The sequence below is a fragment of the Giraffa tippelskirchi genome, chromosome 2 (genome assembly GCF_054371585.1).
Source record: "Giraffa tippelskirchi isolate mGirTip1 chromosome 2, T2T-mGirTip1v1.2.pri, whole genome shotgun sequence".
Classification (NCBI taxonomy): domain Eukaryota; kingdom Metazoa; phylum Chordata; class Mammalia; order Artiodactyla; family Giraffidae; genus Giraffa; species Giraffa tippelskirchi.
The window spans coordinates 215,946,115-216,018,203 of NC_137276.1; positions in this window are offsets into that span (position 1 = coordinate 215,946,115).

Genomic DNA, 72,089 nt, shown 5'->3' on the forward strand with positions numbered 1-72,089 from the left:
TCTTGCACTGGCAGGTGGGTTCTTTCCACTAGCGCCACCTGGGAAGCCCAACCCGTTTCATACATGGATTCAAATTAACTCTTTCTCAAGTAAGGTCTTTATAGCCCCATTTGCTCATCCCAAATATCTGATTCATGGAAATTGAGATGACCATCTGTGTTAGCTAACTGTCTTTATACAAAAGAATGATAAATTTCTCATATCTTTATTACAAGAGGTAGTTTTGCAATTTAGGAAGTTGCCAGATAAAGTTAGGCTCCTACTTTTGCAAAGAAATAGAGAAATTGGTTTGCTTTTTTCCTAGATGATTAAATTTCAAGGAGGTGGTTCCCAGGTCCATGAAAAAGACATTTTGGGGCACTGAGCTGGAAAGGGTTTTATTTAGCTTTTAAAAAGATTTACATACATTTCAAAGAGATGGAAAAAGACATTTTCTAAAGCAAAAGCTCTGGGAAACAGAAGTAGGGGAAAGTTTCTTTCCTTTTTTTTTTTCTCACCAGAGAGGATTAAGCCTGTTATTTTCAATTTGTACTTGCTCTTACACTACTTGACCCTATGAGAGGATTCAAGAAGATTCTGTGGACCACAAACAATTACTTTGTCTTGAATACTGCATTCTGCTTAAACATAGAAATACCATTTTTTTCATAGCCATCTGTTAATTTATAAAAATGTAATTATAGAAGATAATTTGAGGGAAAATGTCAAAATATGTATTATTTATATACTTAAATATAACTATAGATGACCACCTCGAAAATGATAAAATATTCATAGATATAGATCACTTTGTTTTCTAAAATAATAGTATGAAGTCATTCAAGAAGATAAAGAATAAAGACATCTGGAAACCTTTCTCGTATTTCCTCTAAGGATGGATAAGGCCACTTGAAATTAGAAATATACATATTCAAAGTTATAATGATAAAAATAGAATATATTTGAATGTTTTGGAGGTAAATTATTACTTAAACCAGTGATTATAGTTATAAATGTAAGTGTGTATGATGGTGAGGCCGTGAAAAATGTGTGAAAATTATATCAAACTAAATATATATGAGGTGTGTGCTCAGTCGTGTCTGACTCTTTGTGACCCTGTGGACTATAGCCCACCAGGCTCCTCCCTGTCCATGTGATTTTCCAGGCAAGAATACTGGATTGGGTGCCATTTCGTTCTCCAGACTGAGGTATTGATCCTGTGTCTCTTCTGTCTCCTGCCTTGGCATGCAGATTCTTTACCACGGGGCCACATGGCCCTGTTGTAAAATGATGCTGTCATTCACTTATCGAGTTGGTATCAGATGGCTGGCATATATCCTTACTGTAAGTCTAATCTACAAAGACGAAAAAAATGTACTTCAAAATGAAAATAATTGACTTAGATATGTAGTGTGTTAGACAAAAGAAGTTATTACCATTGGACTAAAAAGTAAATCTAGAAAGAAACCATAAGGAAAATGAGAAACATTTAAAAATCAATATTTTTCAATATGTAACCTAGAAATGTGCAATTTAGAAGAAATAAAATCAACCACAAATGTATAAAAAATGATTTATAGAAATGTAAAGCTTCCAAATTTCAAATACTATGAAATGATAAACTAAGAAAATAGTAGTAGCAAATACAATAGAATCAGATTAAACTGTTAAAGGTGGTATTATGGTTGAATTGAAGGAATTTGGGTGTTCCCTACTCCCTTTATTTTTAGTTGTTTCTGTCTCTAGTCTTATTGTGATCTCTGTTGCTTCATTAATATCTGCCCTATTAATGACCCAGTATTCAGGGTCCTGTGAAGGCACCTTGCTGAAAGCACAAAGCTGTCCAGATTTGGTGAGGTATTCCTCATCTAATGAAACACCAATGTTGGGAAAAGCAGTCAGAGTCACAACTATGCTGCTCTCTTCTCCAAGGGTATGGCTGAGAATAGAGAAAAATTAATGACCACCAGGTGCAGGGAATTTACTACACTTAGTGTGTGTCAGTCACTGTGTTCAACACTTTGTCAGGATCTCCTAAAAGCCATCCTGGGACACAGGTTCTATCATCAATTTATCATCAATGTATAGATGAAGATAATTGGGACTTATCCAAGATCATACTGATAACAAATGGTGCATCCAGGATACCGGTCCAACTGATACTAGACTAAGCCTGTGCCCCGTACTGCTTTCTCGGCTGCTATGCTAAGACTAGGATGTGACTGAAGTGACTTAACACACTCATGCACGCATACTTGCCAAGTGGCACAATGGTAAAGAATCTGCCTACTAATGCAGGAGACACAGAGACACATGTCTGATCCCAATGTCAGGAAGATCCCCTGGAGTAGAGAGTGGCTACCCACTCCAGTATTCTTGCCTGGAAAATGCCATGACAGAGAAGCCTGGCAGGCTACAGTCTATGGGGTCATAAAGAGTCAAACGCAACTGAACACACACACATACTTGCCAAATCTCTCTATCACTATACGTATATGTATATTGATAATAGATAAAGCCACCACTGCCTATGCTGAGACTTCGCTTCAGCTGTGCTCTCGTTTGAGCCACTCTCCTTCGCAGTTGTGTAAGTTCCAGTACATTGAACTTTAACACTCTCCTCATCCAATAACTCTTACCATATGCCATTGAGGTAACATCGCCTTTGGTTGGACTTTTATTTGCAGCATTTATCATTAGAACTCGGACAAAATAAAGGAGCCTAAGCTAATAACAAATGTGACAGACAGCTACCACATTTTTTTCAACTTTCTCTTTCTCTAATTTCTTCTTTCAAGAAAATCTGTGAGTCCTCCATGAAAAGAGATGGGGAAAGCATTATCTCCAGATACGTCTGGATTCTAAAGTAAACTCAGGGTATATTAAGCTAGCTTACCAAAACTGCTATAGTACACCTCTAAATACCTTTTTCTATAATGTTAATATAGCATCTATACTATATTAAGGGTTATAGCTTAATATGGTATTAATTAATTTAATAAGAATTAATTAGCATAATTTAAGTACTATGCATACAAGTTTATGTATAAATTAATACTTATTTAGGAATTTTGATTAATTGCCTGATTCTGTTTATCTTTATTTATTTATTTGCTTGTTTATTTCTTAGCTACAGAAAATTTCTAATTCTCAATTTTATGACCAATATTTGACAAAAATTTAAAGAGGATTTTTTTCTCCAAAATATGTTTGTAATAAATATCTTTCTAAAACTTAGCTCCATGATTAAGTATTTTAGATAAAAAATATTAAGGATATACTGCACAGAATTATTGTTAAAAACATAAATAAAATAAAGGGCTAGAAATACAAATACTTTAAGAAGCAAACTGTTCTGTTGTGTAAACTTTCAATAGAACTCTGCCTCTGCATCTGATGTACTTTTAGAAGTCCCTTTACTATATTTCTCAAAGTTGATCTGAAATATATTATTCCTATAAATTATCTTTGATTTCTTGGAGTGTTTTTCCTGGTATGCTGGTATTTTGATGAAGAATAGCGAAAATAGAACAAAAATATTTTCTTTATCTAGTAATGGAAGAAAGATTATATAAAGGATATATATATATATTTTTTTTCTTAGAATAAAGAGGACTAATCTGTGGATTCTCACCTGAGATGTTTTAAATGCTAAGCTAGGAAAACTTTAGAAAATACTTTGCTTGATTCCCTTTTATTCGGTCGTGGAAACAGACCATATTCCTCTGGGTGAAGTGGATTATTTTGCCCCCAAAGAAATAAATCTTCCAATGGACATTCATACGTACAACAGGAAAATTTAAGACCTAAAAGCCTATTTTGTGAGAGAAACCACAGATTGGAGAAAGAGAGGAAAAAAAAAAAACACCACCTCCTTCCTCTCCTAAGGTGGAGAGTTAGTTTGGCCAACATGTTAGAGATGGCCAGAGAGACCTGAGATGCTTGCATGATTTGTCATGAGGAACAAAGGGTGAGCTCTTCATTAAAAGGGAGAGAGATATAAAAATCCCTATGTTGGACTTGAAGACTATGCAGTACTTGTAAGATATTTTTCACTGTAATTCCTTTCTGTTATATGCAAACATTTAGTATTAGTTCTTTAAATGAGTTAACTTCATTCTGATTTTTTCTGAAAGAAATTAGGGATATTATTATGCCTAAATCTGGAGTGAAAAATGTGCACAAAGAGTCCTATGTTATCTATGGACTTCCCTGGTGACTCAGATGGTAAAGAATTTGCCTGCAATGCAGGAGATCTGGGTTTGATCCCTGGATCAGGAAGATCCTCTAGAGGAGGGCCTGGCAATCTACTCCAGTATTGTTGCCCAGAGAATCTCAGGACAGAGTAGCCTGGTGGGCTACAGTCCATAAGATTGCACAGAGTTGGACACGACTGAAGCAACTTCACAGCACAGCATAGCCCATGTTCTCTATACTCCCGTGACCACTCTTTGGACATGGCAACCCATCAGTTTCACAAAACCCAGTGACAAGGCCGCTATGGGAGCAAGAACAGGAGATGAGAACAAAAGAACCAACAGAATATGCTTTGAGTATGCATAAATCAGGATACCAGCAAATTAAGAACTTGATGGCAAGTAAAACTGAGGGGTTCCCATTTCCTCAGATGAAGATGCGATAGGTTCAAGAGATCCATGACTTCACCATTGGAGTACACACATCTAAATTTTACTCTAGCAAAGAGGCTCAGATGAAAATTGTATGCAATTGCTTTCAATAGTAATTTTCCTCTATATTCACTGTTCTGAAAGGAAGCTAATGTGATGAAGTAATTGAATAGAGGCAGCATGAAGAGATGCTAAAGAATGGGATTGCAATAAGATAGCATTACCTCTATGTAAAGTGAATTGGAAGCAAAGTTATCTGGGGAAAAATAGCATCAGACCACTGACTGAGAAGAAAGATATATATACAAAAATGCCATTTCTGATAAGCAGAAATGCTGGGATTACATAGCAGAAGTTTTGAAGGGAAGAGTTCACTATCATTTGTGGACTTTTTCCGTGGTCTATAAACAGATGTTTATAAAAAAGATGAAAAAGAAAAAAAAAAGAACAGGTTATAAAGGTCTGAAGAGTGAAAAATGAAAATACTATCAAGTATGAAGAAAATTAAACATCTGTTTAAATGGTTGACCACAAAACTCATATTTTAGGAATAAAACGAATCTGGAATGTGGCCCTAGTGAATGCACTGCCATGATGTTCTTTTGTCTTTTAGAACTACTCCTTTAAGAATTGTCTCCACTCCTATTCCACTCACTTTGTTTCAATCAATTAGAACATTGTGCCTTTTTCTCCAACCTAAAAGCTTACACCCAAGAGACATGTCTGCCATGGTTTCCATATTTTCCAAGCTCACTTAGGGGATATCTTTTATCTGTGTACAGGAATTCTGATTAAGCCTACATGACAATTTCAGTGTTTATTTACAAGTAATTCAATGAAAGTGCTTCAAAAAGGGTTTTGATGAGCTCTGGCATTTTCTGAGTTATTGCGGCTCACCCCGTGGTGCTAATAATAAAGAATCTGCTTGACAATGCAGGAGACTTAAAAGACATGAGTTCGATCCCTGGGTTGGGAAGATCCCCTGAAGGAGGAAATGGCAATCCACCCCAATGTTCTTACCTTGAGAATGCCATGGACAGAAGAGCCTGGTGGGCTACAGTCCATTGGGTTGCAAAGAGTCGGACACGACTGAGCATCTGAGAACAAATATATGTAGAAATGTATATGTTTTTTCTAATAGTTATTAATCTTTTTATTTGGTTTTGTGAAAACTATTTAGTTCGTTTCAGTTCAATCGCTCAGTTGTGTCTGACTCTTTGCAACCCCATGGACTGCAGCACATCAGGCTTCCCTGTCCATCACCAACTCCCAGAGCTTGCTCAAACTCATGTCCATCAAGTCAGTGATGCCATCCAATCATCTCATCCTCTATCATCCCCTTCTCCTCCCACCTTCAATCTTTCCCAGCATCAGGGTCTTTTCAAATGAGTCAATTCTTCACATCAGGTGGCAAAGTATCAGAGTTTCAGCTTCAGCATCACTCCTTCCAATGAATATTCAGCACTGATTTCTTTTAGGATTGACTGGATCTCCTTGCAGTCCAAGGGACTCTCAAGTGAAAACTATTACATCCTCTAATACCTGCTACTGTTTTATTTTGCTAGAATTTTCCAAAGACTAATACCACAGTGTTTAAAATCAATATTATGTAGAAGACATAATACAAATGTTATTAAAAAATAAAAATAAAACTCATTAAGGATGACCAGAAGGTGGAGATCAAGTTGGCAGAATAATATTCTCCAAGAAATACATCAAAATACATCTACATATGGAAACATTCTCTCATAATAACTGTTGAATGCTGGCAGTCTCATACAACCAAAGCTGAAGAATGAGCATCAGAAAACTAGGTAGGACAAAAGAAAAAAACAACAACAACAGGAGGGCGGGGATTGGGGGTGGGGTATTGGGGCAGGATCTGCGGTGCTTTTTGGGCTTCCCTGGTGGCTCAGATGGTAATGAACCCTCCTGCCAATGCAGGAGAAACAGGTTCAATCCCCGGGTTGGGAAGATCCCCTGGAAAAGGAAATGGTAGTCCACTCTAGTATTCTAGTATTCTGCCTAGAAAATCCCAGGGACAGAGGAGCCTGGTGGGCTGCAGTCCATGGGGTCCCAAAGAGTCAGATATGACTTAGTGACTAAGGAACCAGAACTGTTCTCATAGGGGGGGTGCTGTGAAAAAGGAAATTTTCCCTCATCTTAGGAATGAACCTTCTTCACCATCTGGGAGGTGAGGCTCAGAGGAGAGTATACCAGCTGACTTGCTGATGGCAGGACAGAAGGATACCAGCAAAGATGGTCCTAGCCACTTCACTGTTCTTCCCAGCCCAAGACACATGCCTGCAGGTTTGCACAGTGTCTGTGCACTAAGATAAATAATGACTAAACATAATGTGGTATTCTGGATGGGGTACTGGGCAGAAAAAGGGCATTAGATAAAAAGAAAAAAGAAGGAAATCCAAATAAAGCATGGGCTTTAATAATAATGTGTCTATACAGTTTCATGGCCCAGCTGGTAAAGAATCCATCTGCAATGTAGGAGACCTGGGTTCGATCCCTGAGTTGGGAAGATCCCCTGGAGAAGGGAAAGGCTACTCACTCCAGTATTCTGGCCTGGAGAATTCCATGGCTGTATAGTCCATGGGGTCACAAAGAGTCAGATATTACTAAGTGACTTTCACTCACTCACTCACTCACAGTTTCATTTATTATAATGCACATATCATACCAGTATAAAGTTTTAATAATAGGGAAAACTGGATTGGAGTATACTATAACTGCCTGAACTAACTTTGCAACTGTTCTATAAATATAAAAATGTTCTAAAGCAAAAGTTAATTAAAATAAATTAATTAGTGTGGAAAATTATTTGGACCTATCTTCACTTTTTCATTGAGTATATAGGTTGTCAGGATACATTTAACAGGAGGCTTCCTCTGTGCTGTTTTCAGCCTTGCATGAATTCTATGTTCCTTAACAGCACCTGAATACAGGTGCCAGAGAGCTGGCAAGCCGGCTTTCGGGGATAATAGAAATTCATGTATCTCATTTGTATGGAAATTCCATATGGTGAACAGCAGCCATTTACAAGTCTCCTCCTTTCTGATATGTAAAGTTACTTTTACAACCCCCTCTCTAGAGAATAATTCTAGCCTCCAGCTTTCTAGATGACTTGTTAGATTTTTGATCCCTATCTCTGCTAAAAAGGGCTATCTGGTAACAGAGCATACATAAGCCCACAATATGTTGAACAAAGGCCTTTGTTCCACCAGAGCACTGGTCACCGTGTCTTTCCTCATTTTCTGTCACTCTCTCCCTCTCGCTCTCTCCCTCTCTCCATTTCAGGCTGCTTCCATGGAGCACACGTGTCCACCATGTCTACTTATTTGCCCGGGCTTTCAAGACCTCTTCAAGAGGGCTCCCTGAGCCTACGTAGATGGTGTTAGCTCTTTGTCCTAGAGTTATATTGGCATACTGTGTAAACCAGGGAATATCAGCCTCTTTTCTTCCCTCTTTTACTTTCTTATTGGTCGACTCTGTACCCCCAAGTTCCGGTCCATTAAAGGACTACAACAATAGGTTATCAAGGAAATTCAAATTATTAATGATAAATTATTTTTTCCTCATTGTGGTAAAATGTACACAGCAAACATGAAAGTGAAAGTCACTCACGTGTGCCTGACTTTTTGCAACCCCGTGAACTATACAGTCCAGGGAATACTCCAGGCCAGAATATTGAAGTGGGTAGCCTTACCCTTCTCCAGGGGATCTTCCCAACCCAGGGATCAAACTCCAGTTTCCCTCATTACAGGTGGATTCTTTACCAGTTGAGCCACAAGGGAAGCCAAAGGATACTGGAGTGGGTAGCCTATCCCTTCTCCAGCAGATCTTCCTGCTCTAGGAATTGAACCTGGGTCTCCTGCATTGCAGGCAGATTCTTTACCAGCTGAGCTATCAGGGAATCCCCACCTAGCAAAACATTTACTATTCTAACAAACTGAAATGTACAGTAATGCAGTATCAAGTACATTCCCATTGATGTGCAACAATCACTACCATTCATATCTAAAAATTTTATATTCCATTCTTCTATCCCTCAGGCCCTGGAAACCATTATAATTTCTGCCTCTCATATAAATAGAACCCTATAATATTTGTGCCTGGCTTATTTATATTAGCATAATGTGTTTAAGGTTCATCCATACATCAAAATTGCTCCTTTTTAAGACAGACTAGTATTTCATTGTATGTATACATCATATGTATTTATCCATTCATATTTTAGTGGACATTTGTGTTATGTCCATGTTCAGGCTATTATGAATAATGTTCCTGTGAAGATTGATGTGTAAATATATCTCAAATTCCTGTTTTCAATTATAGCGAGTATATACCCAGAAGCAGGAATGCTGAATTGTATGGTAATTATGTGTTTAACTTTTCAAGGATTTGAAACAGTGATGTATAAATATCTCTCAAATCCTTGCTTTAAATACTTTTGAGTGTAAACCCAAAAGTGGAAATGCTGAATTACATGGTAATTATGTGTTTGTGTTTTCAAGGACTTACCATAGAATGTTATTAAAAAAAAAAAAAAATTAACCCACCTGATAAACATTGACACCTAGAACAAGAAAAGAGGCTCAGAGAAAAAGACTGGAGAAAAATACTCTCCGGAAAAGTGATGTGCTAAAGCATAGGACACTTGTGACTAAATACTACAGAATGAATTTTAAAAGATAAAGAAATCACTTTAATGAAGGAATATTATAGAGTAGACATGAAGAAACACAGAGAGGAAAAGGGATAACAAAGGTGGAAATAAGATATGAATTTGCAGACCTGACTTCATTAATTAACACAGAACATCTTATGTCAAGAATTATTGACTCTTAGTTGTAAAAACTAAACAGCCTCTTGATGAAGGTGAAAGAGGAAACTGAAAAAGTTGATATGAAACTTAACATTCAAAAAACTAAGATTATAGCATCTGGTCCCATCATTTCATGGCAAATAAATACGGAAACAATGGAAACAGTGACCGACTGTTTTCTCGGGCTCCAAAATCATTGTGGACTGTGACTGCAGCCATGAAATTAAAAAGATGCTTATTCCTCAAAAGAAAAGCTTTGACAAACCTAGACAACATATTTAAAAAGCAGAGACATCACTTTGCAAAAAAATGTCCGTATATATAGTCAAAGCTATGGTTTTTCCAGTAGTCATATGCGGATGTGAGAGTTGGACGGTGAAGAAAGCTGAGCACCGAAGAATTGATGCTTTCAAACTGTGGTGTTGGAGAAGACTGTTGAGAGTTTCTTGGGCAGCAAAGAGATCAAACAAGTCAATCCTTAAGGAAATCAACCCTGAATATTCACTGGAAGGACTGATGCTGAAGCTCCATACTTTGGCCACCTGATTCGAAGAGCCAAATCATTAGAAAAGTCCCTGATGCTGGGAAAGACTGAGGGCAGGAGAAGAAGTAGGTGACAGAGGATGAGATGGTTGGATGGCATCATTGACTCAATGGACACGAGTTTGAGCAAACTCTGGGAGATGGTAAAGGATAGGGAGTCTGGTGTATTGCAGTCCATGGGGTTGCAAAGAGTTGAATATTACTCAGCAACTGAACAACAAGTTGTAAAAATAGAAAGTGTATTACTTTTCATGGGATATTGAAAATAAAGAGAAAAATTATTTGTGCCTTTTCCTATGTTACAAAAGGGAACTTATAAGTAAAATAGTCACACATCAAAACTACATAGTTCATACATATTGTCAAGATTAAATTTATGTCCCTTTTACTCTCAAGATTTCCTTCTTCGAATAATAAATTAGATGTACATACAAGTCAAAAAAGAAAATATCAGCTTGGGCTTAATTTTTTCCAGAATCATTCATAGTACCAGTGGGTGGAAAGATCTTAAAAGATTTCATATCGCCTCTTGCAAATGATGGAATTGAAATAAGTATTTTTATCTTTGATATTTTTATGAATAAGCTGCCAAAATCTAGTCTAAAGAGGGTACATAAGTTGACATAGTTTCTTCCTGAATAAATATACAGACAAGATTGCTTCAAACAGAAAAAGAAAAAAGCTAAATAATTCATTTATATCTTTGCATACTCTTTGCATACTCTTCAACTTTATTTTTAATGGTAATAAAACATCTACATAACTTAAGTGATCCAGATATAACTTAAGTGAAAGTCACTCAGTCATGTCCAGCTCTTTTTGTTCCCATGGACTATACAGTCGATGGAATTCTCTAGGCCAGAATACTGGAGTGGGTAGCCTTTCCCTTCTCCAGGGGATCTTCCCTGGTCAAGGATCAAACCCAGGTCTCCCACATTACAGGCGGATTCTTTACAGCTGAGCCACAAGGGAAGCCCAAACATCCACATGGCAATTGGAAATCAAGAATGTGTATGTGTGTGTATTTAATTCTCTTAATTATATAACATATTACTCTTTTTCTTTTCCCCAACTTTGCTCTGTATTATAGTTGCTGTTTTTCTGTTTGTTAAATATGTGTTTCATATCTAAGAAACACAGAAATTATCTCTTCTCTGTCATATCTATCAGTATATAGTATATGTCATTAATAGTTGATATGAATTAGTACTGAATATATCAACTCTAGTCAAAATGATATGAAAGAAAAACTGTACATCTTCCATCCACCTATTACACTTGATATTTGACTGTAAGTTTACAGAGGATATTAGGCCAACCAAAACTTGAATGTCTTACATTGCCTACAAAGTACCATTAGCCTTTATAGTATTTTGTACCAAATTTAAAACAGCAAATATAATGATCCTTTTAATCAGAGATACAAAATTCAGTTGACTCTGAACCTAGATCCCAAAATAATTGTGAGGATATTGCTAGTACTGTCTTCAAAACTTGGTTATTATGGTGTAGGTCAATATACACGTGCTATTGAATTATATATGAAAAAATACTCCTTTGGCATTAACTATCATTACTATATTACTGGCATTCAATGACAAATTATTGATATTCCTCTGTGGTTGGCAAAATTTTCAACATTATATATCAGTGAACAAAATAAAAATTCTTCCTATTGTGAAGTTTTTCAAGTGGGATGTGTTGGAGAAAGAGAATACAATAATATATTAAATAACTACATCAAATTTCTCATTGTATAAGTGCTAAGAAAAACTAAATTAAGATTGAGCAAGTTAGGGGGGCTTCCTTGATAGCTCAGTTGGTAAAGAATCCACCTGCAATTCAGGAGACCCCGGTTTGATTCCTGGGTCAGGAAGATTCTCTGGAGAGGGGATAAGCTACCTTCTCCAGTATCCTTGGGCTTCCCTGGTGGTTCAGCTGGTAAAGAATCTGCCTGTAATGCGAGAGACCTAAGTTTGATCCCTGGGTTCTGAAGATCCCCTGGATAAGGGAAAGGTTACTCACTCCAGTATTCTGGACTGGAGAATTCCATGGACTGTACAGTCCATGGGGTCGCAAAGAGTTGGACATGACTGAGAGACTTCACTCAAATTATATCTGGATCTCTTTATGCTATTTTTGTAATTTCTTTTGAGACAGCAATTATTTAAAAATAAAAAGTTAAAAATAATAAAACATATGAAATGTATAACAAGGTATGTAGGGTCGAAAGAACAGAGTTGGGAATGATTGCACTTTTAATTAGAGTAATCAGAATAAAAGTCACTGAGTAAATATCTTAAGTTGGACATAATAGAACAATAGGAAACTGATGAACTAATGAACTAGAGAGACCATTTTTATTCTAAAAACATTCAAATTTATTCATTTATTTATTTATTTTGGCAGTACACAGCCAAACAAAACATCTGCAGGCTGTGTTCTGTTTATTTGCCATTGTATTTGACCTCTTCTTTAAATAGGAAATAACTCACAGCGACTTTTTTAAAAATTTAGTCTACTAGCCTTCACCACATTTGTCAGTGAATAAATGGTTATATGTAAAAAGAGCACGTAAGGCTAATGTTTACCTCCAGTCTGCTCTTGATTCAACCTAATCATCTACATGCAAGATGTTTTCTAATATAAATGTGGTTGAAATACATGTTACCTCTTCCTTAAGCTATTAAATACACCTCTTAACTAATTTCTTTGCCTCCAGGCTCTTTCTCTTTCCATCTATCTACAGGATAAACCTTTTAGACTGAAAGTATGATTGGTTTACTCATTTGATTACAAAGCTTCAGTAGTTTTTCTGCATTCTACTGAATCAAATACAAATGCCTTTATCCCCACCATTTGATCTCTCTTCTACATTTTGCCCCAGCTGCACTTTTAAATGACACATTATTTCTTGCACATCATTTGTACATATAGGCATTATTCACCTATGTCTTCTTTCTGTTCTTTATTCTAGAACATTAATCAATTCTATCTTTCTTTGAAAATAATATCCTATATTTCAGCATTGTATATGCATTCTTGTGTGATTTTCTCATATCAAAATAATCAACTCTGATGAAGTTTTACATTTCCTTGTCAGCACTCTTATGAAAATGCACGGACTTGTAATTCCTCTTATTGATTTATAGTCCTTGTGAGTTTGAAAAATGCTTGCAAATGGAAAATGCGTAGTTTTTTTTTGTTTACCACTGATAACCAATCTCAATTGGATTTCCCAGACAAGCATACTGGAGTGACTTTCCATTTCCTTCTCCAGGGGAATCTTCCCGACCCAGAGATTAAACCCAGGTTTCCTGCATTGCAGGCAGATTCTTTACCATCTGAGCCACCAGGGAAGCCCCATATAAACTTTAAGCCCCTTCTAAATGTCTTACATGTAGTATTGCTCACCCTGAGACCCATGAAATAGAAGTTTTAAATGTGCAGAAGCTTCATGTAAAGGATTATCATTGGCAAATCTAAAAGCATCAGCTGAGGGGTGCAGGTTGGACAGGGAAAGGTGGAAATGCTCCCTGATACAGAGGCATTGGCAGACACCACTCTTGTATTTCGCACCTAACCTACTGGCACAGTGGGTGACGGAAAGCAGCCCACTCCCACGTTGCTGAAACTGAAGAGCTCCAGTGGATGCAGCATTCCATCAAACTCAGGCTGGGACAGGCAGCTGTGAATGGTCTCAAATTTCTCCAGCTCCCTAGCTAAAATTGCAGGGTGTGGTTAGCTATAACTCCCTCCCCCTGTCTGTGGCTGCAGAGCATAAGCAGTCCTAAAACCAGTCCTGTAGGAGACAAGGCACTCTCATGCTGCACTGGCTGAACCTGCTGGAATGCACAGTACAATTATATGCCCTGCTACATTCCTGAATCGGGGGACAAACTTGTGCCCCATGCACTCTCCAGCTACACAGGTCAAGCCAGGGGCATGTAAAATCCACACCGGAAACATCATTTGATTCCCTGGCCCCGATGGCCAAGTAGATTAGCATTCCAGAGCTCAATGGGACTGTAACAATTAAAAAGACACTTCTTGGCCGCCCACCACCTCCAGGGCACCATAGACAGCAATCCTAGTCTTCCTGTGAATAAAAACTATTTACTTAGCCTAAAGCTCACCCTGAAAGACAGGATTCAGGTTTCTCACACATCCAGCAGTTAAGGAGACACGCCCAGGGAAAGTAAGCAGAGAGCCATCACCCTTGCTCTCTCCCTTGGCCTCTCTAACATTGGACAATACTTCCCAGAAAGAAGTTATACAACTATGAGGAAATTGCTTTTTGTTATTGTCAGCTGGGGACAACTCCAGATCTCCTGGTCTGGAATCCAGTAGGAATTATGACTGTAGGACCATAGGATTCTGCATGGCAATGTACTTTAAAAGCTGCTGCCTGAAGGTGTGGCATCTTATCAGCCAGATAGGAGGTATTAAATAAGACTCCTCCCTTGAAACACTGACTGAAGACACCAGGCTACCCTTTCCTTCACTATCTCCTGGAGTTTACTCAAACTCATGTCCATTGAATCAGCAATGCCATCCCATCTTATCCTCTGTCTCTCCCTTTTCCTCTTGCCCTCAAACTCTGCCAGGATCAGGGTCTTTTCCAATGATTCGGCTCTTCACATCATGTGCCCAAAGTACTGGAGTTTCAGCTTCAGCATCAAGACATTCCAATGAATTTCAGGGTTAATTTCCTTTAGGATTGACCGGTTTGATCTTGCAGTTCAAGGGACTCTCTAGAATCTTCTCCAGCACCACAGTTTGAAATATCGATTCTTCAGCACTCAGCCTTCTTTATGGTCCAACTCTCACGTTTGTGTTTGACTACTGGAAAAACCGTTGCTTTGGCTATACAGAGCTTTGTCGGCAAAGTGATGTCTCCATTTTTTAATACGGTGTCTAAGTCCGTCATAGTTTTTCTTCCAAGGAAGTGAAAGATCTTTACTCTGAAGACTATAAGACACTGATGAAACAAAATGAAAACAATGCAAGTAAATGGAAAGATAGACTGTTCTCAAGGACTGGAAGAGTCAATATTGTTAAAATGGTCATACTATGCAAAGCAGTCTACAGATACAAAACAATCCCTATCATAATACCAAGTCATGTCATTTTTTATTGTCTAGAACAAATAATCCTAAAATTTGCATGGGACTGCTAAAGACCCCAATATAGCCAAAGCAATTCTGAGAATAAAGGGTAAAGCTGGAAGCATCATGCACCTTTATTTCTAACTATACTGTCAAGCTTTAAAAATTCAAATAGTATGGTAATGGCACAAAAATAGACATGTGGATCAGTGAAAAAGTAGAGTGCTCAGAACTTACATTTATATGGTTAATATATCTACGACAATGGAGTCAAGAATATAAAATGGAGAAAAGATGGTCTCTTTGATAAGTGATGTTGGGAAAACAGAACTTCAACATGTGAAATATTTAAACTGGACCATTTTTTTATACCACATACAAAAATAAACTCAGAATATATTAAAGACTTAAGTGTATCAACTGAAACCAAGAAGTTCCTAGAGGACAACATACACAATGTACTCCCTAACAGCGGTCTTAACATTGCTTTTTTGGATATGCCTCTGTGAAATACAGATTTTTTTTTTCCTATATCCCATATCCATTACCAATTTTACATAAATAAGACTAAAATAGAAGTTCATATCCATTACAGAATAATTTATATCATATAATTTATATCAATGATTCAGATTATATAAAATTTTAGATCCTATATTTCAAGTTCTTAATTATTTATATAACAAGTTTTCTCATATTTCAAGTTATTAATTCTCATTTTCCATAATAGTGAATTTAAAAGTCATATCTAGTCAATAATTGATGTTAGACATTTAAAAATAAAATATAAAATTCTCTATTTCATAGAAATTTTCATTCATTCACTTTTTTTATTCCCACATTAATTTTTGAGAATATTTTATTTTCTCCTACTAAGCAATGGGGTAACCAACCAATTCAAGAAGCTCACAAAAGCACCACGACATGAAGAAAAATAAGTGAACCTAGAAACTTAATAATAAAACTGCAGTAAATCAGACAGAGACATTACTTAAAAAAAAAAAAAGTCAAAGGTGGGATAGAGAGAAAGTTGTATTAGCTTCAGTGAGGGATAAGTCTTCCAATGACTGAGTTCTCAACAGAATCAGTAAAAGTCAATAGATCTGTTATTTCTATGTACTGAATGAAAATAACCCTCTATTTAGCCATAAAAAAAGTCTTTCAAGAATAAGAGCAAATAAAAACATTTTTAGACAAACAAATGAAATTATAGTAACAGCTAATAATACTGGAGTGGGTTGCCATGCCCTCCTTCAAGGAATCTTCCCGGCCCAGGGATCAAACCCCCTCTCTTAAGTCTCCTGCACGCGCAGGCTGGTTCTTTACCACTAGCACCACCTGTTGTGCTATTAACAAATATTGCACAGGTTTTTCCTAGATTGCCATTTTAGATAGTTGGATGTCTCAAGCAAGTGAATATGCGGTATCAACAATGAAAGCTGATGTCCATGATCTTTGAGGGGTTAGACTCAAGAATCTGGCTCAATTCTACTGGTATCTCTTTAAAATAGGAGAGACATTCTTTTTGAAAAATTTCTCCTAGTAGATTTTGCTGATATATCATTGTTAAAAGTAGTTACATTGTTACCGGATGCCTATAATTCCTTTATAAGAAAAGCAGACAAGTAGGAAAATCTTAAAAGTAAACAGAAGCTGGTTTCCAGTAAATCTTTTCTACTCTGTTATGGAAACACCTGACGTAGTTAAAGAGGACAAAATAAACATCAAGACCTCAGAAATCTTATTTATGTTACAAATAATTTATTTTTATAAGAACTACATGTCTATAGAATAGATAAACTGCAACTAAAACCTTCACAAGCAAAGCACACTGAAATTGAGAGTGGTATTCTTTTGAAGAAATATTCCCTCTCAGAAAGGAGTCACACTTTTGTGAATTAGGTTATATTGTTAAAGATAAAGAAGTACAGTGCCTTGACTAATGTCTGTTTGATCATAACATATGATGTAAAAATATCAGAAAGCATTTAGACTCTACTAAAAATAGAGTCCTTTATATACTTCAGTCTCATTAAAAATAAAAATCAGAACTAAAATAATATTGGAATCAAGTAAGAGACCCAGATTGAGTCCTATTTCTCAGACTTACTAATCATGCTTTACATTAATTCCTGAGTCAAAGTTCCTTCCTCTGGATAACACTTATTCAATGCTTATCTTTGCAATGATTACCACAATAATATAAAAACTATTTTGTTAATTATAATATTGTACAATCCCTAAAATTCCACTAAATAATACAATTTTTAAACAAAAATATAAAAATGTAACATTCCATGTATAAAATATCACATTGTTATTCGTAAAGTCATTGATTGCCTGCACAAAAATATTTAAACAGTGTAAATTATTATTAATACTTGGAATTAATAGGTTTTGAATTACAACCTAAACTATAAAATAGGGTCAGATTGAGAATTTTATTTCAAATTCATTTGGTTTTTTACAATGATATAAGGCAATGGCAACCCACTCCAGTACTCTTGCCTGGCAAATCCCATGGACAGAGGAGTCTGTTAGGCTGCAGTCCATGGGGTCGCTAAGAGTCGGACACGACTGAGCGACTTCACTTTTACTTTTCACTTTCATGCTTTGGAGAAGGAAATGGCAACCCACTCCAGTATTCTCGCCTGGATAATCCCAGGGACGGGAGAGCCTGGTGGGCTGCCGTCTATGGGGTCGCACAGGGTCGGACACGACTGAAGCGACCTAGCAGCAGCAGCAGCAGTACCAATCTTAGAATGGTTGTAATAGCAAATTAATACATTTCAGTACTCTTATGTAGCATTAGAGGAACCCTGATTGTGATTATCAGTAAATCACTATAATCTCTGATTCTTTAAGGCAAACACACAAACACACACATATATATATACACATATATCTTTTCATATATAAATATATAGCACATTAGCATTACGTAATTGATATTACATAGCTCGTGTGTGTGTGTGTGTGTGTGTGTGTGTGCTCAGTTGTGTCTTACTGTTTGCAATCCCATAGACTACAGCCCACCAGGCTGCTCTGTCCATGGGATTTCCTAGGCAAGAATAATGGAGCGTGCTGCTTTCTTTCTCCAGGGAATCTTCCTAACCCAGGAATCAAACACATATCTCTTGCATTTCCTGCATTGGCAGGCAGATTCTTTACTAGTAAAGCCACTTGGGAAGCCCTATATAGCACATATATAATATATGGACTTCCACTGGTGTTCCAGTTGTTAAGAATCTGCACTTTCAGGCAGGGGGCATGGGTTTGATCCCTGGTCAGGGAACTAAGATCCCACATACTCAGGCAATGCAGCCAAAAATAAATAAATAAATAAAATGGAGAAATAGCCTCATCTTAAAAAGTGTAGTAATCAATGTTCTATATAACATATAATCCATAATTAACATATATGCAGCACAATTATTTTAATTAGAAAAACATATTTGTTCAGCAATATATGATCCATGCAAATGTTATAATAGTTCAAACACATCATTACTTAAAATTCACAACTTAATTAAGGAGAAATTTAAAAGAAGAACAACTGAGGTACTTTTAAGGAAAAGAAAAGGACTTCTTTGGCATTATGGGAATTTATACATTCTGAAAGAACATTCCTCTTAAAATCTTTAGCATGTTGTACAAAATGCAGTAAATAACCTATTAAATATATAGCTAAGCTAAGTTTAAAGAAATAAATGTATAAGGCCAAAGACAATGAAGGACATGTGATGAGCTAAAAAAAAATGATGAAAACCTAAAGAGATTTAACAATATTGGAGTTTTGAAAGCCCAAAAAATTAGAAAAAAAACAGGTGTTCCCGTAGTCATGGGAATAAAACAAGGCACATTATGAAGGGGCAGTGGGAAAACTTAAATTCTTTTACACAGGGTAAAAGGATAGATTTTTAAAAATCCACTCATTGATACAGATATAGAGAACAGACTTATGGACACGGTGGGGGGGGGGGAGAGGGAGATGGTGAATGTATGGAAATAGTAACATGGAAATTTACATTACCATATGTAAAATGTATAGCCAAAGAGAATTTGCTGTATGACTCAGGGAACTCAAACTAGGGCTCTGTAACAACCTAGAGGGTTGGGAGATGGGAGGGAAGTTCAAGAGGGAGGGGACGTATGTATACCTATGACTGATTCATGTTGATGTTAGGCAGAAACCAACAAAGATCTGTAAAGCAATCATCCTTCAATTAAAAAATGAATTAATTTAAAAAATCCCGTCTTTAAAGATAGTAATCAAAGAAAGATATCTTTCTTGTTCTTATCCTAAAGGTTTAAAAATATCTCTCATAAGAATCTGTAACAGTAGCTGTACTTTTATGCATATTTGGGGGTTTGGATTTATGCTATCTATGGATTCTGGACAATCCCAATCCAAGTACTTAGGTTAAAGTGATTTTCAGTAAGAAACACTCACCAGAAGAAAAGTAAAAATTAAGATCAACCAAGAGCTTCCCAAGTGGCACTAGTGGTAAAGAATCCGCCTGTCAAAGTAGGAGACTCAAGAGACGCAGGTTTGATCCCTGGGTTGAGAAGAGCCCCTAGAGTAGGAAATGGCACCCTACTCCAGTATTTTTGCTTAGAAAGTTCCATGGGCGGAGAAGCCTGACGGGTTACAGTCCATGGTGCTGCAAAGAGTTGGACACAACTGAGCGACTAAGCATTAAATGTAAGTTCAAAATTAAAATAGACAAAAGGTCCAGAATAGTCATATTTCATGGCAGAAACAGAGATCATCATTCTCTGTCTCTTCTTATAAGGGCACCAATTTCATCATGAGGACTGTAACCTCATGCTAATCACCTCCACATAGCCCCATTTCCTAATAACATCAGATTGGAGATTAGGGTTTCCTCAAATAAATTTTGGAGACACAGAAATATTCAGTCCATAACACCAGTGTATGACAGTCATAAGCATATTCTTAAGGCCCTCATAACAAAAAAGGAAAAACAATAAATCATTAACAGAAAGGAAGAAATAAAGTATATTTTATATATAATTTTGGAATAAACATATTTTAACCAATAATGAAGGATAATAAGTATAGATTTAGCTAAGTATATCATCAAGTAATGTAGTAAACTATGTGTTGCTGTTGCTGTTGCTAAGTCGCTTCAGTCGTGTCCGACTCTGTGCGACTCCATAGACGGCAGCCCACCAGGCTCCCCCGTCCCTGGGATTCTCCAGGCAAGAACACTGGAGTGGGTTGCCATTTCCTTCTCCAATGCATGAAAGTGAAAAGTGAAAGTGAAGCCGCTCAGTCATGTCCAACTCTTCACGACCCCATGGACTGCAGCCTACCAGGCTCCTCCATCCATGGGATTTTCCAGGCAAGAGTACTGGAGTGGGGTGCCATTGCCTTCTCCGAGTAAATTATGTGTATTGAAAAGCAAATGTAGTCCCAGAAAGATATCTGGAAACTTACAAGTCATAGCAAGAATAATAGCCATATACTACATAAAACAAGTATTTTTAAAGATCTAAGAAAATTAGGCAAAAATAGAAAATGGAAAAATTATTATATTTAAAAGATTCAAATTTAAAATATTCTAAAGTGTCCAATAGTAGAATAGTGATTAGAAGTTTATGTTTAACCATGCCCAAGATATTATGTGACTTCTAAATGATAGAATGATATGTTCACTTGTGGACAACAAATTTTTTCAATGATGCATTTACAAAAAAAAAATGTGTGCATGTGTTTTTGTGGTTATATGAGAAAACAGATCCAAATATCTATATATATCATTTGCCTTTAAGAGAAAACTCCAAAGGATAAACCCCAAAAGATAATAGCTATGTCATAGATGGGCAGGGTATGTAGATGAGGAAAACTAATAGAGATATTTAGATTTTATTGAGGAAACAAAGTCTTTGATTTGGAAAACAAACAGCAAGGAGATCAAACCAGTCAATCCTAAAGGAAATCGACCCTGAATATTCATTGGTAAGACTGTTGCTGAAGCTGAAGCTCAGATATTTTGGCCACCTGATGTGAAGAGCCCACCCATTGGAAAAGACCCTGATGTTGGGTAAGATTGCGGGAAGAGAGAGAAGGAGGCAATGGAGGATGAGATGGTTGGATGGCTTCACTGACTCAATGGACATGAGTTTGAGCAAACTCCAGGAGATATAGTGAAGGACAGGGAAACCTGGTGTGCTGCAATCCACGGGGTCACAGAGAATCAGACACGACTCAGTGACTAAATGACAACAAAGCATATAGCATTTTCCTGGCAATATGACCATTTATTTAAATTCTTACCCTTTTTAAATGTTAATATAGCAATGCTACAAGTTGAGTAATACTGCACGTAGAAAATAGAAGGCAGAGGTGTGTATGTGTGTGTGTGGGAGGGGGTCAGATACTATATAGTTTTCTCCAAAATACAATACAGAGTAATCTATAAAGGAGCTGAGCATTAAAGCATGTTCTGTTGCTCTAGTTGTTTTAAAGCTTATCTATTGATATTAACCATTATTCTCCACAACAGCAAGAAAAAGAACAACTATATAAAACAGATCTGCAATATAAATTATTAATATCACATAATTCCTAAAATAAGACAGAGACATTTTAGTGTTTTAATATAGCAGTATTAGCTTATGAAAGAAACAGAGAGAAATAAGACAAAACACAAAAAATGAAAATCAAGACCAAATTTGCTCAGCATTATGATTACTAACTTTTACAAATTCTGTTTATCAGCTATTCACTATATTTGTGATGCAAATTTTTCTGTATGCCATGTGTGTATTGGCCAGAAGAATAATGATTAAGATTTAGAAAAGAATTCAACAATATTTATGCTAACCACTCAGCAATATAATTAGAAAAGTCTTGATTAATTTTTACAACTTAGGAAAGTAAAACATCCATCTGTGCCATCACATTTGCAGTTTTTGAAGTAAATTTCATAATTTTCAACCATAAACACAAAGAGGCAGAAGAGTCAGGACATATAAGGCAAAGCAATTTTAAAAATAAAATGTATAGACAGATATGCAAAATTGTTATATCAGACAATTTTACTTAACCTTTGAAAGATATAAATCCATAATTACACAAAATAGACTATGTTGTGTAAAATCAGATTATGTCTCCTGTGAAAATTATTGCTGTCATTAACATTATAATAGCTTATCTCATCAATAGTCTCACTAACAAGAATGATAAATGTATTGAATATTATCTGATGTGTTAAATCTAAAGAGTACTTAAATTATTTAGTGATTACTTATAATTAAAAATTGATTTACAGCAAAAAATATTATGTGAAGCCCTCAGGGATAAATTTATAGTAGTAGAAATGTGTTTTTTATTTAACAAATTCATAATGTTATGTGTATATCAAATTCCTAAAAAATATATATATGTGTGTGTATATATATATATATATATATATATACACACACACCAGGAGGGAATGTACATTGTAAATGAGTCTGAATTACTCTCTTAAGTGAAAATTGTTGCATCATGCATGAACATCATAATGTGTATCTCTTTGATTAATTATGTTTCATTATTTTAGATTTCTTAATGTCCTGAACACAGGAACATTATTCTTTGAATAATTATAGCCTTATTAAACATAATTACCTGGTGTTAAATACACAACAGAAATAACACTGAATATTTTCCAAAACATCAACAGAAATGGGGCACATATATACAATGGAATATTACTCAGCCATGAAAAGGAATACAGTTGAGTCAGTCCTAATGAGGTGGATGAACCTAGAGCCTATTATACTGAGTGAAATAAGTCAGAAAGAGGAAAACAATTATTGTATACTAACACATATATATGGAATCTAGAAAGATGGTATGGATGGTATTTGCAGAGCAGCAGTGGAGACACAGACATTGAAAACAGACTTACGGATACAGCTAGGAGGGAAAGGAGAGGGTGGGAGGTATGGAGAGAGTAACATGTAAACATACGTTACAATATGTAAAATAGCCAATGGAAATTTGCTGTGTGATTCAGGGAACTCAAACTGGGGCTCAATAACAAACTAGTGGGGTGGAATGGGGAGGAAGGTGAGAGGGATGTTCAAGTGGGAAGGGACATGGATCTCTTGGATATCCATGATCCTCTGGAGAAGCACAGTAATACACGTGCTGATACATTTACTATATCTCATAGTACAGTAAATTATTTATTTGACTTTGTTTCTTTTCTCTCTGTTCTTGGATTGACTTAACCCTGTGTTTACTTCTACCAGGCTACTTTCCTTGTTTTGAATCCTGTTCTATGTCTTGTGTTACTGAATTTCTACTCATGCATGCTTCCAATCCATTTGGATTCATGGCTTATGTTACATCAATGTTTCAGTGAAAGAATTACAAATATTCAGTTCTTTACTATAGGAAACTAAAGGAAACATAAGACAGAAGTTCACATCCTGTGTGTGTGCTAGTCATTCAGTCTTCTCTGACTCTTTGCGACTCCATGGACTGTAGCCCACCATGGTCTTCTGTCGATGGAATTCTCCAGGCAAGAATACTGGATTGAGTAGCCATTTCCTTCTCCAGGTGATCTTCCTGACCCAGGGATTAAACCTAGGTCTCCTGCATTTCAGGCAGATTCTTTACTGTCTAAGCCACGAGAGAGGCCTAATATGAATACACAATTCTTTACTATAGCAAACTAAAGGAAGATTATAATCAGTCGAAAAACACTGAACACACTTATTTTGAAGGATAATTTTGGTTAAGCATGTTGATAAGGACAATAATTTTTAATATTTTTGTTCATATACTATATAAACATATCAGAGGATTCTCAGTTCTTTACAGCAAATAAGAAATATGGTAAATTATTGATACACTAGCATATTGAGTAAATCTGAGAACTTGACAGAAGACAAGGCTATCAAAGCAGGTACAGGATAAATTATGAAGGTCTTTGTATCATAGACAAAGGATTTTGGACTTTTGACCTGAATATAATAGGGGACTGACTCTATATGATATCAGTGAATTGAGATGACCTTAGGTGCATTTAACCCACTCCAGTATTCTTGCCTGGAGAATCCCAGGGACGGTGGAGCCTGGTGGGCTGCCGTCTATGGGGTCGCACAGAGTCGGACACAACTGAAGCGACTTAGCAGTAGCAGTAGCAGCAGTAGGTGCATTTAGGAATCACTCTTGGCAGCAATGTGAAAAATTTAATGGACAGCAACAAGGCTGGAAGATTGTCTTCATCCAAAGTAGAAGTGTTGAGTATTAGTATCACTGCAATGCCAGTTGAAATGTAAAGGAGATTCTGGATTTCTTAGTTGTTAAATGTCTGGGATCAGCAAGATTTTGTAGACAGTTTGATTCAGAAATAAATAAGTAGAAAGACTTAAAAAAAATATATCCTCAAGTTACAGGAGCCATTGACAAAAATGGGAAAGTTAACAGAAGTACAAAATGTCCCTCATTACATGAAATAACAGTCCTCTCTCACCATACTTCAAGTTCTATGTTGCATTATATAATTTGCTTTACTAGAAATACAGGTTAAAAACTGTGTATGAAATTACAAAACATTGCAGGAGTAAATGACATAAAAACACATATGAAAATTAAATATCAGAATATTTTGACTAGTTAAATTAGTGTTAATTAGGGAGTCCCTGGTGGCTCAGACAGTAAAGAATCTGCCTGCCATGTGGAAGACCGAGGTTCGAGCCCTGCATTGGGAAGATCCTCTGGAGAAAGAAATGGCAAGCTACTCCAATACTCTTGCCTGGAAAATTCTATGGACAAAGGAGCCTGGCCAGCTACTGCCCGTGGGGTCACAAAGAGTTGGACATGACTGAGCGACTAACACAGTGTTTTAGAATCAAAATTTTAGAACATGATGAAAATCATCACCCTGGAATAATATTTAAACTATACCCATTAAAGCCAATTTTGTTGTTTTCCAAGAAAACTTAATTGTATTTAAATGTGAAAATTCTTCCTAGTTAAGTTAGTATTTATAAAAACATGGGCTTACCCAGAGTTGCCCTTTCAATATCATAATGAAATGCAAACACAAAGGAAAAATGCAGATTTTTAGCAAAAATAGAATGATAATTAAAGGCTCCAGGGGTTTAAACTATAATGCACCTGAATCACAAAATGGATTTTGACTTTCTGCTCAGTACTGGCTTAGAAATCTATCTATTAAAATATTATCAGGAGATTACTCTGTCAGAGCTGGAGAAGAATAAAAGATGTGAGCACACAAAATTACAGCTTTGCTATTTCAGGATAATTTAAATTTGATACATTTCTTTCAAAACTTTTGGTTTCAGAAATGTTTTTTCATACTGAAAATTATTCTAAATGACATGATTTCTTTTAGTAATGACCCCAAAGCCTTGAAATTATATTACCCAAATCAGTTATGTTCATTATTTAAAGTATATAATATGTTCAACAAAAAAGTTTAAGTCAGACTTTCCCAAGTTAAGATATCTGGTTTTGCTACAGTTTAAAAAATTAGATTACAATTAGTATAATATATGGTTTCCATCTTCAATTCATGCTTTATCCATTTCTGCATCTCATAGATACTATTAGATAATGCGTACTGAACAGCAGCAACTGTTAAATATTCAAGAAGATGAATTGTTTCATATAAATTAGAGATGGTAAAGCTTGATTAGTTCACTTTAGGTTAATGTATCTTGAGAGTCTCTCTGTAATTCTATAAGAAATAATATCTGTGGTTATATATTAGAAGTAAATCACCCTAGAAAATGAATAGCATAGAAAATAGTATGTCACTGGTTCATTTCTATTAAATAAGGTATCACTTGTAACTTGCCAATATGGATTTTATAAGGTAATTTAAGACCATATAAAGTCTTAATTTTCAAGCTAAATATTTAGACTAAATCTAGACCCTTAATTCAGAATAAACTCTCCATGCAAAAAGTCTTTAAATATGACAATTCATATAAAATGAGTTAAAAATATAAACTGAAGTATTAATATTTAAATATCATTATTTTATGATCAGTTAGTGTTATAAAAAGAGGGAAAGTATTAAGCAAATTGTATGCACTTTTCTCTAGCTTTTGAATCAATGTTGTTTATCGTGTGTCTTATCAGAAAATAAACTATTCTATTTCATTAGTGCAAGTTTTTATTTTTGTTATTTTTAGTTGTATAACTTGAAAACATCCATTCACTAAATTTCTTTAGTTTCATGCTATCTGGTGCCATTAACTGTAGACTAGGCATTATATCTGACTTTTTTCATCAGTTCAGTTCAGTTCAGTCACTCAGTCATGTCCGACTGTTTGTGACCCCATGAATTGCAGCATGCCAGGCCTCCCTGTCCATCACCAACTCCCGGAGTTTACCCAAACCCATGTCCATTGAGTCATTGATGCCATCCAACCATCTCATCCTCTGTCGTCCCCTTCTCCTCCTGCCCCCAATCCTTCCCAGCATCAGGGTCTTTTCCAATGAGTCAACTCTTCGCATGAGGTGGCCAAAGTATTGGAGTTTCAGCTTCAACATCAGTCCTTCCAATGAACACCCGGGACTGATCTCCTTTAGGATGGATTGGTTGGATCTCCTTGCAGCCCAAGGGACTCTCAAGAGTCTTCTCCAACACCACAGTTCAAAAGCAGCAATTCTTCAGCTCTAAGCTTTCTTCACAGTCCAACTCTCACATCCATGACCACTTGAAAAACCATAGCCTTGACTAGACGGACCTTTGTTGGCAAAGTAATGTCTCTGCTTTTTACTATGCTATCTAGGTTGGTCATAACTTTCCTTCCAAAGAGTAAGTGTCTTTTTATTTCATGGCTGCAATCACCATCTGTAGTGATTTTGGAGCCCCCCAAAATGAAGTCTAACACTGTTTCCACTGTTTCCTCATCTACTTCCCATGAAGTGATGGGACCAGATGCCATCATCTTAGTTTTCTGAATGTTGAGCTTTAAGCCAACTTTTTCACTCTCCTCTTTCACTTTCATTAAGAGGCTTTTTAGTTCCTCTTCACTTTCTGCTATACCAGTGGTGTCATCTGCATATCTGAGGTTATTAATATTTCTCCCGGCAATCTTGATTCCAGCTTGTGCTTCTTTCAGCCCAGCGTTTCTCATGATGTACTCTGCATATAAGTTAAGTAATTAGGGTGACAATACTTGACATACTGCTTGACGTACTCCTTTTCCTATTTGGATCCAGTCTGTTCTTCCATGTCCAGTTCTAGCTATTGCTTCCTGACCTGCACACAGGTTTCTCAAGAGACAGGTCAGGTGGTCTGGTATTCCCATCTCTTTCAGAATTGTCCACAGTTTATTGTGATCCACACAGTCAAAGGCTTTGGCATAGTCAATAAAGCAGAAATAGATGTTTTTCTGGAACTCTCTTGCTTTTTCAATAATTCTGTAAAATATTGTTATTATTATTTTAAGAAACTGCTGTTGTTGTATAGCCACTAAGTCAGGTCTGACTCTTTTGTGACCCCATAGACTATAGCCAGACAGTCTCCTCTGCCCATGGGATTTTAGATAAAGCTGAACTGTTTCAACTACACATCTCAAAAGCCAATTCTAGTATCTAGACTATTTTTCTGGTCAGACATGTCCATGTGTATTGTTGTTATTGTTATTTAAAAAGTAAGGAAAAAATTGTTGAGTGGTCCCTAATGAGAAAAAATGTAGCACTGAAAAAATACAGTCCAACAACTTGATATAGTGCTTGCAGATATCAAAGTGTATCTTTGAATCTTCTACTAAATAAATTTAAATATCTTGTGATGTAGAACAAGCTATTTTATGTCCCTGGAACTCAAGTTTTATTTAGGTTCTGCTCTTCACATTACACACTAAATAAAGATGCTCCTGTATGAATTGATAATTGGTTTTATTTTGCTTTGTTTTAAAAATATTCCAAGCAATCTTTGACACTCAGTTGACCACTGAATCTGAAGTATACATGGGTGACATGGTTTAGAAAGATAATTTCAATAATGATTTTCTAGAAAATAGCAATATGAGGAAGAAAAAATAGTGAAGTCACAAGAAGGTGCTTGAAAAGTCTTTCCTTTTTTTTTTTTGTTTATTTTCTAAGTCTAAAATTTTTCTATGTCAAAAAATCAGAACATGTGGAAGATATATGATATACTAGAAATCAATGTACAAATCTGTATGATGGAATCAGCATCAGGCAAAATGACTCATTTCCCATATTCATGGGTAATATTGATAGAATACTGTCTACTTCCTATAGATAATTGACCTTCTACTTCCTATAGATAATTGACCTATCTAGCTAATGGCCCAGGAAGAGACCCTCAATTATCTCAAACCCTGGTGTATAGTGTAAGAATAATGAGTGAGAAAAATTAACTCTTGAACAACATGCATTAAAAATTTTCTAAAAGCTCGTGTTGAAAATAAATGGCATAAATAAAATTCAGGCATCAAAGCATTAAATCAAAACAAGTCAAGTGAGGTTTGAAGCAAGAAATTGAAACTTCAGGTCCAGCTCCCCCACCACTGGGCACAGACAGACTGCAGAGGGATACCCCCACACAAGCACACCTCTTCAAGACTGGGATAGGTAACTGTTTAACCTAATTTTATAGAGACAAATAGTTAAACAAAATGAGAAGTCAAATAAATGTATTCAAGACAAAAGAAGAAGAGAAAACCTGGAAAAAACCCTAATGAAACACAAAAATAAAAATTAGCAGATCAAAGCAAGAGGAATAAGAATGCTAACTAAGTTTGAGGAAAGAATAATTTAGAAGAAAATTTTCACAGAGAACTAAAAAATACAAAGGACTGGTGCTGCAGCTGAAGCTTCAATACTTTGGCCAACTGATGTGAAGAACTGACTCCTTAGAAAAGACCTTGATGCTGGGAAAGACTGAAGGTGGAAGAAGGGGATGACAGAGGATGGGATAATTGGATGGCATCACCTATTTGATGGACATAAGTTTGAGCAAGCTCTGGAAGTTGGTGATGGACAGGGAAGCCTGGTATGCTGTAGTCCATGCAGTCACAAAGAGTAGGACATGACTGAGTGACTGAACTAACTGAGTCTTCAATATAATATTATGAATCTACTATTACTTTAACTTAAAATAAGGTACTGAGGGGGAAAAATTGAGAGAATTAAAAAAGGCAGATTTATAAAGAATCACTATTTTTTAACATAAAATATAAGCCAAATATTGGTTCTTGGTTTGTTGTTTGACCTATTAAAATAAGAAGTGTTCATACTAGAGAAATGTTGAGCTAATTTAATAAAAGTTTCCTATTTTCAAATGTTAGGTAGAGTCAATGTCAGAGTGAAATATAACAGAATAAAGTGGTTACATTTACTAACTGCAGCTAATATTTATTAAATCTGAAAATATAAAAATTTGAAAGTGTTAACAAATAGATATCCCAAAGCAGACAAAAGATAAGAGTTTCTCTTGAAAAACTACAGCAGAAATAGCCTGTCTGTGGTTTCTTTGATTTAGGGTACTTCCAGTCCACAGTGATAAGAGTTGGAAATTAAAAAAAACAAAAACAAACAAACAAAAAAAAACCTATGACCTGCCTGGCTACAGTTTCCAGAGAACATAGTTCAACAATGTAAAAAGATATAAGCATCTTAAAAATGAGACACCTTCAAAAGCCATGATATCCATAATCAGAATCTAAATTTTGCCTAGATGCATATGTGTCCATTAAAGGATGCATGCATAGAGTACTTGCCAGAAGCTCAGGCCAAAAAACAGGAAAGGACCAAACAAGAAATTGCTACTGCCAGGTACAGTAGTACCAGGTAATATTTGTAAGACTCTCTTTTGATTTGTATCTGAATAGATTCCTCTGGTGACTCCAGCCATAAAATTAGAAGACAGATTCTTCTTGGAAAGAAAGTTATGAGAAACCTAGACAGTGTATTAAAAAGCAAAGATATCAGTTTGCTGATAAAGATCCATGTAGTCAAGGCTATAGTCTTCTTGGTGGTCATGTACAGATATGAGAGTTGGACCATAAAGAAGGCAGAGCACCAAAGAATTGATGCTTTCAAATTGTGATGCTGGTGAAGACTCTTGACAGTCCCTTGGACAGCAAGGAGATCAAACTAGTCAATTCTAAAGGATATCAACTCTGAATACGCATTGGAAGGACTGATGCTGAATCTGAAGCTCCAATACTTTGGCGACCTGATGTAAACAGCTGACTCACTGGAAAAGACCCTGATACTGGGGAAGATTGAAGACAGAAGGAGAAGAGAGTGACAGAGGAAAAAGATGGTTGAACAGCATCAACGATTCAATGGACATGAACTTGGGCAAACTCTTGGAGATGGTGAAGGACAGGGAGGCCTGGAGTACTGCAGTCCATGGGGTTGCAGAGTCAGACACAACTTGGCAACTGAACAACAACAGCAACAACAGATTCCCCAATCAGTGTTCAGCTCAGGTGACCAAAAGCAGAGACTTGGCTCAATTGGCGTGCAGAAGACAGATTCTGATAATGGGAAAGCATCTGAGAATTCTTGGTGCACTCTCCAGAAGTAAGGGAATTATTAAGAAAATAGTGGGGAATTTACTGAAAACACACTTTTCCCAAATCCTTTACTGATAGTCAAATGACACACATATAGAGAGAATAAAGGATGCAGTCTAAAAAGGTATATTTGCCTCTGGAAGTTGTAAGAACATATATAAACCAGACCTTCAGCAATATATTAATCACAAAGGCCAATTTTCAATGAAATGTTACTAGACAAGCAAGGAAACATGAAATGTGGTCTTGGAGAAAACTCTTAAGAGTTGCTTGGACTGCAAGAAGATCAAACCAGTCAAACCTAAAGGAAATCAGTATTGAATACTCATTGGAAGGACTGATGCTGAAGCTGAAACTCCAACACTTTGGCCACCTGATGTGAAGAACCGACGAATTGGAAAAGACCCTGATGCTGGGCAAGATTGAAGGCAGGAGGAGAAGGGGAAGACTGAGGATGAGATGCTTGGATGGCATCACTGACTCGATGGACATGAGTTTGAGTAAGCTCTGGGAGTTGGTGATGGACAGGGAAGCCTGCTGTGCTGCAGTCCATGGGGTCTCAAAGAGTTGAACACAACTGAGAGACTGAACTGAACTGAACTGAAATGATTCAGGGAAAAAAAAAATATTACCAGTGGAAACTGCATCGGAGCAGAACCAGATGTTTGATTTCACAGATAAAACACCAAAGCAGCTATTAAAACATTTTCACAAAATGAAGGAATATGTATTAAAAGAATGGAAGAAAAATATTTTTAATGAGTTACAAATAAACCATGTGAACAAAGAAATATAAAACATAAGTAATGGAATCACTCTAGTTAAAATATATGCTAATGCAATTGAGAAAAAAAAAATCACTAGATGATCTCAACAGCAGTTTGGAGATGGCAGAGAAAAAGGTAACAAGAGAGACCAGAAAAGCAAGCTGAACCAATAAATTTGTACCCAGTGAAACTATCCATAAAAAACAAAGAAAATATTTTGGAATTTTCAGGTAAACCAAAGTTGAAAGACTCTGAAGCAAACATTTCTGGCCTATTACAAATGATAAAAATTATTCAGACTTAAGGGAAATGACGCTGGTTGGCACCACAAATCTATAAGAATGAACGACTGAAGAGCAAATGTAGCAGCAAATAAGTGGGTAATATAAGAGTGTGCTTACACACACAAAAGTGTCTGCTTTTCAAAAATTCTTTAAAAGTCATATAACTCTAAAGCAAAAATTATGACACCTCTTTGTGGGGTTTATGACATTTGTGGAATAAGTATACATAAAGACACAGGTAGTTTATAAATGGAATTATTAATTGTCAAATTTCTCATTTTAAACAGGAAGTAATAGCATAGTAAATATATCATTAAATATTATACTAAATATGTCATCACATTAAGATTAAATCTATAACTTTAGAATGACTAAACAATGAGTTAAAATAAAGCCAAGGAATAAATCAAACTAGAATACTAATAAAATATTCAAGTAATAAAATGTAATAAAGGGGACAGTAGAAATAAGCAGATGAGCCATCAAACAAAAAATAAATAAAATGAAAGCAAATAGTTAAATGATAAAAATATCACATCACTAATTTCAATAAATGTAAATGGTATAGGGTTTCCCAGGTTGCTCATGTGGTAAAGAATCCCCCAGACAATGCAGGAGTTGTGGGTTCGATCTCTAGGTCAGGAAGATCTCCTGGAGGAGGACATGGCAACCCACTCCAATATTCTTGCCTGGAAAATCCCATGGACAGAGAAACCCTGCAGGCTACAGTCCACGGAGTTGCAAAGAGCCAGGCATGACTTAGAGACTGAGTATAGACACATAGACAGTGTACACATTATATTAAAGGCAGAGAGTTCTGTGCTGTGCTAAGTCACTCAGTCGTGTCCAACTCTTTGACCCCTTGGATTGTTCTTATCCAGTGCAAAAAAGGCAAAACTGCTAGAAAGTTTTAAGCAAAACGGCTTTTATCTCCAAAGAATACTACTGCTTATATAAAATCCTAAAAAATCTAATTAGATAAGCTACCAGAACTAATGAGTGAATTAAGCAAGTGACTGAATACACACTTGTATGTACAAATTGATTGTATTTATATATAGTAGCAATGAGCAATTTAAAAACAAAATCAATAATTCAACTACATTTAAAGTAGAATCTCCAAAAGCATGAACTCTCTTCAGATGAATTTAGTAAAATAGATGTAAGACCTGTACACTGAAAATTGCAAAGCATTGCTAAAGAAATTACAGAATTGCAAATATGTAGGGATATGCCTGGCTTAACAAGAGTTGGGCATGACTGAACCAACTTAGCTTTAAGATTAGAAGACTCATATCCTTTGTCATATGCTTCCAAATAGACCAAAATATTTAATGCATCTCAATTAAAATTCCAGTAGAAGTTCTGGAACTTGGCAAGGTGGTTGCTAGAAATATGTGGTGGTTTAGTATCCAAGTCATGCCTAACTCTTGCAACCCCATGAATTGTAACCTGCTAGGCTCCTCTGTCCATGGGATTTCCCAGGCATGAATACTGGAGTGCGGGTTGCCATTTCCTTCGCCAGGGGATCTTCCCCACCCAGGGATCATACCCAGGTCTCCTTCATTACAGGTAGTCTCCTACATTGTAGGCAGATTCTTTGCTGACTGAGCCACAAGGAAACCCAAATGACTTAGAATAGCAACATTTTTAAAAAGAAATACTTATTTTACTACAAACAAGTGTGCCACTTTAAATAGCAATTTCATAATAATTAACTATAAAATCTTAAATATTAAATGATATTAATGTTAATTGACAGCCTGCTTTTAGATTTCCTGACAAGATAACTTCTGTAAACCTCTACACTTATTTAATATATTATAGTAAATGGATGTGTATATATATATAAATTTAGGGTATATTAATACATATGTTCTTATTTAAAATAATGTAAAAATAAAAATTATGGTAAGCAAATTCTGAAAATTTCTTAATTTTTATTTATTAATAAAGTGAAAAATGATTTCTTGAAGTAAAAAATGTCTTCATTGTTCTAGACTATGAAAGAAGACATTAGAAGATATATTGGAAAGTATGGTATTAAGGTATAATATCTGAATGGAAGTGTCTAACTTGCTTAGCTTTGTTATACTTACAAATGCTGTTTGTGAGGAACAACTAAAGGAGTGAGTTAAATTTAAAATAATTAATTATTATGAGTAAGAAAAAAGCTTTATAATCATTACAAATTGCTAACATGGAAGATAATAAAAATGTGTAAAACTAGGGATTTTTTCTGTTAAAAATGAACAAGTCATACTGTACACAGAGAAATGCTGTATTTTTCATTGCCAAAAAACACTTTCTGCTTTTTAAATATTTTAAATAATTGCATATAAAAGTTCCTTTCTTAAAGTTTCAATTTCTAATAATCATTGTCCTTCACTGTTGTGTTTTAAAAATATAACATTGCCTTAAGCACATCTGTCTCCTCTGACCACAATTTGTCTTTTTTATCTTCATTTTGTCTTTGCCCAAATTGAAGCCCTGAATGTACAATTATATAATAAAAGTGTCAGCACATTTTTCACACCTAAACATCTTTGGGTTTCCTGAATAGATATTAGGCAAAACAAAGTTTTTTGTTACTTCATTTCATAAAAGGAATTGCATTAAGAATGGTTAAATATGCTGAGCTTTCTCCAAATTTTTAATTATCTTAAAAACTCCAAGTATTTTGAGGGTTTTTGTTTACTGAATTATGATAAAAAGAGAGGAAGAAACATGGACACACTGAAATAAATTCTAAATTAATTATATAATATATGTAAGATATATTAAAATAGCTATGTTGAAATGATTATGTCCTTTAGTTAAAATGCATCCTTTGGCTAAATGAAATGTAAGTGAAATTTTATATGCAAAGACAGGTTCAATAGTATCTAAAAACTGCTTGCTATTGAATGTGCATATACTTTGGGAAAATTCATAGTCTAGTTTATTTCACAGATTAAACATCTACCAATTTAATCTTATAAATTGCCTGATAATTCAATAGAGGATTCTAATCTCCTTCATTCTGACAAAACTGTAAAACATCTAAAGCTGCTCATACTTACACTGATCAAGAGAAATGGATCACCTTCTCTCATAAGCCTAACCAACTCATTTATGATATTAGGCTTGGCTATTGGATAATTTGCAAATAACTTTAAAGACAAAATTAACCTGAAATTCAGTGCAGAGAACCTTATCAGGTGATGCTAACATTTGAATAGTAAAGTTCTAAGGAACTGATCCTTGAATATATGTCTCTATATTAAGATAATATCCATTCTCCAAATAAAATTGGAAATATTATGAATACTGTACCCTATATTAGGGCCCAATAACACTAGGTCTTTAGAGGAGGGTAAGTGCAAGAAGTAGACTGCTTTACCCAAGGTCACTGTGAAAAGATTCCTCTGATATTATCATTCTCTTTTTCTTTTTTTGACCTCTTCACCATTTCCCCTGATTAAATGTCAATGTTCTGAAGTATTATTAATAGTCAACACCCTTGTCCTGTATTCATAGGACTTCCAAAATCTTCATATATAGTTGATATTCAGTAGACTGGGACTTTATAGACAATATGAGCCATTTTTCAAACTTAAATAATGATCCTTGCTTTAGTCATAAGCAAATTCTATCAAACCAGATGATTCAAAATATGATCCTCTAACACAAATAAAAATAAGTTCAGGTGCTGACAAAGATTAAAAAAACAGCTATTTATAACATGAAACGTGATTTACAGCTCTGAACTGTAGCATAGATCTGGATTTTTTAATTATTCAAAATATAATGATTCATGAGCTTTACCCCTGTGGCTCAGCTGGTAAAGAATCTGTCTGCAATGTGGGAGACCTGGGTTCGATCCCTGGATTGGGAAGATCCCCTGGAGAAGGGAAAGGCTAGTTTAGGTTAAAGTGTTATGAAAGACAACAGCAGGAAATGGTAATTAGTGGATCTGCTGGCAACAGGACTGTTGCAAGGCAACTGAAGATTGAATGTAAAGAAACACAGTTTGCACATTGTGACTCTCAAAACAAATAAACCATAACAAACAAATTCATGATGTCTATTATATACTAAGAATGAACTCTTAAAACCAGATCTTGTAATAACCTATATGGAATATCATTTGCAAAACTACTGAATCACTAAGATGTACACTAACAGCTAACACAGTATTTTTAAGTCAACTATACTTCCATTTACTTTCAGGTGGCTCGGGGTAAAGAATTCCCCTGTCCATGAAACAGATGCAGTTTCTATCCCTGGGTCAGGAAGATCCCCTAGAGAAGAAAATTGAAACTTACTCCAGTATTCTTGCCTGGGAAATCCCACGAACAGAGACGTCTGGCAGGCTACAGTCTATGGGGTCACAAAGAGTCAAGATGTGACTGAGCATGCACATGCATGCATATTTCCATAAAAACAATAAAAAACAAAATACAAAGAATTAACAACCCCTCCACCATCAGCTCTTTCGCATCCACGTGTTTTAAATAAAACCACTATCAATATGGCCTTACAGCAAACTTCTCTATTTTAAAGATAATGACTCTATTTCCACTAAACCCTTTAGGGTTACCCAGAGTTCTTCCACAGAGCATTCTCTTGCCCCACCAAGCATAATAATCTAATTACTTTTCATTACAAGTGTATTTCTGATGATCTTTGGCTTTTATATGATAATCAAGTAAATCCAAAAGTTTAACTCAGGGTCAACTGGGATGGTATTGACATACAGAATCAATATTTCATAGTTGCATTTTTATTAAAAGGAAGATACACCAATCAAATGTGACTATCATATTATTTAGATTTCACTCAATGGTGTGTTCTGAGGTAACAAGAATATCTTTAAGATTAGTCTTAAGGCTTTCAGAAAGATAACAATTTCTTCATTCTTTCCCCTAGAGTAAAAACCATTTTCACTGTCATAATACTGACAGATAATTATTTTACTGCTGAAAAACCCTGACTCAGAGAAAATGTCACAGGTAAGTTTTTTTTTCTTTTTTGGTAACTGTTGAAGTTTAAGCTTTTAGATACTGCTGATACATAACTTGTCATCTTAGGAAAAAAAAATAGAATTACCTTTTTTCCAAAAAAGCAATTTTTAAATATAATTATTTTCTGAATTTATAAAATCTCATAATTGTGATGGACACTAAACTCTAAACTCATCCTTTAAAACATGAAATAATCACACATTTTATTTTTAAATTTAAAAAATAGATGTGCTTATTATTTTCCAGTGAATTGGGACACTGAAACAGTAAGTTTGTTTTTATTTGCTTTTGGTTTAAATTTTGGTATAATTGCACCAATAATCACAAACTACTCAGAAGTTCCATTTAGTAAATACATTCATTGGATTATTTTAATGCAGAAATATTAAAATTAACTTGAAATGTTGCTATATTTATGAATCTCTAAGATTCTGAATACCCATTTTAGGTGTTGAGATTATTACATTCTACATTCTACACCTACATTCTATGAGGTTGTGTAGCTGTTATCACCTTTTGTTGCTTATGACAATTATCATTTCCATTCTTACACAACTAGTAAATGAGTATAACATGAACATGTACTTATTTTGTCTCATACGTGATGCAAAATACATTCATAAACTTAATTTTCTGTGTGTCAAGATCACTGTATTTAACTGACTCCTCCTCTGAGACAATACATGATTTGATAAAATGATTAAAATAATCCTCTTGCCCTCAACTTGGTTGTTTTTAAAGCCATTTTTATTCAAATAACATGCCTAAATTGTTTATTTTGGTAACTGAAGCATTCATTTTGAAATTGTTATTCAATCAATTAAAACATGCTTTGACAACTAATATTCAAAAACGACTTAAAACAAATTATATGAAGATAAATCAAACATTTCCTACACTATTAACACAAATTCCAGTTCCCACAAAGCAGAAAGTTCCATTCTTAAGTATTTTTAAGAGCATTGTAGAAAAGTACTATATCTTCCTTAGAAAGGGAATCTTGGAAATAATAATTTGACCAACATATAAGCTGTTGCATAGTTGGAAATATTCCTTACTGTGCTTTTTACCATATTCTCCTATTGAATGAAACTTTATCTCTTGAAGAAACACGGCTATGTCTATTACAGGATAAAAACCAATGTGCACTCAAACTTGGGGTAATGCCCATAAACTACATATATTTAACATTGTTTAACCTTGCATTTCTCATGGTCATTTTGCCCCAGAACCTTTTTAGTTTCTGTTAAAGCATTAGTTAATATTCTACATAGTAGTAAAAGCTATGTTTTTTCCAGTAGTCATGTATGAATGTGAGAGTTGGACTATAAACAAAGCTGAGCATCAAAGAATTGATACTTTTGAACTGTGGTGTTGGAGAAGATTCTTGAGAGTCCCTTGGACTGCAAGGAGATCCAACCAGTCACTTGTAAAGGAAATCAGTCCTAAATATTCATTGGAAGGACTGATGCTGAAGCTGAAGCTCCAATACTTCAGCCACCTGATGTGAGGAACTTACTCATTAAAAAAGACCCTGATGCTAGGAAGGATTGAACACAGGAGGAAAAGGGGGTGACAGAGGATGAGATGGTTGTATGGCATCACCAACTTGATGGACATTAGTTTGAGCAAGCTCTGGTAGTTGGTGATGGACAGGAAAGCCTGGTGTGCTGCCGTCTGTGGGGTCGCAAAAAATCAGATATGACTGAGCGACTGAACTGAACTACATGCTAGATTTTTATAGACTGTATTGTGAAATATATAAATAAGTGAAAATTTTCAATACACAATAATTTTACAGGTTTTAATAAGTCCTTTTTACACATGTGAGCTCATTTTACTTTTCCCAATAGCCATGTGATGGATATCCTAATTAACTCCATTCTGCACATGAGGAATCTGAGAGCAAATGTAATTAAGTAGTGTTAACCTAAAAGTTAATTCAAGGAGGGTACACTACAGAAATGGAACTAAAACAAAACCAGTCTAACTTCTGGGCCCATGGTCCTAACTACACTATACAATTTCCAACTTGTGGTTTGGTTAAGTAAGTGGTGCATTGACACTTGAGCCTTCTCATGGTAGATTTTTTGGATGTTTTCTTGACCTTTTTAATTTATATTATTTGACTCTGTTAGAGTTTGTATTTCCCAGTTACATAGTTTTACAGTTCTATGATCCTAACATTTGCTTTCAGATACTCTTTTCATTAAAAATCACAAAACTCTTTCTCCCCACTTGGAAGATGAATGGAGAAAAACTATAGAAGTCAGTTGACTTTTGTTTAGAATCATAATGTTATATATTTGTTTGGGCTTCTCCAGTGTTTCAGCCATAAAGAATCTGCCTGCAATGCAGGAGATGAGGGTTCAATCCGTGGGTCAGGAAGATTCTCTGGAGGAGGGATGGCATCTCACTCCAGTATTCTTGCCTGGAGAATTCCATGGACAGGGGAGCCTGGCAGGCTACAGCCCATTGGGTTCCAAAGAGTCAGGCACTACTGAAAGAATTGAACATGCATGCACACGTGTGTGCATCCTGCTGCTGCTGCTGCTAAGTTGCTTCAGTCGTGTCCGACTCTGTGCGACCCCATAGACGGCAGCCCACCAGGCTCCCCCGTCCCCGGGATTCTCCAGGCAAGAACACTGGAGTGGGTTGCCATTTCCTTCTCCAATGCATGAAAGTGAAAAGTGAAAGTGAAGTAGCTCAGTCGTGTCTGACTCTTAGCGACCCCATGGACTGCAGCCTACCAGGCTCCTCTATCCATGGGACTTTCCAGGCAAGAGTACTGGAGTGGGGTGCCATTGCCTTCTCCGACATCTATATAATTTTATATATAAATATTTTCATGTTTGTATATAAATTTATATTTATATATAATTTCTACTTCAGTTTCAGGGGCAAGTTGAATGATTCATTAACTTTTTTTTTTTTTGCTTTATTCCTTCTTTAATATGCAAATAACTGATAAAATATCAAGCTCATGTTGTTTTTGTGAGGATAAATGTGAAATCTCCAGCTCTATTATTTAGCCACAATAACAGAAAACTTTATAGAAACAATGAAATCTTATAAACTATCAAATTGCTCTCTAATTTCATTTTTTGTCTTTCTATGTTTTTCATACTCTTGATCATTAACTCATGACTTTAGGATGTCTATAGCATCTACATGTTTCTGAAAGAATGAAGAACAACAAGAAAAAAATTGCCTATATCAGGAAGGCAAATGCTGTCTCAGAGACCATGCAGCACTCCTTGATCAGATCTCTGCATATAGCAAATGCACCATTACCTACAATAGACCCAGGCATGTGAATAATTTTAGGTGAGTCTAAAACAAATTACAAAAAGAGGAAGGAGAGAATGGATATTTGGAAGGCAGTGGCTCATCACTATTTTATTTAATGCCAGGGACACAGTAAGTTATGAATTAATGATAACTGTTATTACGTGGATAGAGATCTGGTGATGGAGTCTTCTACAGAGGAATTTATTTGAAATCTATTGGGTTGGCCAAAAAAGTTTATTGAGATTTCCCATAACATCATACAGAAAAACCTGAATGAAATTTTGGCCAACCAAATAAAATCAGCAGTCAAAATTTTTCATAAAAATCACTAGGAATGTTTAAATCTGTTTTCCTTGTAATTGTTTAAAGTACTTTAAATTGGAAATTATCAAAAGTAAATCTTTACATATGGCCTAAATAACTAGTACTCTGTAGTATAATTTGAGAAGTTTCATAAAATCCATGGCTAGAAATTATCTATCACTTGCCTCTCTACAATTAGCACCATCAGTGATTACATCTTTGTGTTAGAACATCACAAGTGTTAGATGTTCTATAACGAGTGAAGAAGTGAATTGTGGAAACTATTTTACAAGTTAAATTTTCTACAAATGAAACACTTGTATTTGAGTGTGAAATAAAAGTAGTATTGGATAAACTCACTATAGATAAGAAAAGCAGGAAATATTTCAAACTGATGCACTGTTAGCATATGCATGTTTCTAGCTTGAAAATTCTGCTTGTTTAACTTAGTAGGCCAGTGTCCTATATATACATATTTTCCAATACACAGATTAAAGGGACAACACAGACTGATTCAGAAAGTCATAAACAGATCCAATCCTGTCAATTATAAGCTAGAAAACCATGGATCTTATCTAAGCAGGGTAACCTTCTCTAGGATCACAGGTTCTTGTCTATACAATGGAAATAAATTAAGACAGAGCATAGAATTGCCTAGGATTTATTTCCACTTAGACTCTTTAAGTGAACAGAAACATGAAATATTCAGGTTAACTAAATATAGATCATTTAAAAGTATATTTCTACAGAGAAGATGGGGCTACACTTGTTGCACAGCCAAATTAATAAGATATATCTCATTTTCTACTCTATAGAGTAGAAAAGAAGGTAAACTGACTTCTGTGGCTTTGCTCCTATAAAGAAAACATAGAGTAACAAATCACACTATGGATGCATCTACTGATTAACTTTCAGAATGGTGCTGAGACGCTGCAAGTTAATTAAACTATCTTGCTGCTGCTGCTAAGTCGCTTCAGTCGTGTCCGACTCTGTGCCTCCCCATAGATGGCAGCCCACCTGACTCCCCCATCCCTGGGATTCTCCAGGCAAGAACACTGGAGTGGGTTGCCAGTGCCTTCTCCAATGCATCAAAGGGAAAAGTGAAAGTGAATTCGCTCAGTTGTGTCTGACTCTTAGGGACCCCATGGACTGCAGCCTACCAGGCTCCTCCATCCATGGGATTTTCCAGGCAAGAGTACTGGAGTGGGGTGCCATTGCCTTCTCCGTAAACTGATACACACTGAGGAAACCAGAATTGAAAGAGACACGTGTACCCCAATGTTCATCACAGCACTGTTTATAATAGCCAGGACATGGAAGCAGCCTAGATGCCCATCAGCAGACGAATGGATAAGGAAGCTGTGATACATATACACAATAGAATTTGCTAATTTTTCTTATTGCTCAACTTGGCTTTATGTGTATGTGTGTCTATGTAAGAGTTAGTATGTGGGCGGGAGGGTACTACTGTGATGAGGGTGAATAGCCCTAATATTACCATGGTTAATTAAAACTGACATAATTGAAAATAATTATTTCTCCCTCTATACTATTTTTCTGTTAATTTGCTTTACAAAGTTATTTACCAACCATAAAATAATCCTTGGCAGTTGTTTGAATGTACTTGTCTTCCAAAACTAAACATATATATTTATTTACAATATTTCATTTTAAATATTCTAACATGCTTAAGATAATCATAGGCTGTCTCACAAAAAACATAAGAAATGTAATGTTAAGAAAGTAGAATTAATTTTAGTGCCCTGAAGAATAGATTTTTCTGTCATATTAGAATTGATTATATATAAAAGAAGTAATACATTATCAATCATGAATCCTTTCATATCTAGAAAGAAAAAAATAAGAACATTAACAACAATCATGCTATTTTAATGGATTTTGTTGGAAAAACCATTATAAGTGTTTTAGTTTTCAATGGCATATTTTATCTATCATGTGACTAAATGCAAATACCTTAAAGGTATTTAAAATCATTAAATTTTAGATATTAAAATACACACTGAAAATCCACTTCAACCATCTGATTTTACACATGAACAAATAAATACAGGAATTATAAATGCAAAGTTAAATATAAAAGACATGCCTTTTGGGCTCTTCAATATATTTTGACTTAGTAACATTTTTCCAATAACATATAATCTTTTAAATTTCTTTAGTGTATTTTATCATTTTAAGTTGATATTATAAAAAGAAATGTTTTAAGATAACTATACATTACAGAAGTATATCTTAAAAAAAAATATTACAAATTTATTTATGTGTGTGTGTTAAGTCACTTCAATTTTGTCTGACTCTTTGTGACCCCATGGACCATAGCCTACCAGGCTCCTCTGTCCATGGGATTCTCCAGGCAAGAATACTGGAGGGGGTTGCTGTGCCCTCCTCCAGGGGACATTCCCAACCCAGGGATCAAATACACTTCTCTTATGTCCCCTGCATTGGCAAGCAGGTTCTTTAACACTGGCATCATCTGGGAAGCCCAAAGATACTCAAGACATATTATGAAGACATGTTTACTTTCCCCAATTTTTTTTTTCAGAATAAAACTTATGTTTCCATTTATAATTTTGCTTTCTATAGTCAAAAATAAAACAATGTTTAATTTACTAAGATAATCAAATACTTAAATTATTAACAAATAAGAAAAGTTTTATATCTTCTCTCCTCCAAACTTGATCACTTCCTCTCCTGTACCCATGCTGAAAGTGAAAGTGAAAGTCACTCAGCTGAGTCTGGCTCTTTTGGACTGCATGGACTAAACAGTCCATGGAATTCTCTAGGCCAGAATACTGGAGTGGGTAGCCTTTCCATTCTCCAGGGGATCTTCCCAACCAGGGATTGAACTCAGGTCTCCCACATTGCAGGCAGATTCTTTACCAGCTGAACCACAAGGAAAGCCCAACCAAAATGTATTGCCTTGAAATAATGTTAATTTAATTTGCAATTTTGTGATTTGGCAATTTAAGCTATTTATTGGACTCACTGATGAAATGGTAAGTTTCTGGTCAATTAAAGAACTTAATTTCTAGCTTTTGACCAATATGACAAGAGTTACTGGAACAAATGGATGCTCCTTATCTAGCATATTGTCCTAGTTACCATCACATGGTGATTATAGGACTGATTTTAAGAATATCAGGGGATAGGACAAAGCCACAACACATAAGCAATTCTCAAATCTCTGCTTATGTAATGTTTACTATTGTCTCATTGTTCAGATCAGTTGGCAAAGTCCGTATTTAACATGTAAAGACAGAACTCACAGAAGAGATACAGGAAGACGTGAATAAACAGGAGCTATTCCTGTGACAATCTAGTATAGTCTGTCTCTAGCACCAAGGATTCACCTGCCTCCCATATATAAAGTGTACTCACTCTCTCACAGGAACACTTTTATTCTCACTTAATCAAATCATTATGATGAAAATAAGTTATTTAAGACTACATAACAAACTACTCCAAAGTTAGTGATTTAAAAAAACCACCATTGATTTTCATCATGATTCTCTAGTTTGGCAATCTGGGCTGTGTTCAACTGGTTAGGTCTTGTCTTGAATGTTTTTAGTCTGTAGCCAGTTATGAAATAGGTAGCTAGTTATGCTTCTGGTTATCGTTAGCTCTCAGCTAGGGTGCATCAGGCAACTGGGTTACAGTTCTGTAAATAATCTTCTTCAGAATTCTGCTTATGGGAAATATTTCTGTGCCGTGCTTAGTCACTTAGTTGTGTCTGACACTGTGACCCCAGGGACTGCAGCCAGCCAGGCTCCTCTGTCCATGGGGATTCTCCAGGCAAGAATACTGGAGTGGGCTGCCATTTCCTTCTCCAGGGGATCTTCCCAACCCAGGGATCCAACCCAGGTCTCCTGCATTACAGGCAGATTCTTCAGTGTTTGAGCCACCAGAAAATAATGCTAGAGGCCCCTAAAAAAGCTAGAGGAAGATCAACTCCAATGTTCTAGCACTTTTCTCTAGTTTCTAATGGTGCCTTGTTTGCTACCGTACTAATGGACTAGGTAAGTGTATTCCAGCCTGGTCAGTGTGGGTATAACTAAGAATGTGGATACATGGGGTATTAGCAGTTTGAGGCATACCACTGCAACATCCTATCAAAATCCCACTCAATTGATATAACTAATTTCTATTCTTTAGAGTAAATAATAGTAAAAAAAAGAGTCCACATTTAGCCAATATCAAACTGACACAATCCCAAGCATTACATTTTATCATTTAACAAATAAATAATAGAAAACTTGAAAACATTTTATCACTAAATCTATGACTCCAGAATATAGTCCATTGTGGTTTTTGTTGAAATACAGTAATGGCTCCACTGATATTTACCTGGCTTCAGATATTGGGCATTATATTGAAAATCAATTGTAAGACACTAATTAAAAAAAAAATATGACAATACAAACAGATGGAAAGATATACTTGGTTCTTGGGTTTGAAGTATCCATATTGTTAATATAGCAAAACTACCCAAAGTGATCTACAGATTCAATGTAATTCCTATTAATATACCAATGGTAGTTTTCATAGAACTACAACAAATAACTTTAAAATTTGTAGGGAGACATAAACGCCTCCAAAGCCAAATGATCTTGAGAAAGAAAAACAGGAATCAAACTCTTTAACTTCAGACTATACTGTCGATACAAAGCAACTGTAATCAAAATAGTATGGTACTGCACTGAAAGAAACACGTGGGTCAATGGAGCAGGATAGAGAGCCCAGAAATAAACCCACACACTTTATGGTCAGTCTAAGACAAGTGAGGCAAGAATATAAAATGGAAAAAGGACAGTCTCTTCAATAAGTTGTGCTGGGAAAACTAGACTGCTACATGTAAAATAATGAAATGAAAACATTCTCTAATACCATCTGTAAAAGTTAACTCGAAAGGATTAAAGATCTAAAATGTATGACCAGATACCATAAAACTCCCAGAAGAAAATATAGGCAAAGCACTCTTTGACATACATTGGAGCTATGTTTTCTGGACCTGTCACCTAAAACAAAGTAAATGAAAGCAAAAATGAACAAATGTAACCTAATTAAACAAAGACTCTTGCACAGCAAAGAAAACCATTGACAAAATAAAGGGGCAAACTACTGAATGGGATAAAATATTTGAAAATGGTATGGATTGAATATATATAAACAGCTCACACAACACAACAAAAAATCCCAAGCCAAACAACTCATAAAAAATGGACAGGAGAACTGAATAAACATGTTTCCAAAGAGGAAATGCAGATAGCCAACAGGCATGAAAAGGTGCTTGGCATTGTTAATAATCAGGTAAATGCTAATCAAACCACAGTGAGATACCACTTCATACCTGTCAGAATGGCTATCATCAAAACAAACGCACACAGACAAAATAACAGATGCTGGTAAGGTTGCGAGGAAAAGAGAGCCTGCCTTCACCATTGGGAATGTAAACTACTATAGCCATTGCGGAAAACAGTATGGAGGTTTCTCAGAAAACTAGAAATAGAACTATCATATGCCTTGGAAATCCCTGAATTTATATTTAAAATAAAGAAAAATACTAATTTGAAAAGATACATCTACCTCAGTGTTCATGGCAGCATTATTTATAATTGCTGCTATGGAATTAACCTAAGTATCCATCAACAGATGAATGGATTTAAAAGATATGGTGTGCATATATATGTATATGCACACACATATATGTACTCATGCACACAATGAAATATTACCCAGCCAAACAAATAATTAAATTTTGCCATTTACAGCAACATCTATGTATGGAAAGGCATTATGCTAACTGAAGTATGTTAGACATTGAAAGACAAATACTGTATAGTATCTTTTATATGTGGAATGAAGAAAACACAACAAACTAGCAAATATATCAAGAAAGAAGCAGACACAGATACAGAGAGCAAACTAGTGGTTACCAGTGGGGAGAGGGAGGAGGGAGGGGCAATAAAGGAGTATGGGTTTAAGGAGTATATACTGTTAGGTATAAAATAAACTACAAGGATATGTTGTATAACATGGGAAATATAGCAAATATTTTATAATAACTATAAAGGGAGCATAACTTTTAAAAATTATGAATATTTTACATTTGTAACTTATATAATACATCAAGTATAATACAAAAAGTATAATACAAATTAAACATTTCTTAAAAAAATTAATTGTGGCATAGACACAATATGGAATATTTTGAAATCATTATAAACTGTCATGGATATATAGGTACTGAAACAAAATATTTATTGCTATCTTTTTAGATTCCTGTCAGGTGAAAAAGTAGTATGTTCAATGTGATTTAAGTTTTTAAAATTAACTTTATTAATGTATAACTTACATACTATATAATGCACATAATTTATGTATTGGAAAATGATATGCACCTACAGTTGAAGTTTTAAGTCTATATTCAGTTCCCATTAAATTTTCAGTGACTTTCTTCTTCAGTATTCATCACTCTGTCTACTGATTTAAACCATAATCAATAGTTACTATTAAGTGTTTGATAATTGTTTCATTAAGAGCAAGCATAATTATGGGAGGTACTGAATCTTATGAGAATTTGAGCAGTATGGACATCTACTTTGTTACTGCTTTAAGACCAAGGGATTCCTTCTGTGTTTAGTTCATCTGTGGGAATTGCTAATATCTGTTTTAATTTTAAATGACTACGATGTTGAGGACATATCTCTAATTAAGAAGATGATATCATTATTTTGTGGAGGTAGTTTTTTCTTTACCTATGACTGTTATAATGAGTGTAGTCTTAGGAAGTAAGTAGAGATACCATACAAGGGGAAAATTTTTTAACTGTTTCAATCTATGAAGTGCTATCTCTCTAATGCTTCAAATAAATTAAGATTTGTGTATACTGTAGTCAGTAGGAATGAATTTTTTCCTATGTTTTTAGAAATCTTCTAACTCCATGAAGGACAGTAATAATCAAAGGGAAAAACTCCATGAGCTTAAATGTTTTGCAATAACTCTCTATTCAAGTTTATTCTGAAAGTATATATTTCATCACCAGCAGAGCTTCTTTCTAAAGGCTTAGATAAAAATATATAGTGTTATACAAAATAATGTTGCTTCCATTTGAAGCATTTGTTGGACTTAACTGAATAATACCATCCCTGCAGTATTGAGATAATTACAGTTGATCCTTGAACAACACAGGGGTTAAGGACACTGGCTCTGCCTGCCCTCATCCCGTCGAAATTCCTAGTATAACTTTGTAGTTAGCCCGATGGGTCTATGGCTCCACATTCAAGGACTCAGCCAACCACACATCATGTAGTTCTGTAATATCATTCACTGCAAAAGATCCACATACAAGTGTATTGTTAAGTTCAAACCCATGTTGTTTAAAGGTCAACTGTATATTCCTTTTTTTTTTTTTTTTTCCATGGCCAGGACAGCTTTCCAGCAGGGATTATGCTTTAGATTTGTGATCATCTAAGAAGTATAATTGGGACTGGAAGTTTTATACAAATACAATATGAACAAGGAACCACAGCATGAAAGTTAGCTATGCCATGGAGGAAGTGATTAAACTTTCTCCTGTCAGCTATCTTAATAGCTGGAAGAAATGTCCAGTGACCACATTTCCAGGAGGCATTAATTACATCAGCAACATATTAATATCCATAGTTAATTAGAATAATTTGGACATCTCTGATAGTAATATGTGAAATATTATTCACTTACAGTTTCAACACTAACTCGTTAAATAAATTGCCTACCAAAACTGGTGTCATTCTTAAGGTTACACATTGTCTTCTCACATTTTTTGAGAAGACAAAAAAGAACAAGAAACTACTACTACTGCTATAAAAAAGGACTTTATCCCATTAATCTTTTATACTAATGAGATCCTTGCTTACAAAAAAAGTCACAAAGATAAAAGAAGAATGAATTACCCTCAGTCTAAAGAATTATCTACCTCATGTCTCTACTACAAAGCAGTCCTTTAGACTTTCTAATTTCAACTGAAACCAGTACAAAGGCTAAACAGGAAAGTATCTTTTAACTTGATAAATAGATACAAGAATGAATAAAAATACTCAAGGCAATTAAATAAGACTGAATATAAATAATTGCAGATGTTTAGTCAATCAGTATACAATGACGATCTCCTTGTTCCTTGATAATTTTATGTCAATATGGTTCTATCATTTTGATTTTTGTAACTGATGAAATATTTTAAAAGACTGGTTAATTTATTAAATTAACTTGATTGACTGTCTGAACTCATTGATTAGTTCAGAAAATATTCTATAAATCTATAAATACTACATGGTACCCAAATGTTGTTGCTTTGGCTATTTTTTCTCAGAGACGGGAGACAAATGCATGTCATTGATTTCTGGCAGTGGAAGATTATGTTTCTTTTTCTTCCTTTTTTCTTTCCCTTTCCTTCCCTTTCCTGATTCTGCTTTCGCTTCACTTAAATTTACTTAGTTTATCAGCCATTTTCTACTGCTAATATTCTTTTCCAATTTTGTGATACAACTTTCTCATATTTTTACCACACAGTAATGTGGGATGTGAGAATTGGACTATAAAGAAGGCTGACTGCAGAAGAACTGATGCTTTTGAACTGTGGTGTTGGAGAAGACTCATGAGGGTCCCTTGGACTGCAAGAAGATCCAACCAGTCCATCCTAAAGGAGGTCAATCCTGGGTGTTCATTGGAAGGACTGACGTTTAAACTGAAGCTCCAATACTTTGGCCACCTGATGCGAAGAGCTGACTCATTTGAAAAGACCCTGATGCTCGGAAAGATTGAGGGCAGGAGGAGAAGGGGACAACAGAGGATGAGATGGTTGGATGGCATCACCGACTCAATGGACATGGGTTTGGGTGGACTCCGGGAGTTGGTGATGGACAGGGAGACCTGGTGTGCTGCGGTTCATGGGGTCATAAAGAGTCGGACATGACTGAGTGACTGAACTGAACTGAATGTGGGATACATCCCTTCTCATAAATGAAGGGAAACTGGAATTTGTCCTTATATTTGAACATGTTTTCACAACCATCACACTATACTTTATGGAAGTAAACTCCTTATGGAAATTAGTGAAGGGGGTGAATGTAAAAATTTAATTTAATCAAAATTAACCACATGTCCTGATAGAAACGAAGGAGGCAAAAAGAAGCATCAGTAGGTAATGTGTGATTTAAACTTTGTGAGCGAGTTCCTTAACCCTCATAAGTATTTAGACATTAAGAATTCAGCTGATATTCAAGTTATACTAAGTATATCAACCATATAATGTTGTTATTATTAAGTTTGTTATTACATGTGGTGAGCAATTAATACCCTGGACCTTTATTCCAAGACCACACTGGAATCTGGGGTGTGAATCCAGTATATATCATATCAGGGCTTCCCTGGTGGCTCCGTTGGTAATGTAAGAGGCCTAAGTTTGATCCTTGGGTGGGGAAGATCCCCTAGAGAATGAAATGGCAACCCACTCCAGTATTCTTGCCTGGAGAATTCCATGGACAGAGGAGCCTGGTGGGTGACAGTCCATGGGGTCACAAAGAGTCAGACACAACTGATATCTTTTTTTTTTAATGTCCTCAAAAATCTGTACTTCACTGTATCATTGGACTCATCAACACTATCAAAATTAAATGCTTCACATATACATATTCCTTTTGCATGTATGATTCCTGATGCAAAGACAAAGTTCAAAGCAAATAAAAATTGCTAAGAAAACAAACAAAAGAACCCAAAACACTTCTTTACTAGGTGCCCTTCATTACATGTTACTATCTGAAAAATAGGACTATTGTTTCATATATCTCTTATTGAAATGCTGTAAGTGGGTTCTCTTTGATGTAATGGAATTAATTCAGTCCAAATGTATGTTGGAAAAAAATCACTAAGCTAGGAGAGAATTTAAAACAATACATCATATGAAAAGATGGACACTTCTCTGAAGCTTCTGCTGACAAAGCTTCTTTATCTTTCTTACTAGGTGCAATGTTTTGACAGCTTTTTCCCTAGTGTTTTTCTGTCTAATCACAGCAATGCAACTGGACATTATGCCAATTATACCCACTAAGTATGCATTTATAAATATAGATAAACTGAATAAAGTCATTAAATTTTGTGATCTGCTCAAGAACCATAGTATGATTCCCTTTACTAATTAAATAGATAAACAATAAAATTGTTGAATTATAGAGGCAATGAAATCATGGAGGAAGACTTGTCCTTTATTTCTGCTTTTATAGTATTTTTATTAAAGGACCTAAGGCTTAGTTGCCCAGATGAGAAAAATTTTTCACCATCTGCATTTGAATATTTGACTTCTTAGTTGAGGAAGAGAGAGAACATGTGTGTATTGGGGATTATTTGTTCATTTAACTAATGTTTGTGTCTATTATTTTCAGGTGCTCTGTAAGCCCCCCAAGCTGAGCTTATACACACATCAGTAAAGGATTCAAGATCTCTGCCACCCTAGTTCTTAAAGACAGATGGTAATAAAAGCACCAGAAATGGCTTCTAATCCACATATTATCAAATAGTCACAAGTACATTTTATAACTTGTTATGCTATTTTAATTTATATATAAATGCAAGCTATCTTGACTTGAAAAACATGAAGCTAAAAAATTAACATTTTCAAAATCAACTTTTTTAAATATAAAATCTGGACATGTGATTATCATGATTTTAAGACAAACGAGTGACTTCTTTGTGCATTTTATTAATTTAAAATTCAAGAGCCAACTGATTTCTAAAAAGGTTATCCAAATAGCTATGCTAAAATCTTAGTATATGAAAAACATTGCCTCATAAACACATAATAAGAAATTAGCTAATTGTTTATATTAACAATTTCAATTCTACTCTATTTTATTATTCAGTCTCCAGGCAGTTTGATTATATTCAGCAACATTGCACTGAAATGTTCTAAGAAATTAATTAATATTCTCAGACAAAGCCTGTATTAATCCTGAACATACTGACTTCTGGATTTGAGAAAAGTGAATATTTAAATCAACAAAATAGCATTTAATACTAGGGGTCTACTTTTTAACAAAATCTGTGACCATAAAAGTGGCTATTGTTCTTTATGTTATCAAATGTTTCATTTCTTAATATGCTTTGATTTTTAAAGCTCAAAACACTAACTTGCCATAAGGTTGTATTCTTGAATATATGTTAAGAATTTAAGATATATTGTTAAAATAAATTTTTAAAATCTGAAAATTGTACTGTTAATTTAGATAGTGAATTAAGCCAACTTTTTCTGATATGTATTCAATCTAATGATATGTCATGGCAGTTCATATCTAATATATAAATAATTAATTTTTTAGTAATAACAATGACATCCTTTTGGATTAAATTTCCATGGATTAAATTTATTATCTATGAAGTGCCATTTTGCATTTTACCTTTCGGAGAGTATCTAACACTAAACTTGATATTATTTTCAAGATATATCTAAAAATTTAGATTTTTAAGCTTAATAGAGAATAATTTATTTTTAGGAGCTGTGATTAATATAGAGACATTAAAGTAATATAATTATTAGTACTAATACATTTACTTTTTAAATTATTAATTGCCACCTGCATGACATAACATTCTAATGAATGCACTGAATAATGATTAATGTTCGTATATTAGCCACTCAAATTACATGTCTTATTTATCTCTGTCTTATAAAAAAGAAGTAATGTGAAGTCCTGGACTCAATCAGTAGCACAATCATAGTTTACACACAAACTTGAATATATATTTTGGTTTGCTATCCAACCTTTCCTCTGATGATACTTACTAAAAACTGAAAAGTAATACTTCAGGTTTCTGCCACTGTATAGATGGCCACATCAAAACAGTACAGTATAACTGTGTTACAGAGCAGAGATCATTGTATGCTTTTTGCGTCAAAAGACGAGAATAAAAGTAAAGTAATGAGAGTTAACAAAGCAAAGCTAAAATAAAAGCTTATAAAAACCAATAAAATGGCAAACCTCTGGCAACATCATGCCAAAAAAGAGCATTCTCTGAACTGAGGAAATCTTGCATATTTCGAGTTTAAAAAAAAAATGAAAAGATTAAATATAGTAAATATTTATATACTTAATGATGAGTCTTCAAAATCCAAAATCACTGCAGAGGGTGACTACAGTCATGAAATAAAAAGACACTTACTCCTTGGAAAAAAAGTCATGACCAACCTAGACTGCATATTAAAAAGCAGAGATATTAACTTTGCCAACAAAGGTCCATCTAGTCAAGGCTATGGTTTTTCCAGTAGTCATGTATGGATGTGAGAGTTGGACTATAAAGAAAGCTGAGCAGAGAAGAATTGATGCTTTTGAACTGTGGTGTTGGAGAAGACTCTTGCAAGTCCCTTGGAGTGCAAGCAGATCCAACCAGTCCATCCTAAAGGAAATCAGTCCTAAATATCCGTTGGAAGGACTGATGTTGAAGCTGAAACTCCAATACTTTGGCCACTTGATTGGAAGAGCTGACTCATTTGAAAAGACCCTGATGCTGGGAAAGATTGAAGGCGGGAGGAGAAGGGACAACAGAGGATGAGATGGTTGGATGGTATCACCGACTCAATGGACACAAGTTTGAATAAACTCTGGGAGTTGGTGATGGACAGGGAGGCCTGGCCTGCTGCAGTCCATGGGGTCGCAAAGAGTCGGACACGACTCAGCGACTGAACTGAACTGAACGATGAGTCATCTAGCTGCCTTCTCATACTTAATGTCCATACCTGTTAACAGTCAGTTCTATAAATTCTATATACAAATAATTAGAAGAAAATACTCTTGGGAATCTGTCAAGTTTAACAGGAAATAACTGAAAATACTAACATCTGGTATCCCCCAGTGAAATGTCACTGAGGATGAATTACAGTAAATAACTGAGCATGCCAAAATAACGAATTCAGAGCATTCTATTAACTTTTTCAGAAAACCACTTTTGAATACTAGCAGAAAAAAGAATCAGCAGATACAGTTGGAAAACTGCAATCATGAAAGATAGAGGTCAAACAAGTGAATGGATAAAAGCAACTTGAAAAGAATTTTTAGTAGAAGAGGACTCTTACAATTGTATCATCTATGTCCTAAGAAGAAAAAAGTAAAAAAAAAAAAAAGTATAATAAGTGAAAAAAGTAGGCTGGAAAATGGATACAATAAGAAAACAAAGCACATTCTTTGATACCATAAATATGATAGTCCACTACTGCTGGGCATTTATTTCAGACAAATAAAAACTTATGTTGGAGCAAAAATGTATGTACAATTGTTCATAGTGACACTGTACATTATAGCTAACCTCTGGAACAGACACAGAGACTTTCAGGAGGTAAGAGGTAAAACAACCAGCTAAGTATCCAAGCTTTGGCGTACTAGTCAGCCGCAAAAAAAAAGGAGCAATCTACTAATATACATAACAATTTGGATAGTTCAGTCAGTTCAGTCACTTGGTTGTTTCTGACTCTTTGCGGTCCTATGGACTGCATCACACCAGGCCTCCCTGTCCATCACCAACTCCTGGAGTTTACCCAAACTCATGTCCATGGAGTCGGTGATGCCATGCAACCATCTCATACTCTGTCATCCCCTTCTCCTCTTGCCTTCAATCATTCCCAGCATCAGACTCTTTTCAAATGAGTCAGTTCTTCACATCAGGTAGCCAAAGTATTGAAGTTTCAGCTTCAGCATCAGTCCTTCCAATGAATATTCAGGACTTATTTCCTTTAGGAAGGACTGGCTGGATATCCTTGCAGTCCAAGTGACTCTCAAGAGTCTTCTCCAACACCAAAGTTCAAAAGCATCAATTATTGGACGCTTAGTTTTCCCTATAGACCAACTCTCAAATCCATTCATGATGACTGGAAAAACCATAGTTTTGACTAGATGTACCTTTGTTGGCCAAATTATGTCTATTTTTTTTAATAAGCTGTCAAGGTTGTTCATAGCTTTCCTTACAAGGAGAAAGTGTCTTTTAATTTCATGGCTGCATTCACCATCTGCAGTGATTTTGAAGCCCCCCAAAATAGTCTGTCACTGTCTCCACTGTTTCCCCATCTATTTGCCATAAAGTGTTGGGATCAGATGCCATGAACTTAGGTTTCTGAATGTTGAGTTTTAAGCCAACTTTTTCACTCTACTCTTTCACTTAAATCAAGAGGCTCTTTAGTTCTTTGCTTTCTGCCATAAAGGTGGTGTCATTTGCATATCTGAGTTTATGGTATTTTTCCCGGCAATCTTCATTCCAGCTTGTGCTGCATCCAGTCAGTCATTTCTCTTGATGTACTCTGCATATAAATTATATAAGCAGGGTCACAATATATAGCCTGATGTATTTCTCTCCTGATGTGGAACCAGTCTGCTGTTCCATGTCCACTTCTAACTGTTGCTTCTTGACCTGCATACAGATTTCTCAGGAGGCAGGTCAGGTGGTCTGGAATTTCCATTTCTTTCAGAATTTTCCAAAGTTTGTTGTGATGCACACAGTCAAAGGCTTTAACATAGTCAATAAAGCAGAAGTGGATAATTTTCTGGAACTCTCCTGCTGTTTCCATGATCCAGCGGATGTTGGCAATTTGATCTCTGGTTCTTCTGCCTTTTCTAAAACCAGCTTAAACATCTGGAAGTTCACGGTTCACGTATTGCTGAAGCCTGGCTTGGAGAATTTTGAGCATTACTTTACTAGCATGTGAGATGAGTGCAATTGTGTGGTAGTTTGAGAATTCTTTGGCATTGCCTTTCTTTGGGATTGGAATGAAAACGGACCTTTTCCAGTCCTGTGGCCACCACTGAGTTTTCCAAATTTTCTGGCATAGTGAGTGCAGCACTATCACCGCATCATCTTTCAGGATTTGAAATAGCTCAACTGAAATTCCATCACTGCGTCTAGCTTTGTTCGTAGTGATGCTTCCTAATCACTTGACTTCACAGTCCAGGATGTCTGGCACTTGGTGAGTGATCACACTGTTGTGATTATCTGGGTCATGAAGATACATATTTTTTTTGCATAGTTCTTCTGTGTATTTTTGATACCTATTCTTAATATCTTCTTCTTCTGTTAGGTCCGTACCATTTCTGTCCAATATTGTGCCCATCTTTGCATGACATGTTCCCATGGTATCTCTAATTTTCTTGAAGAGATCTCTAGTCTTTCCCATTCTATTGTTTTCCTCTATTGCTTTGCGTGGATCACTGAGGAAGGCTTTCTTATCTCTCCTTTCTATTCTATGGAACTCTGCATTCAAATGGGTATATCTTTCCTTTTCTCCTTTGCCTTTCACTTTTCTTCTTTTCATAGCTGTCTGTAAGGCCTCCTCAGACAACCATTTCGCCTTTTTGCATTTCTTTTTCTTGGGGATGGTCTTGATCACTACCTCCTGAACAATGTCACGAACCTCCATGCATAATTCATCAGGCACTATATTAGATCTAGTCTCTTAAATATATTTGTCATTTCCATTGTATAATCATAAGAAATTTGATTTAGGTCATACCGGAATGGTCTAGTGGTTTTCCCACTTGCTTCAATTTCAGTCTGAATTTGACAATAAGGAGTTCATGATCTGGGCCACAGTCAGCTCCCAGTCTTGTGTTTGATGACTGTATAGAACTTCTCCATCTTTGGCTGCAAAGAATATAATCAATCTGATTTCGATGTTGACCATCTGGTGATGTCCATGTGTAGAGTCTTCTCTTGTGTTGTTGGAAGAGAGTGTTTGCTATGACCAGTGTGTTCTTTTGGCAAAACTCTATGAGCCTTTGTGCTGCTTCATTTTGTACTCAAAGTCCAAATGTGCCTGTTACTCCAGGTATTTCTTGACTTTCTACTTTTTGCTTTCCAGTCCCCTATAATGAAAAGGACATCTTTTTTGGGTGTAAGTTCTAGAAGGTCTTATAGGTTTTCATAGAACCGTTCAAATTCAGCTTCTTCAGCATTATTGTTCAGGGCATAGACTTGGATTACTGTGATATTGAATGATTTGCTTTGGAAATGAACAGAGCTCATTCTGTCGTTTTTGAGATTGCACCCAAGTACTGCATTTTGGACTCTTTTGTTGACTATGATGGCTACTCCATTTCTTCTAAGGGATTGTTGCCCACAGTAGTATATATAATGATCATCTGAGTTAAATTCACCCATTCCAGTCCATTTTAATTCACTGATTCTTAGAATGTTGGTGTTCAGTCTTGCCATCTTGCTTGACCACTTCCAATTTGCCTTGATTCATGGAGCTAACATTCCAGATTCTTATGCAGTATTGGTCTTTACAGCATTGGACTTCACTTCCATCACCAGTCACATCCACAACTGGGTGTTGTTTTTGTTTTAACTCCATCTTTTCATTCTTTTTGGAGTTATTTCTCTACTGATCTCCAGTAGTATATTGGACACTTACAGACCTGGGGAGTTCATTTTTCAGTGTCCTGTCTTTTTGCCTTTTCATACTGTTCATGGGGTTCTCAAGGCAAGAATTCTGAAGTGGTTTGCCATTCCCTTCTCCAGTGGATCACGTTTTGTCAGAACTCTCCATCATGACCTGTCCGTCTTGAGTGGCCCTACACAGCATCTCTCATAGTTTCATTGAGTTAAATAAAGCTGTGGTCCATGTGATCAGATTGGTTAGTTTCCTGTGATTATGATTTTCAGTCTGTCTGGCCTCTGATGGAGAAGGATAAGAGGCTTATGGATGCTTCCTGATGGAAGCGACTGACTGCAGGGGAAACTGGGTCTTGTTCTGTTGGGCAGGGCCATGCTCAGTAAATCTTTAATCCAATTTTTTGTTGAAGGACAGGTCTGTGTTCTCTCTCTGTTATTTGACCTGATGCCAAACTATGGTGGAGGTAATGAAGATAATGGTCACCTCCTTCAAAAGGTCCTATGAATACATTGCTACACTCAGTGCCCCAACCCTGCAGCAGTACACTGCAGACCCATTATCCCACCTCCGACAACTTGGATGATCTCAAACTAATTATGCTGAGTGAAAAAAAAAAAAAGTGTTTAACTCTATGTGACCCTATGGATTGTAGCCTGCCTGGCTCCTCTGTTCACTCCAGTATTCTAATCTATCAAGAATATCAGAGTGGGTTGCCGTGCCCTGCTCCACAGAATCTTCTCAACCCAGGGATGGAACTCACATCTCTTACGTTACTGCATTGGCAGATGGGTTCTTTACCACTAGCATCTCCTGGGATTATCTAAGTGGGGTTCAGTAACTGATGACCTTATGGCCAATCTGACCCAATACTTCTTTTTGTATAGCCTGAAAAAATAAGAATGCCTTTAAAATAATTTTAAAATGAATTATATATGATCATATAACTTCCTAGATAATATTTTAAAATTTTTCTCTTCTCTGGCAAGTCTAAAATATTTGCTGTTTGGCTCTTTAAGAAAACATTTGCCAACTTCTCATCTAGAGAAATCAATAAAATAAATTTTCTTGGAAGACACCAGAGAAATCTGCCTATCAAAACTGAGATTTATGTCAAGTGAGAAGCATGTTCCCCAGTATATAGATAGACAACTGTTGTGACAATAACAAACAAGTACATAAATTGAGAAACATTTTGGAAACTCACTATAATTTCAAAACCAAATGCATAGTAGTAGTTGAGTTTAAAATATTCAGAATAGTGAAAAATTGGGAAGTTGGTTATTAAATTCTTGGAATGGAAAGCATAGCATATAATAGTCTGAAGAACTCATTTCCCACAAATCTCCATAAATGTGGTCAATGTCTACATTAATTTATTTAATAAATTTCACAGAAATGTAATGTGAACCAAAAGATTCAATGGATTCCTTAAAAGCTGCTTTTTGAGCATGTTTTACTACCAAAAATAACCAAAGGGTAATGCTATATATTCATTTATTTTATATGAGAAAATATCTAAATGTACTTATTTAGTGATGATAATAAAAGATTCATAGAGCTAATTTTTTCAGTTAAATTAAAATTTATAGCATAAATAATATGGGCAAATAGACTCTTGAGAGTCCCTTGGACAGTGAGGAAACCAAACCAGTCAATCCTAAAGCACTCACTGGAAAAGACCATGATGCTGGAAAAGATTGGGGGCAAAAGGAAAATGGGCCGACAGAGGGTGAGATGGTTGAATGGCATCACTGATTCAATGGACATAATTTTGAGCATACTCTGGGAGATTGTGAAGGACAGGGAAACTGGGCATGCTGCAGTTCATGGGGTTACAAAGAGTTGGACACACTTAGCAACTGAACAACAAATAGAATTACAAATAGCAACTAACCACACTGATATTTTAGCAGATGGTATTTGAACTTGTGATAAACTCTAAAAATTTTCTACTTGCAGATACGAAATGCCAAAAAATACTAGTTTTGATAGGATAGTCTTATACATTATTCTCCAGAAGTAGATGGTTAAAACAGATTTTAGGGTATGAAACATTAATTGTGGATCAACAGCTCTGAAAGGAAAAGGTGGAAACTTCATTGGGCAATAGGAGAAGTTTACCTGCAATGAAAGCCAGCATTTTAATGTTTAACTCTGTATCATGGTTTCAAAGAAAATTTAATAGAAAATTTACAGCGATTTCTAGAAATAGTTTTCTGAGTATGTCTTTAAGCTCACAGATAGATATAACACTATACAGAAAAGAACACCTTGATGTAGGAAAATCATTTTCTATATTTACCAAATAATTAATATGATTTAAGATTCCATAAGCTAGTTAAGGGAATTTTTTTAGATGAAAAAAATTTTAGAAAGTAAATAGTATACTTACTGAAGTATACTTACTGATAAATGGAATATTACATATCATATCAGTAAACAAAAGAAGTCAGAGTCATCAGCAATTGTAGCCCCCACTGGTGAGGGAACTCCTGAAGAAAACCTGCTATCTAGCAGCCATGAGACTGCAACCACTTCCCCTGGTGAGCCCTGAGGAAGTTCTGAATGTGAAAAAACAGGATACAGGCCCCAAACATCTGAGGTGCATAATAAAGGAATGATTTCAGTGAGCTCAGATTCTTGTATCTTCTCATACAGAGAAAAGCTCTAAATTCCTTAACAAGATATCTGGTTTTCCTTTATCAATAATAACATTTTGACACTTGGATTACTTCCCCTTTGTTGCAAAACTTCTATATAATCTGGCTCCCTGCCACACTTCCTCTGAGCAGTTCTCTCAGGGTTTCTTGAGATGCTGCCTCCAGGGCTTGAAGTCCTAAAAATTTCTACCAAATAAAACATAACTCTCAACCTTTAAGTTATGCATATTTTTTTTCAGGTTGCTAGTACTATGCATAAATCAAAATTTGAACAACTAAACAAAACACACTGTTATTTTAGCCCATTCTTCTGATTATAAGACTTCTAGTAGTTCACTTTTTCAAATTCAAAGAGAAATGAGCCTGCTTATTTTACTCCAATGCCTAAAAATTATTACCCAAACATGGTCTGAATATATATTTTTTGGCAATTTTTATGGAATTATAGTATTAATGAACCTGACAACATTCAGTTCAGTTTTCTTTGTCAAGTTGACATAAGGATCATGTATTAATATTTCATCTCAAAAAAATAAAATACTTTACATGCAGTTAAGAAAATTTTATTCAACACATAGAATTGAAGATAGGATCTCTCTATCTGTAATGTACTTAAATTTTTAGATGCATTGTCAGTCCAACATTTTACTTAACTGTAAGAACAGTTTGCTTAAGTATTCCAGGTTTTCTTGTAATATTAATATGCTTACTTTGCAATTATAAATGTAATTTATTCAGTTAAAACAGGGCATACTAACACTTTCTTATTTTAAGACTTTATGCTGTTTTTTTGTTTAATTTTATTTTTTCATAAATATATACGCATATTATTTAAAGAGTCAAGTTCTTCAACCAGTTTGTTAAAAAAAAAATGGCTCCTTTTCCTTAATTCATCCATTTCTCCCTTCTCAGAGACAAAGGCTTTCAATTTACATACCAGTAGCATCAACTTTTATAAAGTTATTTTGTATTAAATAACTTTTTTTGTTTTGACTATGCTGCAGAGCTTGCAGGAATCTTGGTTTCCCAATCAGGGATCAAACCCATGCAACTGAAGTGGAAGCATATTGTCTTGACCACTGAACTGCTAGCGAAGTCTTTCTATCAGTTTTTAGTACATGAACAAACAATTTTATCAACCCAAATCTGGAAAAGTGGCTACCTCGGTCTTGTGAATTACTGTCATTTTGGTAATTTCATTCTTTTCGGTAACTTTCCACCTGAATAGAGTGTTCTGTTTCCTTTTTCCTTTATCCCATGCCTTCCTTAACCGGTTGCTTTCATGTTAATATTTTGAGAAAGACTATATGAGTGGTAATAACTTTCAGGCTGTGTTCACTTAACATCTTATATTTGATTGAGTGGTTGGGTATTGAATTTTAACCCAAATGTTCTTTCCTTTTTATATTTTAAATAGTATTAAAATTACATTGCTATTAATCTGAACTAGATTGTTATAAATTATAATGTTGGTGGAGATAACACATACCTATTGGTTTAGAAAATCACCAAATTGTACAACATTCTATTGAAAGATATTAATCTTTCTTTAACTGTAGTAACCATATTAATGCATATCCTGTTATGTTCTGTGAGACATCACCGGTCCTAAGAACTTGTGAGAATATTACTTTATAATGCAAAAGAGACTTTGCAGATGTAATTAAGGTTATGGGCATCGTGAAGAAGAGAATCCTGGATTGTCTAGGTTGGCCTATTCTAATCACTTGTGTCCCTAAAACTAAGACTCTTTTCTGGGTGAGTGAGAAATTGAAGTAGAAGGAAAACTAAAGGAGTTATTTGAAGTACAAGAGAAACTGGTCTCAGTGTTGCTGGCTTTCACCATGGAGGATGGAGGAAGGAAGACAAAAGCCAGGAAGAAGGTCATCTCTGGAAGTTGGAAACTGTCATCACCTGACAGCCATCAAGAACACGAGGGTTTAAATTCTATAACCACAAGAAGCCAAATTCTGTCACAGACTTGAAAGGGAGAGGAAACCGTTCTCACTCTAGGGCCTCCAGAAAGAAGCACAGTCCTGCAGACACCTTGATTTTAGCCCTGGGTTGATACCTGTATCAGACTTCCGACCTACAGAAATGTGAAATTAGTGCTATTTGAAGTGACTAAGTTTGTGGTAATTTGCTAAAGCATCAATAAGAAATGTATACAGATATAATTGTATTTTCCTCATATATTTTTATATTTTATATTTTCCTTATAATTGTATGAATGAATTAACTAGTACAGTGGTAGTAAGATGATAGCATCATTGTATTCTTCCTGAATAAGTGACATGTAGACTCATAATGTAAATGTGGATTGGACTTCCCAGGTCAAGAAAGGTTGCAGATAATGTACTCTAGTAATAATTTGAGAGCCTTTAGGTAAGTAGGTGAACAATATATTAGAATCAATTGGACAGCAAGGAGATCAAATCAGTCAATTCTAAAGGAAATCAACCCTGAGTATTCATTGCAAGGACTGATACTGAAGCTGAAGCTCCAATACTTTGGCCACCTGATGTGAAGAACTGAATCATTTGAAAAGACCCTGATTCTGGGAAAGATTGAAGGCAGGAAGTGAAGGGGATGACAGAGGATGAGATGGTTAGATGGCATCATTGATTCAATAGACACGAGTTTGAGCAAACTCCCAGAGATAGCAAAGGAAAGGGAAGCCTGGCATGCTGCAGTCCATGGTGTAGCAAGGAGTCAGACACGACTGAGTGATTGAACAACAACAAAGAACCAGAAAGCAATCAACACAGCTAGACCAATTGATGATATTTGATGAATTATGGACTGCTTAATATGTCCTCAAGTTCTAAAATTTTCTATATCTGCTATCATCACTTCTTTCATGCACTTTCATCACTACCAATTTCCATGAAAATCAAAGCAAAAGGATAAATGGGATAGAGAATATATTATTATAGCTAATTATGTCACCTTTTAATAACTTAATTCCCAGAGGAATTACAAGAAGGAAATGCTGAATAGAACCTGAGAAACAACTCAGAACAGTTTCTCTTCATGTGAATTAGAAAGCAGACTCAGAGAAAACAAAACTCAACTTGCCAAGATCATGTCATTAATACTTAGAATTCTAATAAACTCCTTTTATGATTTAAATTTCAGTGTGTTTTTTTTTAAAGTATTTAGCCAGCTGTCTCTCTACTGCATCTTTTTTTACTTGCCAGTGCATATTTAGTTTTTTTATACACTTCTCCAAATTACTGTCTTTTTTACTATTAAAAATTAAGCAAAAAATACTTAATTTCGTTTCTATAACACTGTTTCTCTGATGTCTTAGGATAACTTGCTCAATAAACATACAGATTCAGTCTATCTTACCTATTAAGTGAACCATATGTGGCTGCAATTATAGAACAGAAACAAAATGTTGCTGTAAATAGTGACTTGGATAAAAATAACTAATTTCTGTAATTAAACTGAATTTTTTTCAAAGAGCTCTCTTGCTAAGACCAAGGCATCCCACTGCTCAAAAGTAAATTACTTTGGAGACGTTTTGGGGATCTGAAATCTTCTCAGATTCACTGGGACACAAAGAATTCTCCAGTACATGGCCCCAGGGTGAGCTTCACTTCTGAACAGATGCTAATGCTTCATGCAATTTAACCACGGGTATGGTAATGAAACAATTTTATTTAACTTCAATCTAGAAGGGAGACACAACCTGCGTGACTTGATAATGTTCACACTGAAACAGCCTTAAGGGGAGGGAAACTGACACCATCTAAAGTTGTTTAAAATTTACAAAGTACTTAAAATGTCTTTTTGCAAATTAAAATATTCTTTACTTTTGTTTGCATTTGAAGCTTTAATCATTCTAACCACATTATAATTGGTATGACAAAAACAAATAAATTTATTGGCCTTCTCACTGTCTATACCATTTTTTTATTCATAGTAGTAATATCTGACAATGAGAATGCATATTTTTAAATAATATGGCTTATCTCATGAGCTACAAAGTATCCCATCAAGTGATCTTTTCTATGCAATTATTTTTAAACTGGTTCAAAGAAAAATATATCTTGATGAACTTTCGGTTTTGAGTGACTGATGCTCACCTTTCTTGGAACAGAAAACAAAGAACATAGAACATTCTACAAAATTGCATACTTTTTACAGCACTGGCTAAATTAAAGGAGTCAGAAAACACTAGTTCAGTCCACCATAATTTTGAATTACCAAGATATCATGACTACAGGCCAACTGTGAGAAGATCAGACTGACTTTAAATAGAACTTTATATTTTTCTTACTTGACATCAAGTACTTACTAAGCTACTCATATTAAAACCAACACTCTATTGTCATATCATTATGTTCTGTCAATCGTCCAACTTTCTATTGTGTCTGTTAATTGTGGGCATATCTAAAATTTTTCTATCATATGCATAAGAGGATCCTAAGAGGATATGGATATTAGGAATTGAGTCTGTTGTAATGAGTAAGACTGGCAATAAATGGCCATTTTAATATTGTAAATGTCAAAACAATAACAACACATCCAGATTGCTCTAATAGGCAATCATGAATTGTTTAGCTAAATCACCAGGTTTAGGGCAAACCATGAAAGATGTACTATACATGGGAAATAAGGGCCAGGTTTAAAAGATGGTTTAATCCAAAGAAAGAACTGAAGCTTTGGAAAGGGAGACAGGTGCTTTAGACTCTGTAGAGAATTGAAATCACTGGCTAGCTTTACCCTATTCCTCCTATCTCCGGCCAGTGTCTCCCATTAGCTGAACCAAGTGGGTTCAGAGGTCATGAATCTGTGGGTTTTGTCCATAAATTCAGCTTTTTGAAATATGCATCAGGGAGGAGAAATTTGCAGACTGGATCTTGTGGGGTGAATGAAAATATTCTCTATGGGAAGAATACTATTTAACCACTCTTAAAGTTTCCTTCTATTTTCTTTCTCATTTGTCCCTTGCATGATGGAAAGATATGCATGATTTGGAAATTCAGAATGAAATAAAATAACTGATGCTTTTACTTTGGGGGACTAGCTTACCCTTGGAGAATATGTATTTTCTGTATGTTTTGCTGATCTCTAAGCCTCACTGACCTACATCAGTACCACTTCTGGCAGCCTGGCTTCAGCCTTCCTAGTTTTGCTTGGAGGGTTCATTTTGCTTTTATGCTAATCTATCCTACTACACAGCTCCACCCACTGGCAAAAAATTCAGTTCAGTTCAGTCGCTCAGTCATGTCCTACTCTTTGTGACCCCATTAATCGCAGCACACCAAGCTTCCCTGTCCATCACCAACTTCCAGAGTTTACCCAAACTCATGTCCATCGAGTCGGTGATGTCATCCAGCTATCTCATCCTCTGTTGTCCCCTTCTCCTCCTGCCCCTAATCCTTCCCAGCATCAGGGTCTTTTCCAATGAGTCAACTCTTCACATGAGGTGGCCAAATTATTGGAGTTTCAGCTTCAACATCAATTCTTCCAATGAACACACAGGACTGATCTCCTTTAGGATGGACTGGTTGGATCTCCTTGCAGTCCAAGGGACTCTCAAGAGTCTTCTCCAACACCACAGTTCAAAAGCATCATTTCTTTGGTGCTCAGCTTTCTTCACAGTCCAACTCTCACATCCATACATGACTACTGGAAAAACCGTAGCCTTGACTAGACAGACCTTTGTTAGCAAACTAATGTCTCTGCTTTTTAATATGCTATCTAGGTTGGTCTTAACTTTCCTTCCAACGAGTAAGTATCTTTTAATTTCATGGCTGCAATCACCATCTGCAGTGATTTTGGAGCCCCCCATAATAAAGTCAATTGGAAGAAAAACTGGCAGAAAATTGGATTATAGTATTACTGAAAATGGCCTTGCCCACAAGACCAAGACCCAGTTTTCTCCACAGCAAGTCCCTCTCATCAGTAAGATTGAACAAGCTGCTTATCCTTATCCATTAGAGGGTAAACAGAATAAAAACCATGATCACAGAAAACTAAGCAAAATGATCACATGGATCACGGCTTTGTGTAACTTAATGAAACTATGGGCCATGTCATGTAGGGCCACCCAAGACAGACAGGTCCTGGTGGAAATTTCTGACAAAACGTGGTCCACTGGAGAAGGGAATAACAAATCACTATTCTTGCCTTGACAACCCCATGAACAGTATAAAAAGGCAAAGATATATGACACTGAAAGATGAACACACTCAGGTTGGAAGGTGTCCAGTATGATACTGGAGAAGAGTGGAGAAATAATTCCAGAAGAAATGAAGAGGCTGAGCAAAAGCAGAAATCAGTTGAGGATGTGTCTGGTGGTGAAGGTAAAGTCCAATGCTGTAAGAAACAGTATTGCATAGGAATCTGGAATGTTAGGTGAATGAATCAAGGTGAATTGGAAGTGGTTAAACAGGAGATGGCAAGAGTAAACAATGAGATTTTAGGAATAAGTGAACTAAAATGGACAGGAATGGGTGAATTTAGTTCAGATGATCATTATATCTACTACTGTGGCCAAGAATCACTTACAAGACATGAAGTAGCCTTAAAAGTCAACAAAAGAGTCTGAAATGCAGAACTTGGGTGCAATCTCAAAAATGACAGAATGATCTCTGTTTGTTTCCAAGGTAAACCACTTAATACTACAGTAATCCAAGTCTATGGCCCAACCACTAAAGCCAAAAAAAAAAAAAAAAAAATGAAGCTGAGCAGCTCTACGAAGACATACAAGACATTCTAAAATTTACAAACCCCCAAATAAAAGATGTCCTTTTTATCATAGGCAACTGGAATGCAAAAATAGGAAGTCAAGAGATACCTGAAGTAACAGACAAGCTTGGCCATGGAGTACAAAATGAAACAGGGAAAAGGCTAATGAGTCTTGCCAAGAGAACCCACTAGTCATAACAAAAACCCTCTCCCAACTACATAAGAGATTACACTATATATGGACATCGCCAGATGGTCAATACCAAAATCAGATTGATTGTATTATTTGCAGCTGAAGATGGAGAAGCTCTCTCTTTGCAGTGAGCAAAAAGAAGACCAGGAGCTGACTGTACCTCACAAACTGAAGAAAGTAGAGAAAACCACAAGGCCATTCAGGTATGACATAAATCAAATCCCCTATTATACAGTAGAAGCAACAAACAGATTCAAGGGGTTAGATCTGATAGACTCCCTGAAGAACTATGGAAAGACATTCAAGATATTCATAACATTGTACAGGAGGCAGTGATCAAAACCATTCTCAAGGGGGGGCGGGGAACTGCAAAAAGACAAAATGGTTATCTGAGGAAACGGTACAAATAGCTGAGAAAAGAAGGGAAGCAAAAGGAAAAGGAAAAGGGAAAGATATACACATCTGAATGCAGAGTTACAAAGAATAGCAAGGAGAGATGATAAAACCTTCTTAAGTAAACAATGAAAAGAAAGAAAGGAAAACAACAGAATGAGAAGGACTAAAAATCTCTTCAAGATAATTTGAGATAGCAAGGGAACATTTCATGCAAAGATGGGCACGATAAAGGACAGAAATGGTATGAACCTAACAGAAGCGAATGATACTAAGAAGAGGTGGTGAGAATACACAGAAGAACTATACAAAAAAAAGATCTTCATGACCCAGATAATCACAATGACGTGATCACTCACCCAGAGCTGCACATCTTGGAGTGTGAAGTCAAGTGGGCCTTAGGAAGCATCACTATAAACAAAGATAGTGGAAGTGATGGAATTCTAGCTGAGCTATTTAAAATCCTAAAAGATGTTGCTATAAAAGTGCTGCACTCATTATGCCAGCAAATCTGGAAAACTCAGCAGTGGACACAGCACTGGAAAAAGTCAATTTTCTTTCCAATCCCAAAGAAGAGCAATGCCAAAGAATGTTAAAACTACGGCACAACTGCACTCATTTCATATGCTAGCAAGGTAATGCTCAAAACTCTTCAAGCTAGGATTAAATAGTATGCGAATCAAGAACTTCCAGATGTACAAGCTGTATTCAGAAAATGCAGAAGAACTCAAGATCAAATACCAACATCTGTTCTATCATAGAAAAAGGAAGGAATTCCAGAAAAACACTGACTTATGCTTCCTTGAAGATACTAAAGCCTTAGACTGTGTGGATCACAACAAACTGTGGAAAATTCTTAAAGAGATGGGAATACCAGACAACCTGACCTGCCTCCTGAGAAATCTGTAGGCCGATCAAGAAGCAACAGTTAAAACTGGACATGGAATAATGAATTGGTTCAAAATTGGGTAAGTAGGATGTCAAGGCTGTATATTGGCACCCTGCTTATTTAACTTATATGCAGAGTGCATCATGCAGAATTCCAGGCTGGATGAAGTACAGTTGGAATCAAAATTGCCAGGAAACATATCAATAACCTTAGATATGGAGATGACACCACCCTTATGGCAGCAACCGAAGAGGAACTAAAGAGCCTCTTGATGAAAGTGAAAGAGGAGAGTGAAAAAGCTGGCTTAAAACTCAATATGCAATAAACTATGATCATGGCATCCATGATCACTTCATGGCAATAGATGGGGAAAAAAATGGAAACAGTGAGAGACTTAATTTTGGGGCTTCAAAATCACTGCAGATGGTGACTGCAGCCATGAAATTAAAGAACACTTGCTTCTTGGAAGGAAAGATATAACAAAATTAGACTGTGTATTAAGAAGCAGAAACATCACTTTGCCAACAAAGTCCTTATAGTCAAAGCTATGGGGGAGTTGGTGGTGGACAGGGAAGCCTGGAATCTATTGAGTCACAAAGAGTCAGACACGACTGAGCAACTGAACTGAATTGATGTCGTTTCTAGTAGTCATGTAAAAGAAAGGCAATGGCAAAGAATTCTCAAACTACTGCACAGTTGCACTCATCTCACATGCTAGTAAAGTAATGCTCAAAATTCTCCAAGCCAGGCTTCAGCAATATGTGCACCATGAATTTCCAGATGTTCAAGCTGGTTTTAGAAAAGGCAGAGGAACCAGAGATCAAATTGCTAACATTCACTGGATCATCGAAAAAACAAGAGAGATCCAGAAAAACATCTACTTCTGCTTTATTGACTATGCAAAAGCCTTTGACTGTGTGGGTCACAACAAACTGTGGAAAATTCTGAAAGAGATGGGAATAGCAGACCATCTGACCTGTCTCTTGAGAAACCTGTATGCAGGTCAGGAAGCAACAGTTAGAACTGGACATGGAACAACAGACAGGTTCCAAACAGGAAAAGGTGTACGTCAAGGCTGTATATTGTCACCCTGCTTATTTAACTTATATGCAGAGTACATCATGAGAAATGCTGGGCTGGAAGAAACACAAGCTGGAATCAAGATTGCCGGGAGAAATATCAATGACCTCAGGTACGCAGATGACACCCCCCTTATGGCAGAAAGTGAAGAACTAAAGAGCCTCTTGATGAAAGTGAAAGAGGAGAGTGAAAAAGTTGACTTAAAGTTCAACGTTCAGAAAACTAAGATCATGGCATCTGGTCCCATCACTTCATGTGAAGCAGATGGGGAAACAGTGGAAAGAGTGTCAGACTTTATTTTTTGGGGCTCCAAAATCACTTCAGATGATGGTTGCAGCCATGAATTTAAAAGATGCTTACACCTTGGAAGGAAGGTTATGACCAACCTAGATAGCATATTTAAAAGCAGAGACATTACTTTGTCAACAATGGTCCATCTAGTCAAGGCTATGGTTTTTCCAGTGGTCATGTATGGATGTGAGAGTTGGACGGTGAAGAAAGCTGAGCGCTGAAGAATTGATGCTTTTGAACTGTGATGTTGGGGAAGACTGTTGAGAGTCCCTTGGACTGCAAGAAGATACAACCAGTCCATCCTAAAGGAGATCAGTCCTGGTTGTTCATTTGAAGGACTGATGTTGAAGCTGAGACTCCAATAATTTGGCCACTTCATGCAAAGAGTTGAGTCATTGGAAAAGACCCTGATGCTGGGAAGGATTGGGGGCAGGAGGAGAAGGGGACGACAGAGGATGAGATGGTTGGATGGCATCACCAACTCGATGGACATGGGTTTGGGTAAACTCCGGGAGTTGGTGATGGACAGGGAGGCCTGGCATGCTGCAATTCATGGGGTCGTAAAGAGTCGGACACGACTAAGTGACTGAACTGAACCGATGTGAGAGTTGGACCATAAAGAATTCTAAAGGCTAAGACATTGATAGTTTTGTACTGTGGTGTTGGAGAAGACTCTTGAGAGTTGCTTCAGCTGCAAGATCAAAGCAGTCAATCTTAAAGGAAATCAACACTGAATATTCATTGGAAGGGCTGATGCTAAAGCTGAAGCTCCAATACTTTAGCCACCTGATGTGAAGAAGCAACTCACTCGAAAAGACCCAGATTCTGGGATTGACTGAAGGCAGAAAGAGAAGGGGGTGACAGAGGATGAGATGGTTGGATGGCATCATCTACTCAATGGACATGAGTTTGAACAAATTCGGGAAATAGTAAAGGACAAGGAAGCATGGTGTGCTACAATCCATGGGTTTGCAAAGAATGGTACATGACTGAGCAACTGAACAACTCAAATCCTCATACCTCTGTCTATCCATAATAAGGGTAATATTTTGGCCTTGATATTTGCTCATATTTGATCTCAGCTTGGTCAGGATATGGGGAGAGAACAGAAATGTTCAGTATTGTGTGTATGTATGCTCAGTCATGTCCTATTTATTGTGACCCCATGGACTGTAACCCACTAAACTTCTCTGTCCATGGAATTTTCCAGGCAAAAATACTGGGGCGGGTTGCCATTTCCTACTCTAGCGGATCTTCCCAATCCAGGAATTAAACCCATGACTCTTAAGTCTCATGCTTTGGCAGGTAGATTCTTTACCACTGCATCATCTGGGGAACCTAGTTCTGTTTTGGGGGACTAGTAGAATCCCTCCCTTCACTCAGAAGTTATTCTCTATTGGTAATTCACTGTCATATTTCTTAGCTTTCTCAATAGAAGTTATAACCTGTTTTCTATTTTGTTAGGATTTGAAAATAAAATTGCCATATACTTGAAATGGAGTACTACCAGAGATATGCAGTCATCATTCTTCCCTCATAGGCATAAAGGATGTATCCTGCAACATCAACCAAGAGATGATTACTGTGCTCTAAACAGGGTTGTTATCTCAGAACTGTCATCAGTAGAAATAATAGTTCGGTTTGGTGGCTGAGAAAATCAAGAGGCAGAAAATAATGTGGGACAATTACTAAAATATTTAACATAATTTTTGAAAATATGTTTAAAAATATTTGGAAATCACTTATGGAACTGGTGATTTTTACTAATTAAATGAATGAAAGCTTATGTATTCCTAATTTGTCTCACATGATTTATCCATTGAATTAGAATCACTATTATCAAATCATGGATTTTTCTTGCCTAGAATAGAGCAAAAAAAAAAAAAAAAAAGTAAAAAGTCTTATTTTTTTGTCTTAACCTTTAATATTAGGTATAGTCCTTTTTTTGGTCATTTATGGGGGCTTATAATTATACATAGTACAGGGCTTAAAGTACACAGGTCAATGAATTTTGTCAAATGCATACACTCTTATATAATCACCACTATGATCAGAATAAAGAATTTTTCCATTATCCTCAATATACATGCACTCCTATTTCCAGTCTATATTTCCCCACTCTGGTGTCTGGCAACCAGTGAGCTTCTTTATGATTGATTTTACCTGTTTAATAATTTCATGTAAATGTTATGAAATTGTAGGAATTTTTGTCATCAACTAACTGTTTTTGATATTCATTCAGACTATATCAGTAGTTTATATATGATTGCTTGATAGAAATTCACTATAAATTATCTATTCTAATATTGATGGGTATTACATTATTTCTAGTTTTTGATTATTATGGGTCAAAATTTGAAGAACTTTTATGTACAAATTGTTTTCTGGACACATTTCTCTTGATAAATGCCTAGAAGTGGAATTGTAGTATTGTGTAATAAAGAGAGATTTAACTTTATAGAAACTGGAAAACAATTTATCAAAGTGGTCGGATCATTTTACAATCCTACCAGCAGTGTGCCAGAGTTCTGGTGCTTTCAAAACATATACTTGATACTGCCCACTCTAATAATGATAGCCATTTTAAATGGGTGGTTAATGATATCTCATTGACTCTTTTATTTTAGTAACATTCAGGAAACTATTCTCATACACTTACGCAAAACATTTCTAAATTAATTTTTATTTTCTACCAATCAATTGATGCTACTGTGTTCATTTATGCAAATGTATAGCTGTGTGTGAATTGATGTTTCATTTTAATTATGGTAATTATCAAAATTAAGTCTACCTTCTTATATTTCTTGATGGTAAACAATCCTTATTCCTGCTAAATTAGAGTTACCACTTATTTAACACTTACTATATCTCAGACACTTTTTTAAGTGAACACATATTAACTCAATTATCAAAACAAACTGAGTCACAGTAAAGTTAGGAAAGTTGGCTAAATTTATTCACCCAGAAGTGCTGGAGCTGAAATTTTCAGTCAGCCTGATTTAAGAACGCATGTCTTTACATGCATGCTATTCTTATTCTTATTTTTTTTTTAATTCTCTTTTCGTGTGTGCCAAACTTGAAGTTATATAAGTGAGGACAAAGAGACAAAAAGTAAAAGTGGAAGAAAAAGGCAAAGAAAGATACCATG